At 36.8% G+C, this 72,089-nt stretch overlaps 5 protein-coding genes and 1 long non-coding RNA gene across 8 annotated transcripts; 1 reads left to right on the top strand and 5 right to left on the bottom strand.

The window, feature by feature from the left end:
• Positions 1–7,801: 7,801 nt before the first annotated feature.
• Positions 7,802–10,968, bottom strand: LOC103448979 (uncharacterized). Its single transcript, XM_008388249.4, has 10 exons — positions 10,703–10,968; positions 10,202–10,366; positions 9,919–10,099; positions 9,715–9,771; positions 9,567–9,637; positions 9,217–9,295; positions 9,068–9,127; positions 8,836–8,936; positions 8,679–8,739; positions 7,802–8,384 (listed from the first exon to the last, which is right to left on the bottom strand). The coding sequence occupies exons 1-10, from the start codon at positions 10,834–10,836 to the stop codon at positions 7,995–7,997; spliced, it is 1,299 nt and encodes a 432-aa protein (XP_008386471.1). The 5' UTR covers positions 10,837–10,968; the 3' UTR covers positions 7,802–7,994.
• Positions 10,969–11,839: 871 nt separating this feature from the next.
• On the bottom strand, positions 11,840–15,240 carry LOC103448980 (F-box/kelch-repeat protein SKIP30). 3 transcript variants are annotated; one of them, XM_017335998.3, is made up of 4 exons: positions 14,901–15,170; positions 14,030–14,080; positions 13,523–13,748; positions 11,840–13,315 (listed from the first exon to the last, which is right to left on the bottom strand). In XM_017335998.3, the coding sequence occupies exon 4, from the start codon at positions 13,236–13,238 to the stop codon at positions 12,201–12,203; it is 1,038 nt and encodes a 345-aa protein (XP_017191487.1). In that variant the 5' UTR covers positions 13,239–13,315; positions 13,523–13,748; positions 14,030–14,080; positions 14,901–15,170; the 3' UTR covers positions 11,840–12,200. The 3 variants fall into 3 exon arrangements, with proteins under 3 accessions (XP_017191487.1, XP_008386473.1, XP_028945011.1); XM_008388251.4 differs by lacking the exon at positions 13,523–13,748 and having other exon boundaries at positions 14,901–15,240; XM_029089178.2 differs by lacking the exons at positions 13,523–13,748; positions 14,901–15,170 and adding an exon at positions 14,204–14,300.
• LOC103448981 (non-specific lipid transfer protein GPI-anchored 5-like) lies at positions 13,244–18,023 on the bottom strand. Its single transcript, XM_008388254.4, has 4 exons — positions 17,807–18,023; positions 17,410–17,516; positions 14,030–14,080; positions 13,244–13,315 (listed from the first exon to the last, which is right to left on the bottom strand). Exons 1-4 carry the CDS (start codon positions 18,021–18,023, stop codon positions 13,244–13,246), a joined length of 447 nt encoding a protein of 148 aa, XP_008386476.2.
• A 2,366-nt stretch (positions 18,024–20,389) lies between these two features.
• LOC114819680 (non-specific lipid transfer protein GPI-anchored 15-like) lies at positions 20,390–21,845 on the bottom strand. The gene is made up of 3 exons (XM_029089177.2): positions 21,430–21,845; positions 20,961–21,098; positions 20,390–20,827 (listed from the first exon to the last, which is right to left on the bottom strand). The coding sequence occupies exons 1-3, from the start codon at positions 21,743–21,745 to the stop codon at positions 20,697–20,699; spliced, it is 585 nt and encodes a 194-aa protein (XP_028945010.1). The 5' UTR covers positions 21,746–21,845; the 3' UTR covers positions 20,390–20,696.
• Positions 21,846–22,726: 881 nt separating this feature from the next.
• Positions 22,727–24,052, top strand: LOC103448983 (non-specific lipid transfer protein GPI-anchored 16-like). Its single transcript, XM_008388257.4, has 4 exons — positions 22,727–23,130; positions 23,232–23,258; positions 23,538–23,597; positions 23,706–24,052. Exons 1-4 carry the CDS (start codon positions 22,794–22,796, stop codon positions 23,918–23,920), a joined length of 639 nt encoding a protein of 212 aa, XP_008386479.1. The 5' UTR covers positions 22,727–22,793; the 3' UTR covers positions 23,921–24,052.
• A 12,301-nt stretch (positions 24,053–36,353) lies between these two features.
• LOC139189585 (uncharacterized) lies at positions 36,354–43,621 on the bottom strand. Its single transcript, XR_011573356.1, has 2 exons — positions 43,345–43,621; positions 36,354–37,206 (listed from the first exon to the last, which is right to left on the bottom strand). It is a non-coding gene; the product is annotated as an uncharacterized lncRNA (long non-coding RNA).
• Between the last annotated feature and the right edge of the window lie 28,468 nt (positions 43,622–72,089).

Here is a 72,089-nt window from a genome sequence, read left to right as displayed (position 1 = left end):
GTTTCTTTAGCATTTTTCTAGTTACTTTATTAAAATAAGGTTTTTTTTAGTCAAAATGATATCTGAAATTTACATAACTAATCACTTTGGTTGTTGAGATTTAAAATCAATAAATGTGGTCCTTGAGTTTGTCCACCATCAATCATTTTGGTTATTACTTGAAAAATTATGCTAAATAAGGACCAAATAATAAAAATACACTCAATTTAATAAACAATGAACCTACACAATTTGACAAAAATTTAAGGTAATTTCATCATTTCATTTTTATTTAATGAAGATTTTTTACGGAAAAACCAAAATGATTGATGGTAGACAAACCCAGAGATCACTTCTACTGATTTCAAATCTGAGAGATCAAAGTGAAGAATTATATAAATCTCAAAAACAATTTTGGCTAAAAAGCCTTAAAAGATCTGTAGTTAGTAGGGCGGTGTCAATCATAAGCGAGGGTTGCCAACCTTGACTTGTGAAAAGTTATTGACTGAATTACTATCGAGTAGCTGGGTAAGACAGAATCGCAACTAAACACACTTTTCTACTCCAACCATCAATTATGGTTGTCTTTTACTTTCCTTTTTAATTCGCCCAAGTTCACCCACTTCACTCAAATCTTTCTGTTTAACTCTTTTCTTGATCTCTTAAGCTGACCTGAATTGTCTACCCTCCTCCATTTCATCTCCTTCTATTTATGTGGTTATGGTTAAGCCACGTCAACATTTTATATTGATTTTTTATAGAAATAATAAGACCAAAAGCAATGGGAATATAAAATGTTGACGTAGCTTAACCGTGACCACAAAATAAGAAGGATGAGAAGCGTATGAGATCGAGAGGACAGACAATCTAGGTTCCTCTCAAGCAACACTCGCTAGGACTTACCTACCAATAATGTAACTTAGACAAGAACCACCAAGCCTTTATACTTCGCCCAATCAAAGGAAAAAAAAAAGGTCCGAACCCGCCACCGACAATTAGTAGGTTTTCGTGGCAAGACGTACATGTCGTATGATAAAATATCTTGCACGACTCAGCTCCTTGATTAACCTAGATTTGGTTAAAATTTGGGAGAGTACCAACATTTCATGAAGCAAAAGTTAAAACACTTTCGGCATAAGTTGTTTTAAACATTCGATGAAACGAACGTTACCACATTGCTACATTATTTGTGTAGCACACGTTTGCTAAATGCGTTCCCATTGCAAAAACGAGGCTCTTGTTTTATGCAAACAATAACTCATAACCCCTCATCTGGCATGTGGTGATTAGAAATACTAATCCATTCTTTAGCGGATTTCGACTTTTGAGTTTAGTCTAAAATGCTTAGTTTTACCTCACAGATGCAAAATCCAGTACTACTTAAATGTAATCAGTTGTATGCTTTCTTTGATAAGGATAGTGATATTCACATGCTCATTTTTACTTCTGACATACCATGTGGCCTAAGCTTTTGTCTTCGCAACATTAAAGGTCAGTAAATAATTAACATGGTACATCTATCCCACATGACTAGCTAGGCTTTAGATGAAAGTTTTGGAACGTTCTTGACTTTGTTTTTACTACATTTCACACTCTATTTCTTAATACAATATTTTAAAAAATAAAAGTCAAAAGGGTACATTTTATAATCAAAATACAGAGAGAAATGATGGATGAAGAAGCTTAAATGAAGAATTATGAGGGAACTATAGAAGAATCATATAAGGAAGAAAACACAATGAAAATTAAAATCAAAATCAAAATTTTAAATAAAATTTTATTTTCATTGATTCATCTTTGTTTCTTTCTGTTTCTCCTATTTAGCTTCTTCACCTATCCCTTTTTGTTCTATGTACTTTTCTCAAATCTTGAACAAAAAAAATAAAAAAATAAAAAATACAAATCCAAAGTTTAAAACTGAATAGTTATGACTGGCCATAAATTAATTAGCCTCATTTAGTTCACCCACTTTTTCTTTGACGTGGGAGATAAAGGAACAACGTTGTTATTCTCAGAAAGAGATTTCGGCTAAGTGACATAATATAGCAACTATAATGATCAAGTATTGTAATTACTGCTCGTCATTTATAAGAACTCTTATTTACAATTGAAAATAAACACAACTAAATGATAATACTAATTAGACGAAGGTTTAGATTGCGGAAAACTAATTTTTTATTAATACTTAAATTACCTATTAACAAAACCTTCTTTAAAAGAGATGAACAGATTAAATCAACCCTATCAACAAAACTAAAGAAAAATAATCAAAATAAAAGTTATAGGCAATATCGTAAATAAACACAAAATAATTTTACTTTTTTTTTCAAAGCTCACAACTAGGTAAACATATCATTTCTCTCAAATAAACTAAACTTTTTTGTAATGAAATAATTATTTAGAAACAGTCACTAAATATATAAGGGAAATTTTATTTGAACTCATCTAACCTCTTTCTACACCCAACTTACTATCTTCATCCATATTGTTTTTTTATTAAAGAATTAATATCTCTTTAAACCCAAATTTATTACCTAAACTATCCTCTCAAACCCAATTCAAAATGTAAAATTATCTTTACACCCATTCCCTTTATAATTGCATATGTCGTATAAGACTAGCATTTCCATGGTTGCTTTTTTTCTTTCTGCTACCACAACCCATCCATGGACTTGGGATCCAAGAGATCATTCCATAGACTTGAATTTTCCAAGAGAATGTTAAGCAAGCTCCAGTTCAGTCATTTTTAAATCGAGCATTTTCATGTACTTTTTTAAAAAAACTTTGAAGTGACATAGGGTTGAGTGTTTTGCTGCTATGTTAATAAACAAATAAACAAATTGGAGCTATTTCAAATAAAAAATGTGCAAGACATGTCACCCGCTAGTTCATGGTTAAGGTTGAGCAATCTTTATTTGCACCAAGAATCAAGTTTGATGTATTTGTAGTACTAATAAAAAATCCTTGCATTGGCGTTTTGGGGCGCATACAGACGACAGAGAAATATAAATACAATATAATATAAAAAGTATGAAATTTAATCCAAAGAAGAAGCAAATAAACAAAATATCCATAAATCGAGTCATACCTTAGTTGGAGGATTAAAAACTTCAAAATCACCATCCATCAATAGAAAAACTTGTTTTTCTCTATCAGAGCTATTAGGGTTTTTGTCGGAATGAACACAGGATAAACAAAGGGTGATGCTAGGGTTTAATTATAGTACGTGGATCTACTGATAAATTTGATTTTTATTATTAATTTCATTTTGTACAATAAGATAAAACAGACAATTAACATTTAAAATTTAAATTAGATGTAAAAAGTGATTAGATGAGTTTAAATATAATTTCTCATATATAACCAATATTTTCAACGACGACAAATCGTTTGAAGGTTGTTATCAACAATGTAATGAAATAGCCATATGGTCAAAATCTTTAATTATAATTCACATATCGTACAGTCTTGCATAATATCTGCACAGCCAATCACTTCTAAGAGAAAACAATCTGTCAATTTGAAAGGCGGGGGCGGGGGGTGGAGGTTTGGGTTTGGCCCAATTATGTGAGTAGGCCCTGTGGGGTTTGCTTGTTTGTTAACCCTCGAATAAGTGAATAGTGGGGCCCAACAAAATAAAATACGGACGTGGCTATAGTGAGTGGGTGGGGCCCACTGAGAGTAACGGGCAGCGATAAGTTTTTGGATTCTTTCTTCCACTGTTGCACGTCCCACCAGTGACGACGTACAACCGCTCCCAACTCCTTTGCCGTTGGCTACGTAAACGTTAAACCTGTGTGGGCCTTCGACTGAAGATAAGATGTGGGGTCCTGCTTTCTTTTTTTTTCTTTTTTTTTTAATTTCAACATTTCTCGGTGTAAGAATGGATCCGGCTTCTCTGCCCTTCCAGTTTCCATACACTCCAATTCCTTCTATTTTGTGCGATCACGATTAAGTCACGTCAATATTTTATATTAATTTTTTTATAGACATAATAAGACAAAAAATAATAGTGATATAAAATGTTGACGTGGCTTAACCGTGACCACAAAAATAAGAGGGGATGAGAGTGTATGGGAACTGAGGCAGAGAAGCCAGGTTCGTGTAAGAATAACTATGTCATACTACAGGTCAATCATAATTACGTATCGATTTCATAATTTTTAATAGTAGTTAAATTTAAAATTTACTGCTTACAAGGTGAAAAATGATTGTGCTATGTACTTGCTCTCCAACTAACAGTCTCACCAATCTTCAGCTTGCCGTTATCCTCATCGGCGATGGAGAGGTGGACTTCTTGGAAGTTATCATATCATCGCATGAAAGTCGCCGGAGGCGAGCATCTCATCACATATTTGCATCTCTACTGCTGTCATCCTCATCAGTGGTAGAAATGCAATGGGCAAACTTGTTGGATGTGATCATATCGTCGCAAAATATTATGTAAGAATATCGCTAGACCGTACTATTGCATTGCTACCACCATCATCTTTATTAGTGGTAGAAATACAGCGAGCAAACTCGTCGGTTGTGATCACATTGTCGTAGAAGATTACCTAAGAATATTACTAGACCGTAGATTTATCTTTCACTACACAAAAAAACAAATCAATCTCAGGTAAATCGTGGGCCCCACTATGGAGCCGGGTCTAACATTAAGGCCTAAGTTTTGGGTTTTCAGTCAAAAAGTGGGCTCCACAGCGATGAAATATCCAAGAGAGAAATGGGAAACAAAATCATTATGATTTGTATGAGTGGATTTTAATATTTTGCTTTGCTTAACAGCTTACGTCTTTTCCGAGTTGACACAACAAATAAGAAAGCAAAGAAAATGCTCTTTATGCCCAACAAAGTTACCCTATCTTAGTATTTACTACATCACATCTTTATCCTCGAGGTAATATTTAGTAACGGGTATTAACTTGGTCACCCTGTTGCCTATTGATTGCATAGCTTTTGAATAAAATGCAAACGAGAGAATCTACTGCACAATTGAAACTATTTACCCTTTTTGTATGTAGTACTCATCGTATGAGTCGGTTGACAAATCGTGACGTAAACTTAGCATCAAAGTAGATCTTATCGTGTAACACATTTCTTACTACAATTCTAAAGCATATGTCATCTTTACGAAACATAAGGTTGATAATGCTTTGGTCTCACATCGAATCAATAGTTAGGAATGGGCACTCTTTAGTCTACGATTACTTGAAACACGAAAGGTTTTTTCAGTGACATTAACCATATATACTTATAAACAATGATTGATTCAGGATTTGAATCTTGGAGTGTCCTAATGTTAAATATAAGTTTTTAGATAGAAATAGAACCCGAAGCGCACAATTTTTTTTTTCCAGTTTATTAACAGAGGCATTTTGATGAACAGTTGGTGGGCTCATTGTTGTCAATCAAATCATGTGTGCACATATGTCAACTGATATCGACATATGCCAAAACAGTTTAATGAATAATATAGAGAGAACTTGTTGAGCACTTGATAAACACAGAAAAGACCCGTACCAAACATCCGCCCTTGACTATAAATCTTGCTCTTCACTTATAGTGATCATTTCAAACACGATCCTACTTGATGAGAGATGTTGACGTAGATTTTTCCCATAGCATAACTCCCATCGTTCAATGATATGGAAGGGGTAGGTGGCAATACGTAAATGTAGCACACACGAGGCATCGTCCAAAATGTAGTGATGGATAACAAACCGATTGAGATATCTTGATCGATGGGGGTAAAACTTGAGAGAGGAAATGATCCCACGATTGCAATCAAACAAGTTTTGAGTCACTTTCACCATTGCCAAGCACCACTAACATGTCTTCAAACAAGATGACGTTGTCAGTCAATTATTTTTTTGGGCAACCCTCAATTCTAGAGAGAGCAAGAAAGAAAGATAAATGCAATACATAATTGATCTATTGACTTTGCTCAATTCCTCAAGGCAATGATTTTCTTTTCATGCATAAGATAGGATTGTACTGCTGGCACAAAGCAAAAATTATATTATATTTTACATGCTCATTCGATTAAGAATTTGAGAGATTTTAATGAATTTATAAATTCATGGATCTTTAAGGAGTTTAATTGATCTGTAGCGATTCTATGTAAAATTTTGATTCAATTCCCTCGAAATCTCATGGAGAGATGTGAGATTTGTGAATGCTTAATTTACACGACGAAATCTCTCAAATTCCCTTAAATTCCTCAACTTTTTCAAATTCTCTAAAATCAAATTATAATTGAATACACTTAAACTTCTTTAAAATCTTAATTGAATACACCCAAATTTCTAAGGATTTTAATAAACTATCTTACAATCCTGATTGAATACATATTGAATTTCAGAGAATCTTTAAAATCATAATTGAATACTCCTAAATCCATTAAAAGAATTAAAATCCCTCAAAATCTCAATTGAATACACCTCTTTAGCTAATTTATGGAGTTTCAGATTTCGTATATTGCATCTTTGCATTTCTAAAATTATTTCAATTTATGCCTTTTATAATTTGATTGTATAATCATATGTGAGATTGTTAATGTGACATATGTACGACCCGTTTATGTAAATTATTTTAATTTATGAATTGTTACGTCATCAGTTTATCGATGACCAGACAATCAAACAATTAAATGACATAAAGTGAGTGATTTTAAAATCTAATGATGCAGTGCTAGAAAATTAAAACCTCGATAAACTTAAAAGGAGGACAATATAGTTATGCAAAAAGAAAAAAAAAATTTGTTGGATTAAGTAGATAATTAATTTACCAAGACATGATTATGTGATCCCTTCTGGTGTCTTCCATTTGTTTTTAGGTGATGATTTGTCATTACCATGTGGAAGGTGAGAAATGAAAGAGGGCAATGAAGTGCAAAAATGGGGTCCAAATTTTGTCTTTTAATGACGTTATGCATTAGGATAATCAATCACCTTTGATTAATTAAGATAATCAACTTTCTGCGTAAGGATATGCTTGTGGGGTTTATTAAGATGATAATTACAAAATGTTCATAACACCTGGTGGATTTGTCTTATGTATTGTGATTGTGAAGACCTAATTAGTTGTCGAAATGCACAACCACTTAACTAAACCGTCTTAGGATAAGAGAGTCTTTCCTAATCCTAAGAGATAATCACTAACCTAATTGCTAGTCATGAAAAGAAACTTGCATGTCACACACGAAATAGAGACATATATAAGGGTGATGACACCACTTCGTAACAGGAAAGTTAATTTCATCTGCATCGTAATCACCTTCAAAATAAATTTTTATTTTTTATTTTTTTATTTTAGAGAATCAGCTTGTGCCTTCGCAAAGCTAGTCCACCTTTCCAGAAGCGGATAAGGCTCACAGAGGCAATTCAACTTCCTCCTGATCACCATCATGTGATTCACCAGCACCATAAATCTAATACAAGAGATGTCTTGTGGAATACGGACCTGAAGGGGACACCCCGTAGTGGTCACACATGAAGATAATAATTCGTTCATTTCCTGAAGTGGGTCCATATTCTGGATGTTGCAGGTAGTAGGCCATACCACCAAGGATCTACCATGCTGCAGACAAAATTTAAGGCATCGGAATTGTTCAAGAAAACTTCGGTTGGGGTCCCCGATCACATCATATGCGAGTTTACTTTCACAAAACCATGAGCCCCGTGTTCGGTTTCTACGATCCACAGTGGTTTCAGATGGTGCGAGTGAAGCCTACCGAAAAATCTCTCCAAAACTCGACCAAGCAACAATTATTGAAGGTTAAAACTTGAAAGCAATCACTTGAATACAAACCTGCTCAAAATACTTGTCTGCTCAAGTTGATCGCAACTTGCAAAGGCACAGATTTTCTAATATCTCAAAACAATACAATCATTTTCTTACAAAGATACGGAAAAACAATCACTAGGGTTACACAAGCTAAGAGTAATACAAGTAGTTCACAATAGGGCTTCTCAAAACCGGTTTCCGGAGGAGCTTTTGACGTTTTAGGAATCCCATCACTGCTTGAGTTTCTTATCGTTTCTGGTTCTCTTTCTAAACTCTCGTTTCTCCGTTGAGTACTGCTTTTTTATTAACAAATTGCTCATGGATGTTTTCAAAGCCTCAGCAGCTGTCAAGAAAAAGTTTTCGTCAAAGGACACTCTTCCCTGCAACTTCTCGAGCAATTTCTCACCTCCGGGGATCTCATTGTCTTTCAAAACAATTGATCCGTGCTCAACTGAATCAGGAGTGCTTTCCTTAAAGCCAGAGATAACCTTGACACGGGCCACACAAGGGTATTGAGAATCATGCAAGTTAGAGGCACCGGTTACCATCCACAATAATCCTGACGATGAGCTAGTTCCCAAACTTGTCGGAATAAAGGCATCCCCCTCGATAGAAACCACCTGTTCGAATCACACCAAATACAAATGTCTACTTTATGTGCATGTCTTGGTATAGATCTTCAGCAATTTAGCTCCGAGGAGCTATATTTCATGCTAATTTAATTAGGTAGTTAACACTTAGGATAAAGGGGTTAACAGGAAGGACAAATGATCAAAATCAATGGTAATGTCAGGCAAGATGAAAAGAAATTTTGTGAATGAATTCAACTTCAGCTGCTTGATAACAGGTCAAAGTGTAGTTTTATACGGATGCATTCTTACAGTTCAAATTACTTGACTAATCGAGGTCCTTACCTTGGCCACATGGAGTGTTTGCGCAGAAGGATCACAGCTCAACAATATTATTCCTTGCAAACTACAATGGAATACCAAATGAGGATAAAGACAATGAAATAAACAGACAACCGCACAACGAAAAAATAGACACAAAATCCAACAGATAGGAACTTGCCTTTGAACAGCCACTGCAACAAGGGTGCTATCTGGGATGGTGCACAAATCGGTAACGGCCCCATAGCACTCTTCTATTCCCTTGGATTCTAAAAGTCCTGCCTTCAGAATGAAATCAAGTAAAAAGCATGCCAACAGAAAATTACAAGACTATCATACTGCTAGTAAGTATCAGCTAGAGAAATAGGAAAATTTTAGAACAAAGAGGAGGAAACTTAGAACTATTGAAGTACCTTTTCCCTAATATCACAAGTGTTTAGGAGAGATCCCGAAGAAATATCCCATAGACGAACCTGAAAACTCAACGTGGATCAATTACTCTACCGTACACAAGATGCATGCAGAAGAAATTCAAAGACCAAGTGTTACTATGATTACTTACCGTCGAATCACCACTTCCAGAGACAAGAAACCCCTGGAGGCATTCCTGAGTGCAAACAAAGGCAAGGCATGAAACAAACCTGCCAATAGATGCAAAAAAGTGAAGATAAGTGAAAGTTTAGTTGCAAGAAGATTTCCTAAACATGTTTTATGTCGAATTGCTAAACTTAATAAGAAACACCAAGGCCTGTCTATTTAATTTTGAGTTCACTGCATGTTTTGTGCATATCGAGTTGAAGTTTAAAGGAAATCCCTGACTAAGAACATAGCAAGTACAATTGTTTGCATAAAGCTTGTTCATTATCGATATAGTTTGTCTGCTGTCTTATAACAGAATAAATAGCCACCCACTCTGTATGACCAAGGGAGAAACTTTGTATCTCGTGAGCTCCATCTAAAGGCTTATTGGGAAACACTGTAACCTGCCATAAGAAAAATCATGTAAACTATATGCAAATGTAGCTATCAGATTACTGAAAGGGTTGTAATGCTGGATTACTCGAATTTTGAAATCCCGGTCAGCACTAACAAAAAACCGTCCATCTGGTGAAAATTCCTGCCAAAATTACAATGTTAATTACTACTCATCTCATGAATATCTGGTGGTCATAGAAACAATGTCCACCTACAATATAAGAAGAACCATTAGTATTTACGTGAGAGTAAGAAACAAATAAATCCTGAGCAGCAGAAAATAAATCACCAGGCTTGTTATGATGCTACAATAGTGAGAAAGCAGTGGTGCTGCCTTCATATTAACGGAAGCTTGATTTCCATCAGACACATCCACATCCACAACCCAAACAACCCCAAACTTGTCAGCAAAACAAACATAGGAACCGTCACTGCTTATGGCAACTGCACTCACTCTTTTCTCCGAGCACCTATAAAAAGATAAGCGGAAATAATATCGTATGATTTCGATGATATGATCCTCAAAACGACTCATAAGGGTACAAATGTCATGGGAGTTTCAAACAACTTACACAGTGGTAATGCAGCGCCAAGATTCAGTCGACCATATCTTGACGGTTTTATCATCACCAGCCGACACAAATAGCTTCCCGTCTGCTCCGTAGCGAATGGCTCTTATCGAATCCTTATGAAGAGAACTACCAGAATCATCTACCAAAGAAACCGCACAACCCCCACTGTCAAACAAACATCAGATTAAGCAGTTATTTTGCTAAAATTGATTAATTTCCTCATAAAATCACATAAAAACAGCTAATTAAGTATTAAATTACAACAAGAAACTGAATTTACAACTTCCAATTTTCCTGACAAATTACTCAAATCCAAAGATAGCATAAAGTTCAAAACTTGACCAAAACTGACACTCTGTTCTACATGTACAATTCAAAATACAAAGGGACCGACGCCGTTTCAATCTTCAGGGACTCACAGTTGAATCGTATTGCATTTCAATGGGGCCAATTTTTAGAATCCAAAGGAACAATGCACAGAGACAAAGGGAAATAACTTACAGGAGGTCGAAGACACGGAGGTCCGACCCGACTGCTACTGCGACGGAGCTATGGGTGGGGTGGACGGCAATTAAGGCTGGGGCCACCTCAGAATCCTTGTTGGTCTCACCGTTTTCCATCGGAGTGTCCTCCATTGTTGCTCAGAGACGGCTCTGGTTGGCGCTCGTCCTCTTCAGGGTTTTGAGTTTCGACACCAAAATTGGGGTTTATCTTTTGGGTTCGTAGAAAGCCTATCTAATTGTATTTGGGCCCAATGGCCCATTAAAATAACGGGTTTGAAGTAGTGATTGAAACTACGTTAAAAGTGTTTTCTAATAACCAAAAGTATTTCGGATAAGCGGTTGCAATTAGATTATTTCTGAGAGGTTAAAAGTGTTTTCTAATAACCAAAAATATTTCCGATAAGCGGTTTTAGAGAAGCAAATGAAGTTTTGATTAATTATATTCACATTTTTAATAATAAAAGCAACAAAAGAAACACTTTAGTAGAACAATTGCTCTAGTGTGGAAGAAATTTTCAGTATGACGGAAACACGGTCCTTGATACACCAAGTATTAAATACTGGTTGGGAACTTATTTTTTCAAGTTTTCAACCAATTATATTATTACACTAAATGTACCGAGCCGCGTTCCCAACGCACTAAAAAAATCTCTCTTTGACACAAAGCGAGGCCAATGTGGAGTCAGACAAGACCATAATTACAGTCCCCTTCGTGCTAATGTAAGAGTTGGTCTACTATTGAAGCGGTTAAGGTGTCTCTACCCCTATTTTTCTCGTTTTTGTAGTACAACTTAATGTCCTCGGTTCACCAATGCTTGGTGGTTCAAGTGGTAATGAGCTTGTTTCCCTTAAGCAAGGTCTTGAGTTCAAGCCTTGTGAATGGAGAAGCCAACAATGGGAGAGCTTGCCCTCCGAATGGGGTCTGACCCAGCTCAAGGGATCAGTACTTGCCTACGTGCGGGAAACTCCCTAGATTCATCCAAAAACGTCCTTGGTTTGATTGGCATCACGTTGGATCAGCGTATCATAATTATATAATCAAACAAACTAGGAAAATGGATTGATATGATTTTTTTATATATATAGATCACATTCTATAAATGACTTGTTGAACAACACAGGTTGCCCCATCAAATAAACATGAATGAAAGAAATTTATATAAGAAGCAGAGAGAGACATACAAGAAGATTATGAAGGAAGAAGAAAACAAGTGCTTGGTCCATGAGATCGTTCGTTCATATAATTCTTGTACCACTGAACTGTCGCCTCTTCCACCGGCGCTTCGGCCTAACTTCGGATATAAGAGTTCCGAGGGGAGCACAAGCCGATGATCGTATTGTGACACAAGGCCGACCGACGATAACAAAAAGGCAGCTGGCATAAGGCCAATTCCTTCTAGCAGGAACGAAACAACAAAAAGGCAGCTGGCATAACGCCAATTCCTTCTAGCAGGAACGAAAACACAACAACAAATGGCGACCAGAACAAATGAGACCTAAATTCTCAACTGTGCACAACCATAAACGCTTCCTTTGCACCGTGTCATTGGAGCAGCCTGGCGCCGAGTTGGTCTTTCATCTCCGATCGTGAGAACATCAACGTCTGATATTTGCTTGATTTCCGAGGTCCCATGTTCAGAGAGAATCACCCCACCAATCACATAAATTTCATCTCCTAGTCCAGCCATTGCAAACCCAACTCTGCCACTGAACTCAGAAGCCGAAACCAATACCTTTGATGATTCTCTGTCTTGTCTGGAGATTACTCCATGGCTCATCACATAGAGTGCATCCTTAATGACTGTCATTGGACCCTGTTGCCAACCATAATCCTCTACCGTCCATTGACGCCCAACATTGTCGAAGACTTGCACCGTTGATAAACCCCTGTGTAAGACATACATCTTTTCTCCAATCACTATCCCCGAGCATACTGAATTATGAGATAAATGCAGATCAGGAATTGGAGCCCACACATCTTTGTTAGGGTCATACATTTCTGCTAGAGAGATTGATTTCCGGCAGCTGGTTAAACCCCCTGCAACAACAATCTTTCCACCTAAAACACAGCATGCAAACATTGCACGAGGAACAAGCATAGATGCACGTGGAGTCCATTGCCTGGTTACAGGATCGTATGACCAAACCTCACTGGTTGAAAAGGTACCATGGTCACCAGTCTGTGGGTCAACAGCATCACTGCCACCACCAAGAACAAACAGTTTTCCAGCAGTAAAGACAGTGCCGAAGTTGGAAAGGTTTTTTATTTTAGAGGGGAGAACAGGAAGTGTAATCCAAAGGTCTCGACGAGGGTCATATAGTTGCCATAGATTATCTGGTTCATTAGCAGACACGCATAATAGATCCTCACATGAGCCAACTTCCTGTCGAACTCTAAAAAGTTCAGCGCTATGAATGGCAGCTTGCCAGGAACGAGAAACAAGCTCCAACTTGGGGTGGAGATAGAAGGGAACCCATGCAAGGCACCTAAGGGCAACAGCGTCAGGGAGACCTTCTATCAGTTGTTCAGACATAATAATCACAGTTCATCTGTTTCAGTTGATCCTTCACTGCTGACTGTTGCCACTCTAGGGCAGCACCGCAAAACAACCTGAAACATCAAAATATGAGGTTATGCCGAGAAGAGAATATCGATTTCGAATTTTCAAAATCAAAGTTTCAATGACAGTGTATTAAGATCAAAGAAGGTGCACAATAAAGGTCACTGTATTTTCTATCAAACTTCATAAGTAATCCGCAAATAAATGCCACAAATTGCAACAAAAACTTCTAACAAAACCTCAACATGAGAAATCACCTTGTCAATTGTGTTGCAAATTTCAAGGCCCTTATGTGCATGTACTGCTACGAAAGATAATCACAGTGTAACATAATCTCAAAAAGTGAAATGGGTCTGATTCTCAATCACCAACGTTATCATCGAGCCCCAAAATAAAAGAAAAAAAAATGTCCTCATTTACTAAAAGCATCTATCATCCTCATGATACTGCTAAAACATCCTAAAGGACCTTTACATTTGTATCCTGCAGTGCATAAATGACAGCATGAAGACCATAAAACGTTTGTTAAGTTTCAAAATGTCGAAACATAATGTACTTCATTCAAACGCACGCTATCATGTAACTTAAATGTTGTAGATATGGAAAAACAAAATAATATGAGGTAAAACAAATTCTGCACAAATCATGATAAGAAAACGAATGCCAACATCAGAAATCTCAGCCACTGAGATTTGTTACCGTGCTGATATTGTGATATAGCAAAAAATAGCTGCATGAGAGTATGACTGCTCTCTGTTACTTACCAGTTTTAGTGCGACGTAAGCAAAACAATTCTCTTCTCTATGCAGAAATTCCTACAAAAACAAAATGAAAGTTAAGAAATTTGAACTTTGAGATATAATAGCTTGTATAAACGATGTTCAAAACAAGAAATCTAACAAGTAATAAAAGATATCTCACAGTACGAGACTACTCACATTCTAACACATCAGAAAACTCATAGCTTTCAATTAAACTAGTTGTCGGTCCGAAAATTCTCGAGCATTCAAGCATACACCACTGTCAGCTAATGCATAACTATTTGGATTAGGGTGGATTCACACACTAAACGAAAATGCATCGGTGCAAAACCCGTTAACCTTGTAAGAGACCTTTGTTATCAATTCCAAATGAGAAACTAAAATGCTCAAACAAGAAATGAGGCAATAGGTAATTAAAAATTTCCAACAGACCACACCATTTAAAGCATGATCCGGGCCTCATGCAACAAAATTGGTATGAACTCACATGCATTACTACCTATGCAACAAAAGCATGAAACTTTTGTTTCAACTTTGAACCCAAAAAACAGAACCAATCAAATTCGTTCACCAATTGATGCACAAAGCACACAACTTTGAAACTCAATCCGTACTATTACACCAAAATTCTTGACCTTTAACACGAAACCCACCTCCAATTCCACATAACAAAAACTGGGCAAACAATGATTTCAACTCCAACTAAAAATCTATCACAATTCACCAAAAATTATGGTAAAAATTTCAAATTACAACTGAAACAACTCTAATCACATATCAAAATTTGTTTTTCCTTGCCCATAAGAGAGAGGCAGAAAGAGAGGGAGAGGGAGAGAGAGAGAGAGAGAGAGAGAGAGAGAGAGAGTGGATGTACCTGTACACGGGGACCGGGTGAAGAACACAAAGATTTGTGCTTTTGCTGCTCAAACTTCTAGAGGGGGAGAGAGAGAGAGAGAGAGAGAGGGTAGCGTTTGGTTTTCTAGGCTGAGAGGAGGACTTTTAAGAGCTCAAGGAAAACGCCGCGTTACAAAATCCAATGTTATTTGTGCGTGCTGTTTGCTTGTAAGGTAACGCGAGATAATTCGATCGTTACAGCGACGGATTGGAAAATTGGGGAACTTCTTGGGATTATCCTCTTTCACTTAACCCTAAGAACTGAATAAAATAAACATTTGTGGATATTCTTAAATTCCTAGTTGGTTCCTCTTTGCTTCCCCCATTTCCTTCGCGCTTTGCCATGGCATTTTTGTTATTTTTGGTTCGTCTTAGGTTGAAACGTGCATGGCACACTCTTGCGAAATCTCACCGAAATGAGAAAAATTTAGGTAATGACATAAAACTACGTTATTCGGGCCAAGTTTTGTCAAAAAGTATGAGGCTTCTTGTATTTTTGTTTTCCTCAAATTTTATGTCGGTCCAATCGACTTGATGATGATCTCACTAAATTTGAGAATTGCTTCAGTAAAGTAATCTTATTGATCGTTTTCTATATCTAAAAAAAAGGCTAATATGTATGTACAAATAAGAGTAATAGGGTCAAACATATCACTTTAAAGTTAAGTATCATTTAAAAAAAGAAGACTAATATGCACAAATAAATCGGTCATAGATTTAACGTAGCCATAAAATTCAAAAACACTAATCGGGCAATAAATCGTATATAAATTACAATTTGGTTTTTTTTTTATCATTCTTATATTTTTATATCGAAGAATTCGTGTTACATTGTAGTTATATTTTTAATAAACAAAAAATGACATATCTTAATGAATCATATTTTTAGTTGGCATGTCCATTGTTTTAAATTGAGATTTAGCATCTTTTTCTGTCCTTTCCAAAATATTTCCGAATTTTATGTGATCTTTTGTGGAGGCATATTCCATACATTCTGCAGAATGAGTAATTTGTAGGACTTTTCTTCCAATATATTAATTAGAAAAAATGGTACCTATAGCAATATACCTTGCCGTGTGGAAGGTTAGATGCATTGATGTTTTGACTCCAGAATAGAGCCTTCCTTCCTTGGCATAGGGGGCACGGTGGCGGTATGTGTGCTGCGTGTAAATGAAGCAATTTGACAGACCTACAAAAGTGCTTTTACGAAAAGTTCTTTTATACAAGAACATTTTTATATTTTAATTTTGGATTAATTTACTTAAGGAACACGGTTTGGTCAAAGCTCATGATTTTGTTGTTGATATGGTTGTTCTTTCAGCTTCATCGTATATAATTATATATGTTCATATTGTTGAAATCGAGATTTGACTTCATTTGGAGGCTTCTTCGGAGTACCACCGTTTTAGTGGTGACAAGTTAATTAATCTGTTTTGTTGTTTTGGTACAAGCAATGATTCCTGTACTTGGTTTGTATCGTCCATGGAAAAGTAGCAAACTCAGTGGCTGTTTTATTTCAATTCAATAAGGAGATAATATGTGAGTGAAGTACCAACTCATGTAAGGATTTATAAGAGGTTAGTTATTTTTTATTTTGTCAAATGGTTTTATGGTAAAATTTCAACTTTCTTTATGGTAGCAAGTTTGCCACATGTGAAGCTCAAAGGCTACACGTGCTTTACGTCACCTGTTTATGTTGTCCACGTGTTAGGCTTGAAAATTCGTCACACGTGAGGTTGATATGTGAAAATGTGAGGACAAAGTCCCACATTGATGAGGGACCAAACCATGCAAGGGCTTACAATTAAGGGGTCTCACATCGGTGAGAGATCAAACCATGCATGGTTCACATGTGACGAATTTTCAAACTTAACATGTAGACAACACAAATGGAATAACGTGGAGCACGTGTGACTATTAGGCTTCACATATGGGGCAACCTCTTCTGATACCACCAAGAGATGGAGGTTACACCATAAACCAATTGGCAATATAAAAAGTAGCACAACCTTTTATAAGTTTTTGCATGATAGAATCTCAATTTTCTTCAAGATAATCAATCATCTCGGACGAGAAGCAATAAATTATATAACCGCAATTTTTTTTTATGTTTTTTGACAGAAACGGTAGTAGAACTTCATTCAAAAACCAAAATGATCCGATTACAAAACAGGCCATCAAGCCAAACGGCGAAGCCCAAGTCAATTACCAACCGGAATAGCTTAAGACAAAAGAGAGAGACATAAGGCAATACACAACCAGAAATCACGTTACCATACTTATTACTAATATGAAGATAGCCAATCCCATCCTTAACTCTCGAGAAATATATAATAATGTCTCGTAACCCTACAGGAACACCAAAAGCTTACAATTTGCAAAAATTGGAACAGCAATATGGCACCCTATAGTTCAAGGAGTAATCTAGCTAGATACATCCATGGCATAAGAGCTTAGAAATTGGCTGTGGATGTTGAGGCATATGATACAACGAAGAGCAAGAAGAACAGCAGAGAAAATGCCAACTTGTTAGAATTTGCATCTGAAGACCCCACGTCAGTTGATGGCGAAGGAGAAGCTGCTGGAGCGGAAGACCCTGCAAAATCATGATTAAAAGTCAACCAATAAAGTTTCCTAAACCCTAGACAAGCACGAAGATTTATCATCTTGCACTCCTGTGTTATAGAAACATAAACCAGAATAATAATGTTATTTAGATGCATGAAAGTGAAAACACTGCTGACACATTTTTTAATACAACCATATGAGGAGTGTGGCCGGTTTTGTGTGTCTAAATTGAAGTACTCAAAAGAAAAATGACATTCAAAGGAGTACAAAATGATCTTCTTTTTTTTTCTGACGACAATAACACTTCATTCTATATACCGTTGCAGCGGCTAACCGGCGGAGTTTGGACATTGCAGGCAGAGGGGAGAGCCAAGGCCTGAGTCTGATTGATAGTCACACCAAGTGAAGAAGCACCTCCATTGAGGACCTCACAGAGGCACTGTGGCTGAGAGCTGACTACATTGGCAAACTGTGAGCAGCATGAGGAAGATGGGGATGATGAGTTTCCTGTTACATAATCAAGGCATGGGGACATGCTAATTATCACTTTGGTGCAACTTGAAGATTGAGCAACAACTCTGCCTCCTTCCCACAAAGCCATAAAAAAGACCAAAGTTAGCACCATTAATTCATTAATCCTCCTCCTAAATGCCATTTGCAAGTGAAATTAAGTAAATATTTCTGTGAAATTTGAGAAAATAAAGAGGGGTTTCGATGATGAGTTTATCTGGGTTTAGTGTAAGAAGGGGGGCTTGGGATTTGTATGTATAAAGGGGGAGATTGTGAAGGAAAGAGAGGCAGCTGGGTTTTCTTTGGCCACCAACTTTCCTACTTTGTAACACGTTTTATTATTAGTTAACCTAAAAATTTAGAAGGGATTATTTATAACTCCGTTCTATAGTAGTATTATTTTACTCTGTAAGTGAGAAGTTTTATATTTAACTATTGCAAATGATGAACTCGTTATCAATTTATTGACTAGCATATTGTGTGACTTAACCTCTATAGCCCTCAATAAATGTAAATATCAACTTCATTCGTGTATATATATCATCGTTTAAATCAAATAAAAAAAATATAAGATTGGGACTATGATAATTTAATTAATAGAGTTACCTAGTTCTATGTTTCTTTTCTCCAGTTTGATTTAGCTTTTATAATATTTTAAAGCATGTCTAATTATTTTATCAGCCAATAGAGGATCTTGGAGATCCGTGAATTGTGTCCGTTCATCGTACATCGTGCGGTTAGTTTTTGTCAAATACTGTTTATGTTTATTTTTAAATAAAAATATTTAAAATAAATTTTAACCGTACGATATACGATGAATGGATACGATTTACAGATCACCGAGATCCTCACAAAGAGGATCCAGCAAGAATCGGGACTCTTTTATCACATCATTCGTGTACGTTGCTTAGCTTTTCTTTTTCTTTGACTATATGTATGTATGTGGGGGTGAGGAAGATGGGACACCGGTCCTTTACACACATTTTGTAAGGTTTGTTTTGTAATGTGGTTAAACGAACTGAACCGTTTATATTTTAATTCATCTTTCATAGATAATCATTGTAAAAAAAAAAAATATTAAACAAATCTAAAATCATTAAGCCATTCATGTTTAGTGAAAAAAAATAGACTAGTACGATTTTACACAAAAACAATAAATTTAGTCCAACGGATATATGACTTCGGATTTGGGTGATTTTGGTAGAGGTTATATTTGAGAGAATACCTAATAAATAGACGATTAGATCGTTGAAATACATTACGTAGTGAGTCTCATAAAAACGTGTATAAAAAATGTCTTTGGATAACCCACGTGTATGATGCTTAATGCTACCGTCCAGTGAAGGCAGGCCAACCTCCCTGATTAAGTTTGGTGTGCTGTGGGATTATGTGGCCTCCTAAAGCTCAAAGTCGACGACGGCAAGAAGAATAAGAAAAGGAAGAGGGGGGGGGGGGGGGTTTGTGGCGAAAAACTACTTCTCATGGGATATTCGAAAGTGTTGAAAACTCACATATAAACCCGCACATCGTTGTCTGACGAAATGAGAGGAGGCAAAAAAAGCCAATGGATTTCATTTTCCATGAAAGCAAAGAACCTGTGCAGATGCTAACTGGACCATGGGAATAGAATCTTATATACTCTTTTTTTTGAGTGAATTATATACTCTTTGATCAAGAAAACATAAGACTTTGTTGAATCCGCACATAAATAGTTATCTTCTAGAACATCATATCATTTTAAATGGCCCAAATGGGTGACCAAAATCAAAGCTTTGGTCCCTAAAGAGGGTTGGGATTTATTGCGTAGAGAATCGAAGTTCAACAAATGAAAAATTGAGTAGCGTTAAATCAACTAGTTATCTAACATTATTAGTGATCCAATACTTCATGTGTGGTTACACTTTTTTATTTCGTATTTTCATTTTTCATCTTTTTACTACAAAAAGGTATTCTAAATTATTCTGGTCTATGTAGAACGTAATTTTGTAGCCTTTATTTGCAATCTTAAAATAAAAAATTCATTATCAAATGTTAAAAGTACAAACAAATGATGTAAAGAGAAACACACAGTACAAGTACGAATAGGCATCTCCTTCTCTAAGATTCAAGAGAGAAAAATTAAAATGCTCGTCTCTAAGAAGAGCACTGATCATATGAAATCAAGGTTCTAAAAGACGCTAGGCGCTAGTTGGGCGGTGAGTTGGGGCCTAACGCCTAGGCGGCTAGACGGATTTAAGTAAATCTATTATATTTCGTGTAAATAAGTGTCTGTTTATACTTAATATATATATATATATATATATATATATATATATAATTTTCTTATAAACTACAAAATAGAATATCATATATATTAGGAAGTATTGGAACATAATGAAAACATGGGGAACATGCATATAATGTGTATTCATTTAAGTATTCAACAAGTCTCTTACAATTTATTGAAAAAAATAAGATGCAAAATGAAAGTTATCTATTTTTTGTCTAAGTGAGTTGCAACCTAGGCGGTCTAGGCGGGCGCCTCAGCAGGTCTAGGCCCCTTCTATAATTTTCAAACGCCTAGGCATTAATTGGGGCGGTGGCCAACCGCCTAGCGCTTAGGTGGGAATTTTTAGAACAGTGAATGAAATGAAAAGAAAATGTAGTGAAACATTGGAGAACTAGATCACATGCTCCAAACCTCTACAGAGAAGAAGACTCAGAATTTGGCGAGCGAAGAAGCACATGACATAACAAAAACGAGAAAGAGCACAAAATGAAGAGGTGCTCTGCTGGTGCTTCCGTCGGATGTGTTACCGTTTGTGGATGGGACTGTTTTCGAACCTCCTCCTGCATTAATACATGTCATGTTAGTATTTCGGATCTAAGTTGACAATGTGACAATATAATATGTTAGACTATTTGAGAAGACAACATTTCACGATGCATGTCACTGTAGTTGATATGGAATAATATCTTATACCTGAAGATGAAGGAATGTCCGAGGCCAATGGCGAAATGGACGCTTCAGGAGTAGAAGCTTCTGAAGGTGTTTCATTGGAGGAAGCTGCTGGGGAACTTGCTGGAGGAGTTGATGATGAAGTTGAAGGTCCATTGGCACCTGCTTTAATCAAATCAGTTCCAGCTTATTAGTATAAAATACCTTATTGTTGGGTCAATTGTTGAGAATGAGCACACACTGATAGGAGGAGAGACATTGCATGTGCTTATAAGTAATTGATCGTACTCTCCAATTACCAATTGATTTATGATAGAACCTCAACTTTCTTCATCAATACCTGAATAATATAAGCTATTTTGGCATTCATAGTTTAACTTCTAACACTTCAATTTAAATATTTTATATTTATTTATTATCTAGATACATTGTCGAGTGCAATGAGATAAACTGAAACTGCGAAAATCACTACTCTAAAATAATTTCAACTTACCTTTACATTGGCTAGGGGGAGGAGTTTGCACTTTGCAAGCCCTGGGCAATGACAAAGCAAGTGTTTGGTTTATGGTGATGCCCAATGAGCTGGCACCGTTGACCAAAGAGCAAAGGCACTGAGGTGATGACTGGACAACATTAGAGAGCTGTGAGCAGCAAGAAGATGAAGGGTTTGATGTGTTTCCAGTAACGAAGTTGAGGCATGGAACCAGGCTTGTGATTGTGCTGGTGCAGCTTAACTGAGCCATGACTCCACCCAATAGCATGGACCCAAGGACCAGGGCTAGAACCATCTCAATTCCTTTGAATGCCATGGTCAAGTGGACTTGTTTGAAAATAACGAGGAGATGGACTTGGTGATTAAACTTTCAAAAGATATGTGTAATTTGCATATTTGTGATTTGGGGTTTGAGTGAGGACAGAAAAGGGATGATATGGGATTTATATAGGGAACTTTCTTTTTGTAGAGACAATAAGATTGGTGTATTTGGGTGGCCAAACCTCAACTGAATTGATGTTGTTGGCAACTAAAAAGAGCTTTTCAATAAATTAAGATAAGAAACTGTCATTATTTGAACCAATTATATGCTCTAAAATCAGATTACCTACTTTAGATTTTGGACCCGCCCAGTAACTTGTGTGTCACCCTATATAATTGGGGTAATGATATTCACACACCCTTTTATTACTTTCCACACACTCTTGTTAATTTTTTTCTAATGATCTTCAATTCATTTGATTTGACGTTTGAAAATTGAGAGGTGTGTATGAGAAGTAAAAATAAGTATGTAAATAAGATTATCCTACATATAAGTGAATCAAATTTATGTAAGCAAAGCATCAAACATTTGACAAATGGCTTGTAACTCGAGTTGTTAAAAGTACTAATTCCTACACTAAAAGCAGCTCAAGTTGTTAAATTAGTGTACCATTGCACCCAAGGTTCTCCATCCTCACTGTGTTAAAGGATTTACATTAAGTAACCAAGTCAAAAGTTTACTATAAAAACTCCAATAAGAGTTTTCGACCATGTCATTTACTATACGTTTTTCACAATGCTGTAAAATCTATTTATATTTTGGTCTCACCTGACCTTATACCTAGTCACACACACTATTGAACATCCTTCTCACTATGTAGAACTATGCTATAATTAAGGGATTCGTCCCAAGTATATGAAAAGATTAGTTGAAGTTGTTGAACTCCAAAACCCACTTCAAAACGACTCCTTTTTATTTTTTCATTCAAAACCTCTCCATTTCATCAGCTATATATAAACTACCTCCTCAACTTGAGCCAAACCCAACTAAGTTCTAAATCCCAGTATTTCAATTCCCAGAGCCTTCCATTGAAGACAAACTCATGGACTCATTCAAGGACTTTCGATTGAGTCTAATCCCAATTACCCTCCTTATCATTTCACTAAGATGGGTTAATGGGCAGATTAGTACACCATGCACAACCTCAATGATAAGCAGCATCACTCCATGCGTAAATTTCATCACCGGGAGTACAAGCAGCGGCGCACCACCGACAGCCGGATGTTGCAATTCGTTAAAGTCAATAATGGGCACGGGCACGGACTGCGCTTGTCTTCTTATAACCGGCGGTGTCCCTTTCCAACTGCCCATTAACCAAACCCTTGCGCTTTCTCTTCCTCAAGTTTGTGGGATGGGAGCCGTCCCACTGCAATGCAAAGGTACGTACTCACATAATTTTAAGATTTTTCTAAGAATGTGTTATATAAGTGACGACTTGTATAAGAAATCTAATTTTGCGATATTTCTTCTTAATTTGCAGCCTCTGGTAGTCCTTTAGCTGCTCCAGGTATGTTAGAATTCATGTTAATCTAAGAATGTAAAAATTTAGGCCTTGTTAGGTGGCTGAGACAATACACGACTAATCAATTAAAATGGCCTATTTGTCGTGTCCTTTGTTCGGTTAACTTGTACATGTTAAGACTGGACTTATTAAATTGGGCAACAGTCCGACATTTGTGACTTACACATCCCGTCTGGATTGGGTGAGACTCTATAGTCCAATCCCGGCCACCAAACGGGTCATTTCGCGATGTGCCAATGTGTTAACTAGTACTTGAACTGGCAGGTTCTGGGTTACTAGGGCCAACACCCCCACCAACAGCTTCTTCACCTCTAAGTCCAGGAGGTAATAATTATTGATTACTAGCTAATTTTTCCTTCAAATTGCAAAGAAAGTTTTAAGTCTCTTTCTGAAGGCTAATACTAACGTTAATCTATTGGAATTGATGGGCAGATTCTATGGCGGTTGCAGCAGGTCCTGCACCAGAATCTGGAACATCTGATGATCTGCAGCCAGCATCTCCATCAGATGAACCAGAAGCTCCAACACAAAGTACCAAAGGAGTCGGAAGACCACAGCTGACCCCATCAGCATCTAGTTTAACCTATGTTCCCCCACCATCTTTCATACTGATAATTTTGGGAATTATGGTTTTCAAGTCCTACTAATACCTCTCTAGCACATGCTTTTTGTATGGTTTATCACATCCACAACTAGTAAGAGGATTGTTATAAGATCGTTAATTTATACCGTCTTCATTGGAATGGTATAAGCTTAATAAACATTGTTAGCTTGGCTCATATTATGTTTAACTATTTGGGGCGAGCGATTGTCTACGTGTGGTAGCTAGTCAAACAATACGTACAATGGCGAATCCAGTATATTTTCCTCTTGGGATTAAGACGAAGTTCGCATGACATATGAGGCATTTTTTCAATCACCTTGCCGTTCCATGCTTAAAGGAGAATATAAAAGGAAAATTAGACAATTTCATGTTCAACAGTGGTGAGGTGGACAGCTGCATAAACTCGCCCAACCAAGTATCAAGCCCTCGTGTATAATCAATTGTCTTAAATATTCCATACAATACCACGTATGTTGCAGTCCTATTAGATTATGAATGTAATTGTGTAAATCCTAGTATATCTTGAAATATCTTTTATATTCATATTAGGAATTGATTACGAGTTGTAATCCTAAAGGGGTAAGGAATTAACCCTCCCTACTACTATAAATAAAGGCACAATGGGGTGGAATAAAACACACCCACAATTACACATCTCTCTCTTCTCTCTACTATTGCCGTACCTTTCTTTCTCTCTCTATGGCCTCCATAACTGTTCAACAAATTATACCTACAACATGTTATCAGCACGCTCTTGACGCTGCGCTAACAAGAGAATTTATTCTTCAATCAAGGGAGTATTACGTTTTAATCATTATTTTAATGATTAATTTACTATTTTATTGAATTGATCTACAAGCTATTGATTCAATTTAATTTTTCTGTGTTGAACGTGATACAACGCATTGGAGATACAATTCTGGCTTTTCGAGAAGGATTTTCTACAAATTCAAAGGCTTTTGTTGTTTTCTGCCAATAAGGTACGCTTAAAATAAAGGAAGATATTTGAAACGACCTTGAAGCATGAAAACACTCCCTATGATGCATGAACCCCTCTTGTTTATATTTTCCTTACGATATATATATATATATATATATATATATATTGTATATGTTTATATATTTTGTCAATATATATATATTTTGTCAATATATATATATTTGTTTCATGCATTACGCAATTAAATTGCTATGTGGAACGACATTGTTTGACGTCTTGGACCCTTTGCCAAAGCCCTTGGGCTTCGCTGCATCTGTGGATAACTAGGCCATGTGCCTGGTCCAGTTTTTTACCACGGGCCTGCAGCCCCGAGCTACATTAGTGCCTGCTAGGCTTAGCCTTGACACGGCCCGCGTTTCCATAAGCTAGCCCATGGGGCTGGGCTTAGTTTATGTGCCTAAAATCGAAACCCAGTTACGGCTGGGGTTTCACTCGCAACCCGCAAGCCTTTGGGCTTGTTCCTGCACCTTTCCTTGGCCTAAAATCACGCCAGCCTCTTGGTTGGGCTCTTTGGGCCAAAACCAGCAACTTAGGCTGCCCTTTTTTGTTCACACCCAGGCCTGTGGCCTGTAGCCCACTCCCGAGGCCTTTATGGCCTTTGCCTACTTATGGCACCCAACCCAAAATTTTTGGGCTATGGTTTTTGACCCAATGCTTTATTTAGCATTCTTTTTTGACCCAATGCTTTTTTTTTTGGCATTTTAAATAATTTTAACCCGAATGTTATAATTATTTTTGCTTTTACAATCGACCCCGAATGGTCCCGATTTATTGAATTAATTAAAAGTGACCTTTAGTCCATTAATCTGATAATGAATCCAAAATTATTGACATGAAGATCACTATTGGACATTAACGATTCAATAATTTATTTTTATACTTTGAACCGTTGACATACTTTTGTAGTAACGAAGGTCTCACACTTAAGTTCCCGAAGAAACTCAAATCCACTACACTTAATTATATATTGCATTCTGTGTTCTTGCAGGAACCTCTATTTCATGAACTAAACATTCATAAACTAAAATTGAACCTGTAGTTTCAAATTTAGTGCCTTTGAACCTGAAGTTTTCATAAAACAATACACACATGAAAACCTGACATTTTTCATGAAAACCATGTCTTAGAACTTGAATGTTCTAACTTTGATGCTTATGGTCATTCCCATAACACTAATCACAATCTTGTTCCCTCCAATTTAGTGGATTGTCGAACCATTACAAATTCGATTTTCCTGATTTGGATGTTTCTAAGAGAAACCACTTTATGTGGGGTACAAGACGTGAATATCCACTTGACTATCAAGAAGCTGAGAAACCATTGTAGCCGACAATGGCATGGAAGAGCTGAATAAGCCTCCGTTATGATCTTCATTTGATGACTTATGCCCGAAGCATTACCAATGGAAGTACCCCTTGAACGAGGATTCTATGGCTCTGTGGCTCATACCATGAACCGTCTAATCATGAAAGATATTGCTCGATGCACACCATGATTACGTCCATGAATGAGTACAATTTTGAAGTTTATAAATCCGATCGAATTTCGACTGGAGAATACTTTTTCTTGTCCTTCCTTATTTTTAGCTCGCTCATGAAGCAACAAGTGTAGAAAGCGGAAGTTCACCAAATTCTCGAATCTAATTACTACCACAAACATATGGTAGAATCAGGGCCTGCCAAGGTGTGGCATCATGCCTAAAGCGTGATCCTCGACACCTAAGACCTAAAACTTCAAGAATAAGGGATAATATTCATGAACCTTAACCTTGCAGACTATACTTCCGTCTTGATGGAATAGATCATTGGTTATGCACATGTTCATGCCCCTACCAATGTTGTTGAGGAGTACCATTCTAGTAGTCATTATGTGAGACTAATTTTGCTCCACCAAACACCGTTGGAAGAGCATAATTTTGACATGGATGGCCTTGTTGGCCGAATCCCCTTAGTAAACCATTTACTTTGTGAACATTTTTCCTTGTTCTTGGATTCAAGTTTGGTGTATGTTTTACTTATGAATAATCTTAATGATATTATCATCCAATACGAGTTAATTGAATTATGTTTCTTGTATACGTGACCAATTTAATTAAACACGTGATTAAGTATGAATGTGGGAAAGTTAGCTGTCTGGATGAATGCGTACTACGCACACTAACTTTACACCTAAATCACATCTCTAACAACGACTTCAGGTCTATCCAACTTGATTAAGAGCATTGGCATGCTCCTCGTTGTATGAATGGTACTGCATCACCATTTAAGAGACCTTAAATTTTCCCTGTCGTTGAGTTTTAAAGGATATTCGAGAGAACAATGATCATAAATGAAACCACTGAAGAAAATAGAGTGAATATCTTTGTAGCACCTCAAAAAATGAGCCTGAAGCTTTGCTTTGGGGCCAATGGGCTGTCTCCCAACTAGGAATACACCACATATGGCCGGCCTGAAGCCTGGTGATTGAGCAGTTTACTTGATTTAGCACGACCATTTAGGATACTTAGGTCAAACAATGATGCTACAATGCATCTCCTTACCCGAAGTAAGGATCTTGTGCCTACAAGCACACTTTGCCAAACCTGTTCATTAGGGAAATTGATTTTCTATATCATTCCTCGCAAAGATACGAAACCACCTTTTTTTTTTTTTTTTTTTTTTTCACAGTGGATTCAAGGGAATATATGTGGACTAATCTAACCAAAATGCAGACCATATAAATACTTATGGTTTTGGTTAATGAATCGACAAACTAGTCACATGTTTGTCCACACACATTGCTGCTAAACCCCCTAGTCGATTAAGGGTTCACCACCTTACATATCCTATAAGGTCTGGGAGACTGGATAATGCCGGAGAGTTTATATCGACGATTTTTGATAAAGTATTGCATGTATTTTGGGTTTATAATTGAATATCGAATTCCCATGTTCACCCCAAATAGCCTCGCCTAGCGATCATAAAGCGCAATTTAAATGATCGCTTGGATTTTGGTAAACATACCAAGTTTTCGGTTTCTACCTAGGGCTATGCAATCTTGTATATAGTTATGTTGGTCTGCCTTGAGGCCCATTGCCATCCAATCTATATGATGTTATAGTTGGTTATTGGGTACGAACCTGACAATTTTCGTATTTACGCATTTGGGTGTGCATTTCATGTGCCAAGTTGCGCTGCCGCAACGTACCAATATGGGTCCTAAAAGAAGGATGTGAATATTTGTTGATTATGATTCTCCTTCGCACTAGCTCTTTTCGAGCCTTTGCACGCAATCTCTTTACCGCTCATTTGTGGGTTGTCACTTTAATAAGATAGTCTTCCCACCATTAGGGGGAGATACGAATGTCAATGTTCCTAGAGAATGGCGTGAATTTGTGTGGACGTTGCTCACTACGTCTCATCTCGATCCCAATACCGCACATGTATGATAAATAAGTGCGATGAATTCTAGATTTCAGAATGTTGCTCCAGACGCATTCCTCTGATCTAGCTAAAGTGACGAGATCATATACCAGCTGCAAACATGCCTGCAAGGATAGACGTACTTAATGGAAGTCGAGTCAACATCCTTGGAGGGTGTGCCGCCCCTACTGGACAGTTCGATACATCGGCGGATAACCAATCAATCTGTCTTGGCCTAGAGCATGACAGATCACTTGGTTCGTATGATCACTTCCCTAGAAGAGGAAGGCACATCATAAAATGAATCTAAACTCGATCGCTGTCTCAAATCATTTCCATCTCATGAGATTAATTCGGATTACTCCTGAGACATGAAGTTCTTGGTCCAGTATACTAGTTTGGATGAGCTAAATGGAATTGTAATAAAATTACCATCGATGATGTTTTCACTTATATGGTAGCTACCGACATAAATGAAAAGCGACGATATCGAACCGTGTTTCGTTGATTAAATGACAACGTAGAACTGATTGGAAAACTAAAGTTACAATCCAAGTCAAATTTTTTACCAAAGTATGTATTGGACCTGTCGTTCCTACATTGCCCAAGGTAATCACGTTATGTTACAAGTGGGAAAAGAAGTGTTATGAGATGAATGAAATAGTGCAATATGATGCATGTCGACGCAAGGTTTCTCTCAAACGTCTTGTGATTGATAGCAACATTATGAAATGTGGTTAGTGTTTTCTCCATGGGGATATAGATATAGAGATTTACATGTAAGTTCTCGAAGAATTATATGGACTGATTCAAATAGTTCTATACCACGGAACACCTTCTTAACTTGTTTGAGGCGTTCACTTACAATTTGACGGATGTGGTATACCCGTCTAAGTGATTATTTGATCAGTCATGGATGAATTATGCCCTTGCATGTTAAACTATGAAGTCTTATTCTGAATTGCTAGAGTTACAATTTATGTCGTTGACATGAATCTCACTAAGACTAAAGAAGAGCTTGAGAAAACTACCTTGCACCTGAAAATGGAGTTTAAGATGAAGGATCTTGCGAAAACTCATTTATGCCTTGACTTGAAGTTGAAGCATTGTTTTGACGGTATTTTGGTCTACCAGTAGAACTACACCTTGAATGTGTTACCTTTGAGTATATCTATGATCGTCTATATGTTATATGCAAATGAGACCCTTAAAAAGGTTATGGAATCCGAAATATATCTAAGTTCAACTTTACGCTTTGTTGTACTTAGCTCATTGTATTAAGACAGGACATCTCTTTCACTTTTGATCTTGGTAAAGATGCAGCACCACGTCTACACGCATCCACTGAATTGGTATTAAAGACGTACCCTGAAGGTACTACGAGGGTAAATCCCAAGGCATCTCGAGCAGATCCAACCCCTCTGATCTTCGGAATGATGCTTCCCTTGTTGTTATGCTGACGCCAGTTACTTATTAAACCCGTACAAGGAAAAATCCCCAAATGGTTATGTCTTTATAGTTAGGGATATCGCAATCTTAGAGGTCCACGATATGACCTTAGTTGCGAAATCTTCGAATCGTTCCAAGACTCACCTCACTTCACTACACTACAAGTGAGACATGGTTAGGAGTTCTTGTTGAGCATATTCGAAGTACTTACTGTGTTTTCATCCATCGTTGAGCCTCGATAACTATCTATGATGACTATGCCGCATTTATCCACCCGACCAATACATGATACATTAACGAAGTCAACGCCAAGACATATTGTGTCTACATTTACATCAACAAAGCATAAGGGGATTGAAGTCATGCAAACCGATCCCAGACAACCTTGCCAACCTTTACACAACGTTCTTGCCGAAGTCAACCTTCCAGAAGCTTGTCTGAGGAATTGGTTTGCCTATCTAATCATATGCAATGCTTGTAGTTCTCATTTGTAAGTTATGTCAAACTCAGGAGGAGTATCCAGAAGTATACTCACTTGATCTTATTGTACTCTTTTTCCCTACGATTAGGAGCATTTTCCCACTAGGTTTTTGCTACCTAACTAGGTTTTAACAAGGCACCCATCATGGGCTGATCATACCCTTGTGAGTTATTCTACTTGAGTTCAAAAGATGTAAAGTTTTGACTTAATGCAACTTCTCATTTTTCTCCTTAGACTATGGGGTTTTCTCCCATCTTGGGTTTTACCATAGCGAGGTTTTGTGAGTTTTACTTTTTATGCATTCTTCCGTTGATTTGAGACTCGTATTCGCTCATTGTGTCGACGACTTCATCAACTATACTTGTTTCATCATTGAAGAACTGATGCGCCATTTACTTGAGTATTTACACACTCAAGGGGAAGTGTTGCAGTCCTATTAGATTAGCAATATGATTGTGTAAATCCTAGTATATCTTGGAATATCTCTTATATTAATATTAGGAGTTGATTACCTATTAAGAGTTGTAATCCTAAAAGGGTAAGGAATTAACATTCCTTACTACTATAAATAAAGGCATAATGAAGTGGAATATAACACACCCACACTTACACATCTTTCTCTTCTCTTTAGTATTGCTACACCTTTCTCTCTTTCTCTCTATGGCTTCTATAACCGTTTAGTAAATTATGCCTACAACAACGTATTCTTTTATATTAATTTTCTTGAAAAGTTGATGTCAATCCGCATTAAAAAATGGAGGAGAGAAAACTTGGGTGCAAAGAAGTAGGAGTTTTCTTGGTGAATTTTGTATAAGGAATTCGGACACCACTCCTAATCCCATAAAGATATGAGACAAACTGTCCTCACATCGTCAACTCTCAACATGTCCTTGCACGTATGGTCAATTTTTAAGCCGACACATGAACAACAAATTGGGTGATGTGTGAGCACGTGTGGCCCTTAGACTTTCACACAAGGGATAAGTGTGAGCATGCACCTGTAGCCCTTGGGCTTTCAAACAAAGGACAACCTGACTTTGATACCATGAAGAAAGTTGAGGTTTCACCACAAAACCAATTGGCAATGTGTGGAGTAGCCTAACTCCTTATAAGCCATTACATAGTTTGGTCCCTCACCGATGTGGAACTTTGTCCTCACAGCAAGAACAATATCAATCACTTGTATGTTACTGTCTAAAATAAGCTTTCAAATTGATTATTAATTTATTCTCTAGTCCATCTCCTCCTCCATCTACCCAACCAAGTCGCGAAGAAACTTGTAAACATCGAGGAAATTAAAACAGAAAGCATCATAACAACGAATTAAAGATGATGACTAAGAAGCTTGTTGAGGTGTTTCTCATGTTTGTGGTTGTGTTAGAACCCTACTCTACGTCTTCACATATTGCACGGAGAATATTCAAATAAAACTCATATCATTCATAAATTGTCTTTCTTCTTGTACAAGCTACTATATGTAACAAACTTCCAATCCTAACTACCTTGACCGACTACTAATTGCTTATATCTACGATACATTTATCAATCATAGATGATGCCATCTGGCATCCTAAAAATACCCCTCTCAAAACACAGGTTCATCAAAACAAAACATTAATAACGATTACAAGGAAAGTAATACACATAAGTAAAATTTGAATTCAAACCAACAACTAATGCCACCACTTCAAAAATTCACACTTCTGGAAATTTGTGTTTGGGATCTTGAAAAGCTTCCCAAGTTGCATCATCTGTAGAATGATTCTGCCATTGCACCAACACTTCAATGATTACTGAATTATTCATTTTGACCATTATGCGATCCAAAATGGCAACTGGTACATCTGGGAGGATACCGGCATCTGTAATTACAGGCAATGGTACTGTACTTTGAATTGTTACACCTAATTGCTTCTTTAAACAAGATACATGGAAGACAAGATGCAACTTTGAGTGATCATGTAGCTTCAATTTATAAGCTACATGCCCCACTTTAGCTAGCACAAGAAATTGACCATTAAATCGAGGTTTTAGCTTATGGAAAGGGTAGTAGCTAATGAAATGTGTTGATATGGAACCAATATGAGATAAAACATATCACCAACTTCAAAAACTCTTTCAGACCTCTTTTTATTTGCTTGAACCTTCATTCTACATTGTGCAACATGACTAAAAATTCATAAGAAAACCAAATGGCATAAGGCATTGAAAGGTGGCAGGGGCATTTGTCAATCCAAATGGCATCACTAAAAATTCATAATGTCCACCATGAGTACAAAATGCAATCTTTTCAACATCATTTGGATGGATACGTATTTGATGGTACCATACCCTCAAATCTAACTTGGAGAAAAATTGAGCACCAAATAATTCATCTATCAAAGGGATAGGAAACTTATCTTTGATAGTAATCTGATTGAGGCATCTGTAATCCATACACATGGGCCAAGTACCTTCCTTTTTTCTCACCAATATCACTGGAGAAGAGCATGAACTATTGCTCACCCTTATAAACCCAGCTTGTAACAATTCTGCAACACATATCTCAATCTCAGTCTTTTGAATATAACCATATCTATAAGGTCTACTGTTTGGAGGTTTACTACCATGAATGAGTGGAATTCTATGGTCATGACTTCTATGAGGAGACAATGATTGTGGGATAAGAAACACCATTTCATAATTATGCAGCAAGGTATGTAATCGTTGTTGTTGCAACTCAGTGATATTCTGAACATCCTTACTACTATTCACCATTCCCAAATGATAGGAACTGACATCATCAGGTTCAAAGTGATAAAGAACTACACCAATTGTTATATCTTGTGAAAATAATTTATGCATTTGTAAAGCAGAAATGTCTTGCAATTGTTCTTTAGGCACCCTTGGGCTAGTAATGCAATAAGTTTGAGAGTTGCTTGTGAACTGCATGTATAATTTGTCAAAATCCCACAGTATATAACCCAAAGTTCTCAACCATTGTACTTGAAGTTTGATGAGAGCCTAATATAGATCTGAAACACACCTTCCCAAAGCTATAACATATAAATCTAAAACACACTTGAAATCTTGAAGTTTGATGAGAGCCTGATATAGAGTGCCTTAAGCAACAACTTTTCCTATATCTGCTATCTTTACATTAAACACATGATTAGTATCTAATGACCCTTTCAATCTTTTCACCAGCCCCATATCTATGACATTATGGGAGCTTCCAGAATCAATCAAAATGGTAATAAGACAATTCCTGACATAGCCTGTAACCTTCATTGTTTGAATTGATGGAGGTGAAAGTGTACCAAATAATGCACAAGTTATGATTTCAGGTTCTTCAATCTTTTCTTCCTCAGTGATACACAATTCAGTTTCTTGGACATCGATTAATAGCAGCTGTTTCCTCTCACAAGTATGACCCTTAACAATTTTTTATTTTTTTTACAATGAAAGCATAGCCTATTTTTTCTACAATAATCCATTGCTTTAGGTGTTAACCTCCTAATATTGTTTGGTCTAGGCTTGTTTTCTAACCCAAAATTGGAATTAACATTCTGTAAAGGAAATCACACATTGGATTGAACATAGGGAGGTTTAGTGTTCGATTTCACCTTAAGATCAACAATTTTGACATCCAACTGATGAGCAAATGCAGAAGTTTCCATGACATCTTTTGGCTTTAACAACTTCACATCATGTTGCAATTCAGGGTGTAACCCTCCCACAAAGCATGATTTTAGCAATGCAGAACTGATGTCTCTTGTACGATTCGCCAATCTTTTGAATTCAATCACAGTCTTTGAGGGTACCTACTTGGCTCAATTTCACCTAGTTTTTTGCAGAATTTTCCAACTCCAAAGGACCAAATTCTTGACATAATATTGTAGTGAAATCATCCTAATTGGGGTATTTTGTCAAACACCTGGCCCATTGAAACCACTGCAAAGCTTAACCTTCTATGTGAAAGGAAGCTAATTTCACCTTCTTGGAGTCTTTAATGTTAAAGAACTTGAAATAGTGCTTTGCATTATATATCTAACCTAATGGATCATCTCCTTCATTGAATCTCGAAAATTCTAACTTCAAGAATGGAGATCGTGATTACTGATTGAAATTGGGAATCATGGTGATTGTAGGTATTGTTCATGCAATCTGGGCAAGAATTGTCACCTAGCGTTGCTTCTGATGATTTGCCCAAAGAACCCCCATTTCCTTGCGCCAAAAGGTTCTACAACTGCACCAAGATAAGCTCCTAAGTCACTTTCACCTCATCTTGCGAAATCTTGAACTCCTCGATCTTAGTTTCCAAGCTCGAAACCCTGGACTCCATATTTTTTCGCGAAGCTTGTCGCGTCATACAATAATGAAGGATTGAGAGGAACGAACTGGCGGATACCAATGTTAGAACTTTACTTTACGTCTTCACAGATTGCACAGAGAATACTCATATAAAACTCATATCATTTATAAACTATCTTTCTTCTTGTACAAGCTACTATATGTAACAAACTCCCAATCCTAACTATCTTGACCAACTACTAATTGCTTATATCTGCCATACATTTGTCAATCACAGATGATGCCATCTGGCATCCTAACATGTTGTTCTTGTAGCACTCCACCTTTCCAAGATTGAGGCTTACGACGATGAATTCAAGAAATACAAGGAGTGGTTCGGCAACTGTTTGAAGGATTGTGAGACGAACAGTGCCAGTGGTCACACACTCTGTGAGATTAGGTGTGACACCTAGGTTGTGTTTACATAACCGGAATGGAATTCGAAGAAACAGATTTGCACTTTTTTTTTAGGCATTCAACAGTTTACCAAACATTTTAGTAATCGGAAACAAGGTGGGGCTCACACAAAATCAGGAATTGAACTACTGAATCTCCCTGAATTGGATCCCCTCCATAGAGGTGGTATTTGGATTCCGGGGAGAAGCCTCCATCAGGAATCTGACTTTTCTACCCAAACTACCCTTGTCATTATGCCTTTCAGCAGAGTGCCTACTCCAGCTCAATCCCGTCCACCGGCGATAACGGGGCTTAAGTTGATTGGTTCGGGATGATTTTGTCAGGATGGGTTTCAAAGATGTAGTTGGTGAAGAATAGGTTGTCATTGGCGACAACTGGGTTTGTAACTTGTTCGGTGCGCATCTGGGATTGAATTGATAGGGAAGGAGATGGAGAAAAGAAAAGAAAAAAGATGAGCAAGCTAAAAGAATTGGAGGATGGTAAGAAGAGTATCAGGGAGCAAGGATGACAGGGAAGAAGATGGAGAAAGGAAAAGAAAAAAAAAAATTGGGGATGAGATAAAAGAGATTCACGGAGGAAGGAGGTTTTGGAAGAAGATGGAGAGAAAATAAATGAAAAAAGAATTTGGAATGATAAAGAAAGAGTATTTTATTTATGTAAGGGCAATATAGTAATCAATCTAGTTTTCATTCCGATTGAAGTGAATTAGTAAGCAACTTATATGGACTCAACATCATTCCTACTCCGATTCTAGACAGTTTTAGTAAACAACTTCAACATGAATCTGATTCTGATTCCACCTCATTTTAATTCCTTCTCAATCTAATTCCTCCTCAATTCAATTCATTTCAACGGATTAGTAAACGCGCCCCTAATGTGGAAACAAAGAGACTGTTGGTAAGTTTAAAAGTTATAGGAACATATTATCATATGGGGTAGCGTGTTAGGTTGTCATGTTGTCAGATTATGTTTATATCGTCAAAGCATGAATTCAGATTACACGTTCAAGTGAGGAACAATTTGACTAATTGTCTAGACTCAGTCTTATGACAACATAAGTATCGTATCTTGGTGACAACCAAGACTCAAGTGTATTGGGGGATGATTTAGGACGAACGGCAGATCTCTCTCTTTGTCGGGTGTAAAAGGGAAAGCAGAATTCTTGGTCATCCACGCAAGTTGTGCATAAGACCTTCTCCTAAATGAAGATGAACAAAGCCGAAATATAGTATTCAGTGACATTTTCCTCTTAAAGTTCAGCTTTTGAAATTAGCTTAGATCAAATTTGCAATGTCCCTATTCAATGGTCATGTATGCTAATATAAGATTCGCTAGACACATCCGAGCTCCCAAAAAAAGGCATGAAATTTGCTACAAACTCGTAACGACATGCATGTCCTTTCATCTTATGACTTCAAAATTACTACTTGACCTCAAGAATTAGTTCCTCAAACAAGTGTTTCCAAATAACCAGGTCTCACAACCACATGGAGTTAAAAATGTGTAATCTTCTCCAAATTAAATATACAAAAACAAAAAGGAAGGGCTGTCAAAGTATTGACACTACACCCCTCAACCACTGGCCTTGATGAGGCACGTCCGGTGCCATAGACAAAAAACTCTGCCTTGCATTTGCGCTTCACATGTTTTATTACTACACATTTGCCAACCGAATACATCTTCTCTTTGCCAACAGCTTTAAAAACCAATCGCCGCATTCTGACTTGATATATCCCGCGCATACTTCATCCCAGTGCCCTTGCTTCCAACACCGGTAGCATTCTTTTGTAACAACGCGAGCTTTATATTCCTTTCCGTACTCACCCCCATGGTAACCAGCAAGATGACCACAGAACTTACAACCTATATCATATTTGATGGGCACAGTAACGCCTGCTGGAATAAAATCCCAGTACAGACAATTACCAGTGCCGTGGTTACCTTCTGTACAACAAATTTCACAGCCAACATCAAATCCTTTTCCAGTTGAGTCAGTCGAGTCATTGAGTCTCCAACACCCTTCTGTAAATCTTCCTCCTCTTCGTTTATTTCTCTTTGGATATATTCCTCTTTGTCTGTTAATTTGTTTAAAGTTCAATAGTCGGAATAATTGCAAACCATGAGGTTAATGATAAGAGATTCTTTGTCGTCGAGTTCCAGTTGAGTCAGTCGAGTCATTGAGTCTCCAACACCCTTTTGTAAATGTTCCTCCTCTTTCTTTGTTTCTCTTTGGATATATTCCTCTTTGTCTGTTAATTTGTTTAAAGTTCAATAGTCAGAATACTCGCAAACCATGAGGTTAATGATAAGAGAGCATCGATGTGCCATAAACTAGCATAATGATGGTATGTCTTCTATATGTCTAATTTCTAGTTGCTGTTAGACGGTCTCTGATCACAATCAAACTGCATCTGACAGTGATGTATACATGCTTGAATATTAATTGGGCCATAGAACCGCTGTAAAATTTGAATGTTTTTATGGGCCATAGAAGCGCTGTAAGGCACTTACACCTCAGACGACAAATTCCTAATAGAATGTGTAAGCAAGCAAACATAAAACTAAAGGCCCCTTTACTTTTCGTTCTCTAGTTCAAAGCATTGCAACAGAAAAAGCACTACTTCAAGTTCAAGATTAATCTGTCATATAGGATGTTTATATTTCTGTCATTATTCCTTGTCTATTTTCGATCTTATTTCTCCTTCGATTCGATTTAATTAAATTCGATTCGATTCCATTCGATTCGATTATAACTTGTTATTTGCCAGGATAGCAAATATCCAGTCCAGGGAAAAAAGTAAAAATTATCTAGAAGCAATTGAATAGAATTTCAAGGCTGAATTAGCCAATTGCAAATTCCAGATCACCTTCTCCATCACAGATAAACCCTAAGACACAACAACAACAACAACAACAACAAAGCCTTTTCCCACTAAGTGGGGTCGGCTATATGAATCCTAGAACGCCATTGCGCTCGGTTTTGTGTCATGTCCTCCGTTAGATCCAAGTACTGTAAGTCTTTTCTTAGAGTCTTTTCCAAAGTTTTCCTAGGTCTTCCTCTACCCCTTCGGCCCTGAACCTCTGTCCCGTAGTCACATCTTCGAACCGGAGCGTCAGTCGGCCTTCTTTGCACATGTCCAAATCACCGGAGCCGATTTTCTCTCATCTTTCCTACAATTTCGGCTACTCCTACTTTACCTCGGATATCCTCATTCCCAATCTTATCCTTTCTCGTGTGCCCACACATCCCACGAAGCATCCTCATCTCCGCTACACCCATTTTGTGTACGTGTTGATGCTTCACCACCCAACATTCTGTGCCATACAACATCACTGGCCTTATTGCCGTCCTATAAAATTTTCCCTTGAGCTTCAGTGGCCTACGACGGTCACACAACACGCCGGATGCACTCTTTCCATCCAGCTCGTATTCTATGGTTGAGATCTCCATCTAATTCTCCGTTCTCTTGCAAGATAGATCCTAGGTAGCGAAAACGGTCGCTTTTTGTGATCTTCGCTAGATTGCTCCGGTCATTAGTGTGGATAAGTATATAAATGGATAGAGATAGGAAAGCAAACACAAGATGTACGTGGTTCACCCAGATTGGCTACGTCCACGGAATAGAAGAGTTCTCATTAATTGTGAAGGGTTTACACAAGTACATAGGTTCAAGCTCTCCTTTAGTGAGTACAAGTGAATGATTTAGTACAAATGACATTAGGAAATATTGTGGGAGAATGATCTCGTAATCACGAAACTTCTAAGTATCGGAGTGTGGTGTCGTCTTGACTTGCCTTATCTGTCTCATAGGTAGATGTGGCATCTTCTCTGGAAGTACTCTTCCTCCATCCAGGGGTGGTATCTTTAACTGGTGGAGATGCACAAGGTAATGTATCAATTTCACTTGAAGCTTACTTGTAGTTTCAGGCTTGGTCAAGCGCGATACAAACCATGTAGTAGGAGTCCCCCAAGTCGCCGAGCTAGGAGGTCTGCTGAAAGAGGTGACAGACAAGGTAAGCAATCAGAGCTCCGACTGATTGTTCACCTTCTCCCCATCTTGCAGCAGTATGAAGGATAAAGAGAAGAAAAATGAGAAGAGATGATATGAGATACTTTTGCTTTTGAAGAAGTAACTTTCCACAGGCTTATTCTTGAACTGAGCTGGAGGGTTTTCTGATTTCCTCCAGAGTATAAGGCCGACTGAAGAATTTGAGGGTCAAAACAAGTCCATCAAATCTAGAGTACGTTCCACCCTGCTGATATGGGATACTTTTGCTTTTGACAGAGTAATGGATGTATCGGCACGTGTGCTGTTACGCTTGTCTCCACATGCTTCCTTGTATCCTTCGCACTTGCCCTATCTGTTCCTCAAGCAGATGCGGAATCTTCCCTGGAAACATAAGATGTTGAAGATGAGTACTCGAGAGCAATGTCAGGTAAGTAATCAGGTAAGGGGTTCCAGGCAGTCAGTTCCTGGCTAGAAGCTTGATTCCAAGTGCTGACTGATTGCTCTCTTTCTCCTTGTCTTGCAGGTAAAAACAAGGCCAAAAGAAAAGACAGGGAAAAAGCATGATATGGGATACTCTTGCTTTTAACCCTGATGATATGAGATATTCTTGCTCTAGTATAGCTTGTTTGCAGAGGTATTATCGGGGGGAAAGAAAGCTGAATATTTCGAAAGGCTTCGTTCGGAGTGCCCTCTCAGATATGATGAAGGGTTGAGCATTTTTGCAGGTCTGCCTGTCCGTTGGGGATTGAGGTCGACATATATAGGAGTCTCCCTAACAACAAGTAGTAATGCTATTCCTTTACCCTGCTTGGTCATAGCACGGTAGTGGGAGCTGCCAGTTTCACATGTTTTAACTCTGTCAGAGCACTTTGAAAAAGTGGTCTGTGGTATCTGGCTCTCGAGATTCGGAGAACGATGCCTCTTCGATTTTTGAGAAAGCAATCATGCTGGGGGTCTGACTCTCGAGATTCGGAGAGCAGTGTCTCTTCGATTTTTGAGGAAGTAATCATGTTGGGAGTCTGGCTCTCGAGATTCGAAGGGCGGTGCCTCTTCGATTTTGGAGCAAGCAATCTTGTTGGGAGGGTTGTCTCGAATGTGAGTAAAGGTTGGGCATGTTTGCTAGTCTACCTTGCCACGAAGCACAAAGGTTGACACACAGGGACTTTCCAATTATCCAGCAATGGTACTGTTCCTTTACCCTCTCTTCGATTTTGAGAAAGTAGTCATGTTGGGAGTCTGGCTCTCGAGATTCGGAGGACGGTGCCTCTTCGATTTTGGAGCAAGCAATCTTGTTGGGAGTGTTTTCTCGAATGTGAGTAAAGGTTGGGCATGTTTGCTAGTCTACCTTGCCACGAAGCACAGAGGTTGACACACAGGGACTTTCTAATTATCCAGCAGTGGTACTGTTCTTTTACCCTTGTGGGTAATAATATGGTAGTTAGACCTTCAAAATTTATGTGTCTAAACTTTGTTAGTGCTGTTTCTTTGCTATTCTTTTACCCTTCTTGGTCAGAGCGATGTAGTGGGAGCTGCAAGCTTCACGTGCTCAACTTTGGCAGAGAACTTTGGCAAAGTTATCTGTGGTACCCATGAGCTATTGTGGCGTGTGGGAAGTGGGTGATTGAACAGTAAGATTCATGTGCTTTCTACTTCACCAGAAGTCTTCGACAGAATGCCCATAATTTCTGCAAAGCTGAGTGTGCGTGTGACAGGTGCTGACAAGGCTAGAAAAGTAGGTGCCTCTTCGAATTCTGAGATCGGCCCTCGTGGTCTCTGAGCAGCCCAGCTTTTGAGAAAGCGAGCGCCTATTCGATTGATTCGGAGAACGATGCCTCATCGATTTTTGAGAAAGCAATCATGCTGGGGGTCTGGCTCTCGAGATTCGGGGAGCAGTGTCTCTTCGATTTTTGAGAAAGTAATCATGTTGGGAGTCTGGCTCTCGAGATTCGGAAGGCGGTGCCTCTTCGATTTTGGAGCAAGCAATCTTGTTGGGAGTGTTTTCTCGAATGTGAGTAAAGGTTGGGCATGTTTGCTAGTCTACCTTGCCACGAATCACAGAGGTTGACACACAGAGACTTTCCAATTATCCAGCAATGGTACTGTTCCTTTACCCTCTCTTCGATTTTTAAGAAAGTAGTCATGTTGGGAGTCTGGCTCTTGAGATTCGGAGGACGGTGCCTCTTCGATTTTGGAGCAAGCAATCTTATTGGGAGTGTTTTCTCGAATGTGAGTAAAGGTTGGGCATGTTTGCTAGTCTACCTTGCCACGAAGCACAGAGGTTGACACACATGGACTTTCCAATTATCCAGCAGTGGTACTGTTCCTTTACCCTTGTGGGTAATAATATGGTAGCTAGACCTTCAAAATTTATGGGTCTAAACTTTGTTAGTGCTGTTTCTTTGCTATTCTTTTACCCTTCTTGGTCAGAGCGATGTAGTGGGAGCTGCAAGCTTCACGTGCTCAACTTTGGCAGAGAACTTTGGCAAAGTTATCTGTGGTACCCATGAGCTATTGTTGCGTGTGGGAAGTGGGTGATTGAACAGTAAGATTCATGTGTTTTCTACTTCCCCAGAAGTCTTTGACAGAATGCCCATAATTTCCGCAAAGCTGAGTGTGCGTGTGACAGGTGCTGACAAGGCTGGAAAAGTAGGTGCCTCTTCGATTTCTGAGATCGGCCCTCGTGGTCTCTGGGGAGCCCAGCTTTTGAGAAAGCGAGTGCCTCTTCGATTTCTGAGATCGGCCTTCGTGGTCTTTGAGCAGCCCAACTTTTGAGAAAGCAAACGCCTCTTCGATTTCTGAGATCAACCCTCGTGATCTCTAAGCAGCCCAGCTTTTGAGAAAGCAAACGCCTCTTCGATTTCTGAAGCTCCGTCGAGTGCAGATTTTTATAGGGGCTGGCATTAAGTTCCAAAGCACACTTGAATCTCCACCAGTAGAAGCTTCATTCTTGCACTTCTAAGATCTTGATTTGTCCGACCTCTTCTCTATTCAACACCTTTGAAAATGTCTGGCCCCTCCGACCGTCGTTTTGACTTGAACCTTGTTGAAGAGGCAGCCCCGCCTTCTCCAGACAACATATGGCGCCCATCCTTCGTCTCCTCTACTGGTCCTCTTACCGTTGGGGATTCCGTGATGAAGAATGATATGACCACTGCGGTGGTGGCCAGGAACCTTCTCACTCCCAAAGATAACAGATTACTTTCCAAACGGTCTGATGAGTTAGCTGTTAAGGATTCGCTGGCTCTCAGTGTTCAGTGTGCAGGTTCTGTGTCTAATATGGCCCAACGCCTATTTGCTCGAACCCGCCAAGTTGAATCATTGGCGGCTGAAGTGATGACTCTCAAACAGGAGATTAGGGGGCTCAAGCATGAGAATAAACAGTTGCACCGGCTCGCACATGACTATGCTACAAACATGAAGAGGAAGCTTGACCAGATGAAGGAAACTGATGGTCAGGTTTTACTTGATCATCAGAGATTTGTGGGTTTGTTCCAAAGGCATTTATTGCCTTCGTCTTCTGGGGCTGTACCGCGTAATGAAGCTCCAAATGATCAACCTCTGATGCCTCCTCCTTCTAGGGTTCTGTCCAGTACTAAGGCTCCAAATGATCCCCCTCCGGTGCCTTCTCTTTCTGGGGCTCTACCGACTGCTGAGACTTCTCCTAAGCAACCTTTGTGAAGGCTCCCTCTTGTGTGTTTATTTGACTCATGTATATGTACATATTTGTAGCTTATCGGGGATATCAATAAATAAGCTTTCCTTCATTTCAACGTATTGTGTTAAATACACCAAAGCCTTCTTCGCTAAGTTCTTTGAATTTTCTTTTGTTGAAGCTTGTATGTTGAAGCTTTTTGAGTGGAGCATGTAGGTTGGGGTAGTGTTCCCTTAATTTCCCGAGTGAGGAAAACTTCTCGGTTGGAGACTTGGAAAATCCAAGTCACTGAGTGGGATCGGCTATATGAATCTTAGAACGCCATTGTGCTCGATCCTGTGTCATGTCCTTCGTTAGATCCAAGTACTCTAAGTCTTTTCTTAGAGTCTCTTCCAAAGTTTTCTTAGGTCTTCCTCTACCCCTTCGGCCCTGAACCTCTGTCCCATAGTCGCATCTTCTAATCGGAGCGTCAATAGGCATTCTTTGCACATATCCAAACCACCGTAACCGATTTTCTCTCATCTTTCCTTCAATTTCGGCTACTCCTACTTTACCCCGGATATCCTCATTCCTAATCTTATCCTTTCTCGTGTGCCCACACATCCAACGAAGCATCCTCATCTCCGCTACACCCATTTTGTGTACGTGTTGATGTTTCACCGCCCAACATTCTGTGCCATACAGCATCGCCGGCCTTATTGTCGTCCTATAAAAAAAAAGCATACCTTTAGTATTCTGGATATAGTGGTCGTTGTCCTCACGGTCGTCGAACGCTTTGAACTTTGCCAGTTCCGCCGCATGCCACACCTTGACGGATCCGGATCCTGATCCGATAGGATATCGGGATTCCAACATGGCTTTGTTTGAGAAAGAGGATACAGGAGAATGATAGGGAGAGCGAGACAAAGAGAATTCAGGAGTTAGGGTTAGGCGTTTCTCTCTCTGTTATCCTCCTTCCTCCACACGTGTAAGTAGAGATTTAAGTCCTAAGATGAGCATGAGTTTTGTGAGAGGAGAGGCCACTATATATACATATACAGTCTTTACCAAATCAGATAGGATTCCATTAAGATCCATATAGGAAACTAAATCTTGCTTCCTTGTTCCATAAGATACTGATCTCAATGCTGTGCAAAAACCTTTCCTTAACAAGGACTAGCATTCCTCTTATTAATAAGATTTTACTATCAAATTCAACACCTATAGCCGGTCCCTAAAACTTCTCAATCTCATACTTATATTCCAAAATAAGATCTCTTCTTTGAGTAGAAATGGCACGAAACTAACGTGGCCGTCAATTACCTTATCTTCAAACTTTGCAAGATACTAACGCGATCATAATGAATATATGATGAAATGATTTTTGAAAAACAATCAATCAAGAAAACCACAAGGCACAGTTTCATAATTGATTTCTAGTTAAAGCACAATGAAAAATCATTGATGAAAATAAAATCGGACTTTTGAAACCACATGAATAACAAACCCATTTTTTCTGAAATGAAAATTTAAAGTACGGTTCAGAAATTTCACGCAAGGCCCCAAGAGGATTGAAGGCCCCAACATTCTATAGTCATGCAATTTCATGCTAATTCTATTTATATTATAAGTTTTAATTAATTATCATACCATGCCAAGCAAAGAAATATATTACGACACATCAAGAGGTAATAATTATTGATTACTACCTAATTTTTCTTTTAAATTTCAACAAAAGTTTTAAGTCTTTTTTCTGAAGGCTAATACTAACGTTAATATATTGGAATTGATGGGTAGCTTAAAAGGGGGTCGCACCGGGTCCTGCACCAGAATCTGAAACATCTGATGATCTGCATCCAGCATCTCGGTCAGATGAATCAGAAGCTCCAACACAAAGTACCCAAAGAACGGGAAGACCACAGCTGACCCCATTAGCATCTTGTTTATCTTATGTTTCCCCACCATCTTTCCTACCGATAGTTTTGGGAATTATGGTTTTCAATTTCTACTAATACCCCTCTAGCATATGCTTTTTGTTGCGAGTTATATATTAGTTAGAGTGTAAATAGTAGTTTATTGTCCCACATTGGTAAAGTACATTTGTAATACCAATTGTAACTCCTATATATACTCCACTTTGGAGATTAATGAAAATATAAGAAATTCCCAAATATTGTCATATATATTTTTGATATTTACCATGTTTAGTTTAATATTGGTATTTACCATGTTTAGTTCAATATGGCATCAGAGCAATTCGCTCTTGGTGACCTGTGTGCTTTAATTTTGTGTCCACATTTTTTGTGATTTCCTTCGTAAAAAAAAAAAGAAAAAAAAAGTGAATAGTGGCGCGTTACAGTACAGTGCGTGAACAGTAGTCCTCTCCAGTGCCGTAAACAGTGATTGCTACAGTGCCGTGAACAGTGCTCTGCTACAGTATCTGGTAAATTGTTTTTATTCCGCTGCGTATCTTTTGTGCCTTTATTGTTCTTGATTTTTGTTCAATGGCTCAATATAATCATAGTGTTGTTATGCATCTTGGTGGAACAAATAAATGGATAATAGATATTGGGGCCACTGATCATGTGACTAGTGACCCTAGAGTGTTTGATGAATTATGTGACTATGTTCGTGATCCGTATGTTACTAGTGCAAATGGAGCACATTCCCCTGTGAAGGGTGAAGGAACTATCTTTCTGACTCCAACCTTATCATTGGTCCGTGCTTTTTCCTGATCTTAAGTGCAATCTTTTGTCGGTAGGAAAACTTCTTGATACCTTATATTGTTCTGCTCACTTCTACCCTACGTATTGTTATTTTCAAGATATTCAAACTCAGAAGATAATTGGTCATGGTAAAAGAATAGGGGGTTTGTACATCTTAACTATGGAGGATACTGTTGTTTCTGGTTCAAATAATCATCAAGTTTTAAGTGCTAACGTGGATGACAGACATCAAATTTGGTTGTGGCATCGACGATTGGGACATCCATCATTCAGTTATATGAAACATCTATTTCCTTCTTTGTTTCGCACTTGTAGTGATTCAGAGTTCAAGTGTAAAACATGTGTCATGGCTAAGAGTCATCGTGCTTCATTTCTTGTAAGTGATTCTAAAGCTACTTTGCTATTTGATTTGATACATTCTGATGTGTGGGGTCTAGCGAAAGTTACTTCTAATGGATTCCGTTGTTTTGTTACTTTTATTGATGATTGTACTCGGTTAACTTGGGTGTTCTTGATGAAGAATAAGAGTGATGTTCCGTTACTTCTTCAAGAATTTTGTACAATGGTGTCTACTCAGTTTCAGACCAAAGTTAAGGTCTTCAGGTCTGATAACGGGGGAGAATATGTGAATCACAATTTGACATGTTTTTTTTCGTGATCATGGTATTATTCACCAGACGACTACTCCGTTTACACCCTAACAAAATGGTGTGTCCGAACGGAAGAATCGTCAAATAATGGAAGTTGCTCGCTCCTTGATGTTGGATAAATGTGTTCCTAATCATTTGTGGGGTCATGCTGTTTTGGCTGCTGTGTATTTGATCAATCGTGTTCCAAGTAGGGTTCTTGATTTTCAGACACCGTTCGATGTGCTACAATAACATGTTTCTCTTGTTTCTGTATCAAAGCTTCCTCCGAAAGTGTTTGGGTGTATTGCGTATGTGCATGTCTACTCTCATCAGCGGAGTAAACTTGATGCATGTGCTCTCCGGTGTGTCTTTATTGGGTATGCTAACAATCAGAAAGGCTAGAAGTGTTATCATCTTCCGACTTACCATGGATGTCACCTTCCATGAGGAAGTTTCGTATTTTGTGAAGTCCTCTTCCGACTCTCCACTTCAAGGGGAGAGGGGGAGTGAAGTGCAGATTCGAATAGATGATATGGATGATGTGTTACAGGCAGAGTTGGGAACAGAACCTATTAAGTTGCGTGATACTGATCAGTTGACTACAGATAGTGATCGGTCACCTGTTATTCTTGGAACTATTTCTACTGACGATAGATCAGATGTGCCCAGCGAGTTGCCTATTAGTATGTCTGAAGAATTGCCTTCTAATGATCGGTTGCCTGCTGCTGATATGTCTAACGAGTTGCCTGATGATGGTTCGTCCAGTGATGATTCTTCTAACAGTTTCGTACAAGATGGTGGCATACATGAGGTAAATTTTGACGATTCTTCTACTTATCAGTTGCCTCCACGAGCTAATTGTGGAAAACCTAAAGTACAATATGAGCCTGATATGCATGCCAAAGCCAAATATCCTATCAACAATTATGTGTCTACTCATCATTTATCCAAACCATATGCATCTTACATATGTCAGCTATCTAGTGTATCAATTCCAACACAATTGCAAGATGCCTTGTCTGACCCTAAGTGGGTTAATGCCATGCAAGTTGAGATGGAAGCTTTGGAAAAGAATTCTACCTGGGATTTGGTTCCTTTACCAAACGGAAAAAAAATCGTTGGATGTAGATGAATGTTTACTATAAAGCACAAAGCAGATGGTTCTATTGACCGGTATAAAGCTAGATTAGTTGCTAAGGGTTATACTCAAACCTATGAGGTGGACTATTAGGATACATTTGCTCCTGTTACAAACTTAATACTGTGCGTGTTCTTCTGTCCTTAGCAGCAAACCAGGATTGGCCTCTGTTGCAGTTTGATGTTAAGAATGCTTTCCTTCATGGTGATCTTAAAGAGGAAGTGTATATGGATCTCCCTCCTGGTATTGGAACATCTCTTGGAAAATGTGTTGTATGCAGGTTACGAAAGGCTTTGTATGGTTTGAAACAATCTCCTAGAGCGTGGTTTGAGAGGTTTACAAGTTCAATGAAGAAGTTTGGGTATATCCAGAGTCATTCAGATCATACTTTGTTTCTAAAGCGACAAAATGGTAAGCTAACTGCATTGATTATTTATGTTGATGACATGATAGTAACTGGTGATGATCAGAAGAAGATACAATGTCTTCAAAAGTACCTAGCTACTGAGTTTGAGATGAAAGAATTGGGTGAATTGAAATATTTTCTTGGAATCGAGGTTGCACGATCCAAGCATGGTATTTTTTTGTCTCAACGGAAATATGTTCTTGATTTGTTAGCTGAAACAGGTATGTTAGATTGCAAACCTGTTGATACTCCGATTGAGCAGAATCATCGTCTGGGCTTATTTCCAGATCAGGTTCCTACTTATAAGGAACGGTATCAGAGGCTTGTGGAGAGATTAATTTATTTGTCTCACACTTGCCCTGACATTGCTTATGCAGTTAGTGTGGTAAGTCAGTTTATGCACTCACCTAGTGAATCTCATATGGATGCAGTAACCCGTATTTTGAGGTACTTGAAGATGGCTCCTGGCAGAAGCCTGTTTTTCTCCAAGAATGGTCATTTGAATGTCAAAGGGTATACAGATGCAGATTGGGCAGGTTCTATCACTGATCGGCGATCTACATCTGGATACTTTACGTTTTTGGGTGGTAATTTAGTTACTTGGAGAAGCAAGAAACAAAAAGTGGTGGCTAGGTCCATTGCAGAAACTGAGTTTCGTGGTATGTCGCATGATGTATGTGAGTTGTTGTGGTTGAAAAAATTATTGAGAGGTCTTGGGTTTAACCCCAAAGGTGCTATGAAACTTCATTGTGATAACAAGGCGGCTATTGAGATTGCTCATAATCCAGTGCAACATGATCGAACAAAACATGTGGAGATTGATCGATATTTCATTAAGGAAAAATTGGATGTTGAAATTATTATGTTTCCGTTTGTGAGATCTGAAGATCAACTTGCTGATGCTCTTACTAAGGCTGTGTATAATAGTGTGTTTTCCAACTCGCTTGACAAGTTGGGCATGCGTGACATCTTTGCACCAACTTGAGGGGAAGTGTTGCGAGTTTTTTGCATGGTTTATCACGTGCACATCTAGTAAGAAGACTGTTATAAGATCATTAAATTATAACGTCTTTATTGGGATGATATAAGCTTGATAAACATTATTAACTTCGTTCATTTTATGTTTAACTATTTGTGACTAGTGATTGTTTATGTGATAGCTAATCAAATACTACGTACAATGGCAAATCCATTATATTGTGTGAAGTAATTGGGGGAATTTTTTTCCTTCTATTAATGATTTTTTTTACTTTAAATTAATGTCTGGCCGTTAAATGTAGGGGTAAAAATGTAATCCAAGTATAATTATTAATGATTATTTTCTTCATTCATACATGCTTATTTGTAATGGAACCCTCGTATAATTATTTTCTCCATTAATCAAATTTCTTCATGAATAAATCAAGGAGATATGCAGAAAGTGGATTGTATCTTGGTTAATAATTTTTTTTTCAGCCACTTAGTACTATAGTGTAGTGGTATTATTCTTCACTTGTAAATGAGAGGTTTTAGATTCAATTCTAGCCAAAGGCGAATTTGAATCATATTATTACTAGCCCATTTGTAAGGCTTAGCCTATATTCTCTCCTCTAGTGCAGATAATATCGTTTGTATAAAAAAAAAACACAAAGTCTTTTCTTCAACTTATTGCATTCGGATTCATCCTCATCCTTCTCCTCTTAATATAATTCAAAATAGTTTTATTGCTTGTAATAACAAATTCAAAAAGATAATCTAAACGTTCGAAGAATAAAACCAGAAACAGCTAAAGGAGAGATGAAAGATGGATATTATTTCTCATATTATCCAAAGCATCTCCTATTTATTATTTTATTTCTCCTCATTGATATTCCATGAAGGAACGTTCACAATACAGAATAAAAGAAAAACCCTGCTCATCAGCAATTAATCATGCATGTGCAAAATATTTCACCAGACACGCCGGGGGTTTTTTCGCATTTCGACGTGCTTCTCGGGTCTTGCAACCAACATTTCTCTTCACATTTCTCGTCATACCCTGTATTATTGCAGCGATAATCCCCGATCACCACTCTGCATTTCTTGGCATCAGTAGTAGCTGCACATGTGACAAGTTAAGAGTTTAATAAAATCAAATAAAAAAAATTAGGCATGCATGGATATTTGCAATAGGACGACGTGGGGGGATTATTAAGGGTACAAATGTAATACAATACAATTAGTAATATAGTTAGAAGATTGTTAGTATTTGGTTAAAGTAGTTAAGATTTCTTTTATAAAAACTGTGTATATAATCTTCATTTAGTTAGTTAATCCAAATCCTATTTCTCTCTCTAAACTCTCTCTCTCTCTCTCTCTCTCTCTCTCTCTCTCTCTCTCTCTCTCTCTCTCTCTCTCTCTCTCTAAGATCTCTGTGTTCATTCTTCTTTATCTTCCTTCTTAATTTTCCTTTCAATTCTCAAACATTGCAATGTAGTTAACATGGTATCAGAGCCACCAGGCTCACGCCATGGATTCTGGTGGTTCCGTTTTTCATTAGATTTCATCGTTTTTCTAGTTTTATTTTCTCTTCAGATTTTCTTCAAAAATTTCCATTACTTTTTCGGTGCTTCCGTGATTGTTCTTGGGTTGATTTTTTGGCGATTGTTGGGTTAATTTTCCTTTGCCAACTACATTCTACAATATCGAATTTAGGGTTCTGTTTGGTGTTTGTGAAAATGCCTAAATGAAACTAAATGCCGCGAGGAGATCAGAGATTTGGAGATTTGGTTCTTTGTTCTTGGTGGTCTGCTCAAATCGTTGTCTGAATTCTTTGGTGGGAAGCCATGGTTGCTGCTGTAGATTGATTGGTTTGCTTCCTCAGCGTTATTTGGGTCAAGATTGAAGTTCTTATTAGGTTCTTGATTTATGGTTTTCACAGTGCACATAATTTGTTTGATTAAATGTTTCAACAAGGAAATGTTCACTATTTTGTTCATCTTTTCTGGGATATTAGTGTGATATTTGAGATATTTGGACTCAAGATTGGTCATTACTTCAAGATCAATGTTTGTGATATTTGGGATTCTTGGATTCAAGAATATTGATCATTGCTAGATTGTGCAATTTGTATGGTGGTGTCCAGTTCTTTCTTTGCTTCACTGATAGTCTGCAAGTTTATTGGGTTTGATCTTCTGCAACTCGTACTCTCCTTTATCACAATGTCTAGAGTATAGTCATCTAAACCTCGACAGGCAGAAGGAAGAGAAGTCATCCATGCATCTTGTTGCAGCTCGTCACCAGCTTTACCAGGCTTTGGAACTAGTGACAAGTCATTTAGCACATTTGACATTGACGCTAATATTGATGCCCCATCAACACCTTGCCTCCATATGCATGCCATTAACTGGAGCATTCTAGGTTTCTATAATGCAAATTGAAGGAATGGTGCAGTACTTTCTTTATTACAGCTTATAATGTCGAGTCTCTTCAACTCAATTGTTAGCATGAATCTACAGTAAGTCCAGTTATACGATGAAGTTTGAAGAAGTTGTAAACGGTAAATCCCACGAAGGGTAATTCCGCAATGTAAATAGGAAAATCCCACGAAGGGTAGAAGAAGTTGCTAACGGTAAATCCCACGAAGGGTAATTCTGTGATGTGAGTAAGTAAATCCCACGAAGGGTAATCCTACATTGATGTTGATTTTCTGTTGTTGAAATTGTGAAGGCCGATGTCACTGTTAAGAGTAGTTGTGTTTTGGTAAAATCCACAAAGGGCGATCCCATGGTGCTATAGTTAAGGCCGATGCCACACTATAGTTTGTTATTTTTTCTGTTTTAAAGGCCGATGCTAATGTTAAATGAAGTTGATGACGGTAAATCCCACGAAGGGTAATCCCGCAATAAATTGTTATTACCGGCCTGAGGGTGTGTTACAATTTTATAAGAGGTTGTTCTTCGATTGAAGCTCCTGCGAGAGGCAGATGAATATTGAATTTTTGGATGGAAAGATTGTATCTGCAAAAGGTGAAAACTTCTATTTGGTTTGCAGTAGCTACAGAGGTGTAGACATCAGTTTGTGGGGCTGAACTTCTTTGGAAAAAAACAATATGAAATTGCGCAGTTTAGTGATTCCAATCAATGCTGGAGAAGTTGGAGTTAACAGCAAAGAGATGCCAAACAATGGTGGACATGTTGGAGGCAAAAGCAATGTGATGTCAAAAGCTTCTCATGCAATTGCTATGCCATGGGCCATGGCACATGTGTTTGCAGCTGATTGTTAATATTGCCTAAGGACATTGAGTCACATGTTTGGAAGTGACTGTGGCTAGCAGGACCAAGGTTTTTGATAAAGAATTTGTTGTTTCAACAGAGTTGCACATAAGATTTTGTTGTGAGATTGCAAGATTGTAGATGGTTCAACATTGTGTTCAGTAATTGCAGAAATGTTTCTCCAATCTCAAACTGGGTTACCCCAGTTGAGATTGAGGGGGAGTATTAAGGGTACAAATGTAATACAATACAATTAGTAATATAGTTAGAAGGTTGTTAGTATTTGGTTAAAGTAGTTAGGATTTCTGTTATAAAAAATGTGTGTGTAATCTTCATTTAGTTAGTTAATCCAAATCCTATTTCTCTCTCTAAACTCTCTCTCTCTCTCTCTCTCTCTCTCTCTCTCTCTCTCTCTCTCTCTCTCTCTCTAAGATCTCTGTGTTCATTCTTCTTCATCTTTCTTCTTCATTTTCCTTTCAATTCTCAAACATTGCAATGTAGTTAACAGGGATTAGTAATTACCGGAGCCGAGAAGAACAAGAACGATTAGAAAGCTGAGGAGTGAAACTGATTTCCTAACCTTTCAAATGTCAGTATCTAGTGAGCTAAAGAAAACCTACAAATAGCTAAGCGAACTTGTCTTTGTAACTGCTGTGACATTGTATTTATAGGGTTGGAGGATGGGTGCGCGGCTTTTGACAGACAAGGATGATAATACAATTTTTCTAGACATAAATGGTAAATTATAATTATAATATGAACAAGTCCGCAAGCAATGTATTAATCGGAAATGTTGCATATGACATAAGGAAATATTGACATACATAGTAAATTAAAATAAACATTATTGGGCCTATTCTCCATAAGGATCCATTCCTATTTAGTTATGAATTACAAATTCTCACATACACATAAATAACTCATTAAAAGCACAAAGGGGAAAAAATTTATATACATGTCAAACTGTGATGTATCTGTAAAATGAATGTATCCTTACATGTCGCCATGCAATGTATTAATGATTAATGTTGCACAGATTGTAAGGAAATGTTAAACAAATGCATATTAAGCGAGACCTAATTCCGTCTTATATGCATTTTTTCATTACAAATAAACGCTACTTGGCTCCTTCTATGTAAGGAGTCACTAATTTTGTCTTTTTTTTTTTTTTAAACCAATGATATTATTTACACTAAGGGGTAGAGAGAGTGGGCTAAGCCTCACAATAGGCTTGCAATAACATGAAGATGAATACCACTAGGCCATAGTACTAAGTGGTGTCTTATATGCATATTAAGTATACCAAAATAACTCAATAAGCACAAAAAGAAAAAGTCTATATGTATACTTGTCTAATTGTGATTTATTTGAAAGGAGAAATTACCCTTGCAGGAAATTGGCTAATTATTTTCCATTAAATGGTACATAAACAAGTCCTAAAGCAATGTATTAGTTATCAGAGTTGCATAGGCTATAAGGAAATGTCTAGCAAGCACAACCCGATTACTTCACTGATGTTGCATATATAGACGGCTTTCTTTCTATTTTCGTTAATGAATTGAGTAATTCTACACTTATCATATTTTTTATATCATATTTGTATTACCTCTTTAATAGAGGTAGGCCCACCAATACATGCAGATATCGTCTCTATTAGAAAGGTGATACAAATGCGATATGAAAAATATGGTAAGAGTAGTATTTTTGTACTGAAAATCACTTGGGCAGCTTGTCGTTGTAATAGTAGCACGGTCAAACACCGTTTTTACAAGGGCGAAGCTATAGGCTGTAATAGAGGGGTGAGCTAACAGGAAGAAAATGAATGTCTACAACCCCCAACTATGTCTTGAAAATGGGAGGTTCTAAGAGAAAAATGTGATAATAATCTGTTTAAAGGGTTATATTGGGTTTACGAATCTAACAAAATCTAGGCTAAATCTATGTAAGTCTGCTTCAGAAAGCTGATTGGGGAAGAAGCTGCCTTGGGGCCATAGACCATTGGAAGAACAGCTCCACCCTTGATTGTTTACTTTTTAATAGTGTCGAAGGTATATGGATTAGTTGTGACTTGCTTGCTTGATTCCTATCACTACCCCTTGCCAGTGACGAAGCCAGGAATTGATGGGGGGAGGGGCGAAGTTAAAAGATTGTAAGGTTCAAAAGAATTGCTTCACGATACTTAGGTGGATAATCAAGTATTTAACGTCTATGTTCAGGGTTTGCAGGAAGATTATATATTTCATCCAATTCAGTGACCTCACTTTCTTGTGAACTACTTGGAATATTTGAATGATGACTTCTTGGAATATTTGAAGGAGGAGGAGGTTTACTTGCAATATTTGAAGGAGAAGGACTACCCGAAATGTTTGAAAAAGGATTTAAGCATGGTTTCTTATAGTATCGTTCCATTACGTAATTATAAAATGGAATGAAAAAAAAAAAATTCTTAGACTCTTAATCCTAGAGTAGACTATACTAATATGCATAACAATTCAATTAATCTGTATCAATAAGGATACAAATTATTCAATAAATAAATATTCAATTCAACTAAACATATGAATAATTGAATACATTATGTAATAATTCAATTAATTAATCAATTATCAAGAATTCAAATTTTAATTTTCACCCTAAAAATTAATTTCATATCAATAATCATAGAATCATATCAATAATCAATCACCAATAACCATATTAGTGCATTACCATATGATTCTATATTAATTAAACAAAATTTGTATTAAATAATTAATTATGGTTAGGGATTATAAATTAGGAAAACTATTGAAAAATGCTTGAAAACTTTGAATTTTAACTATAAGGACAAAATAAAGGATAAAACGAATAGTACATGTTTGATTTTTTAGTATAAAAATATATTTTTTTGTTAAAATAAATAATACTGCGAGTTTTTCGTTAAAACTCTCTTATAAATTTAGGAATTAAAAAATTTACCTTTGAAGGCTGAAAGCCAACGGCTCTGCGGCTGGAGAGTGGCTGGTGGAGACCGCAAAAAGCCAACGGAAACAGGAATTAAAAAAATTTCCGTCTGGGATTTTGTTTTTGGGGGGGGGGGGGGGTGCAAAGCAGCTTTGCTCTCTGTCTTTGATTGGATGGGATGGGGAAGGTTGAAAAAGAAAAGGGCGACTGACACACGGGACTGAAAAAGAAAAGTGAGAGGGAATGGAGGACACGCGGTCCCCTTAGTTATATATATATATAGTTTTCCAAACATACGAAACGCCCTGTTTGCTTTAGTTTATTTATTTATTTTTTTTACCAGGACCAAAACGACGTCGGTTTGGTCTGGATGTTTTTTTCCGACGAGGGAAGGGGCTGAACTAGAGCTTCAGTTGTGTTTTATGACGAGGAGAGTGGCGGCCGCCACTCTTCGCCCTCATGTGGCTTCGCCACTGCCCCTTGTGCGACAAAACACTTATCGTGTACAAAGTATTTACAAGAATAAATAAAATAAAAAATTATTTTTTAAAACCTTTGCGCAACAAAATCCAAATATTTCGTCGCCTACAATTATTTTCATAGTTTTTATTATGTTTTATGTTCTAAAAACTTTGCGCGACGAATATTAATATTTCGTCGCCTAAATCCTATTTATTTTTTTTCTTTTATAGTGCTAAATTAAATTATTTTCTTTGCGCAATGAATCAACATTTTGTTGCTTAAACCCTATTTATTTTAATTTATTTATATTTAAAATTGTAAAATAATTTTTTTTTAAAAACTTTGCTCGACGAATATTAATATTTCGTCGCATAAACCTGTTTATTTTATTTTTATTTAATTCTATATTTTAAATTGTATAACAATTTTTTTTTAAATTTTGCGCGCACCAAAAATAGGACGTGAGAATTAAAATTTTCTTTTAAGACTTTGTACGATCAACCCTTCATCGCACAAAACTTTATGCGACCAAAACTGAAAACCCTAAAAATATGGGCAGTTGCCAAAAAATGGGATGCGGAAATTTTTTTTTAAGACTTTGCGTGACTAATAGTTCATCGTGCAATGTGATACAGTTTTTAAAACAAAAATAACTCCTCCACAATTTTCTCAATGTCTCTCTAGACCTATTCTCTTACCTTTCTTTTCTCCTTTTCTCTCCCCAAATCCGACCCTCTCTCTCTCACTCACTCGTTTCACTCAATCTCTCCTCTATCTCTCACTCTCACTCACTCTCTCATCTCTCTCTCACTATCTCCTTTAATTCTCTCATACTCACTCCTCTCTCCTCTCTCCCTTTCTCACTCACTCTCCATCTTGCCAAAATTATTTTCTCCCCAAATTTAATTTTTTTTCTTCATTAATATGTGTCTTGGAGTTAATTTTGGGTTTGGGGTCGAGTATAGGGTGAGGGGTGGAGTTTGGGGTTGGATTAGGGGTATGCCAATTTTAGGGGAGTTTATGCCAATTTTTTGGTATTATTTTATGTTGTTTTTTGGTTAGTTGACCATGTTTGGTTTTTCATAGGAAATCGTCGTGAGGGGTGGAGTTTGATATTATTTCATGTTTGTTTTTTTTGGTTATTTGACGACGAAAGTTGAGGATTATGACGCTATTGGACTGCATCCCCCGCCACTACCACCACAATAGACTTGTATTAGGATTTTATTACTATACTTTGTTAATTTATGTGTACATTTTAAATATATTACATATATTGGATAATTTGATCACTATTTTTCATATGTAATTTTATTTTGAATATGTCAATTTGAATTAAAAAATAAAGTCATACAATTAAATTAAATTAAAAAAGTAAAAATTCGGAAAATCTTTCTACCAAATATTTCGTCGCACAAACAATTAAAGCCTTTCACGACAAAATGTTTCATTGCACAAACAATTAATTTTGTCGCGCAAAATATTAAATTACTTTAATTAAATTAAAAAAATTAAAAACCAAAAAAACTTTGCACGACGAAGATTAATTTTCTCACGCAAAACCTATCTTCAAGAGCTTTGCGCGACGAACTATGCGCGACAAAAATTTCATCGCACAAGATATTGAGCGATGAAATTATACTTTGCGTAACAAACTTATTTCATCGCGCAAAGTGTTTTTTGTAGTAGTTATGTTGTGATATTTGTATTAAGTTTTTATGCTAAATTTCTATCGGATCAAGCTTTGAAATAATGTGCTATGACTTTTCATAACACCGAAAGGTGAAATATAGAGTTTCTATATCATTGTGATACTACATTGCGTTATAAATTTAATTAGTTAAACTGCAATTATATGTATATATATATATATATAATGTGCTATGACTTTTCATAACACCGAAAGGTGAAATATAGAGTTTCTATATCATTGTGATACTACATTGCGTTATAAATTTAATTAGTTAAACTGCAATTATATGTATATATATATATATATATATATATATATATATATATATATATATAATGTGCTATGACTTTTCATAACACCGAAAGGTGAAATATAGAGTTTCTATATCATTGTGATACTACATTGCGTTATAAATTTAATTAGTTAAACTGCAATTATATGTGTATATATATATATATGAAAGATGGATTTTTTCTTTATGTGAAACTTGAATTAGAACATTAGAGAGATCAACGATGGATATTGTGAAAAGCAATTCAATTTATTTTGTTTTATTCGTTGTGGTTCATATTTGATATTCCATTTCCATGACCGTCTAGCATGGATATGTGCATAAGCAAAAAAACTTCTGGGGGCCGGGGGCACTTTCGCAACTTCCAATGCCTTGGGGATCTATGGCAAGACATTTATCCATGCACGGTTTGTCGTAGCCTGACTTATTGCACGGGGAATCTGATATCACCACTTTGCACATCACGTTTGGTTGCATAGCCACAATATTAATACCTACACAAATGAATTTAGAATATATTAAATTTTGCATAATAAATTTACAAATTAGGTAGAGATTCTTTAAAAAAAAAAAAAACATATGAGCTTTATACTTTATTATTATCACGTATTATCCTACCCCATACATCAATTTTCTTACAAATTACACATTGAAATTTTGCAACAAGACATTAGGAGATTACCTGATCCAAGAAGAACAAGAATGATCAGGAGATTGAGGAATGACGATACTTTAGCCATCTACTATGCTAAAGAAGTAGAAATCTTAGAGATAGCTTTAAATTGATTGACATTGTCGTTCCTATGACATTGTATTTATAGGCTTGAAACATGCAGGGGTGGGTATAACAGGTAAGTATGGTTTTCAGATACATGCATTACTTCTTATTGTTACATAACCAATAAGGAAATATCTAGCAAGCACAATACAACTAGTTTGTAGTCATACATGTTTGGCAAGCACAATACAACTATTTTCTATTTTGGTCATGAGGTTATCCACTATACAGCTTATATATGATACATATTCATATTAATTTATTGGGTTAATCTCTGTTTACTATCATAAAGTTTTGTGATTTTCAACATTTGGTACATGAAGTTTTTTTTTTTCATCTTAGAGTCATTCCTCAAGTCTTAATTTTGGAACAGTTTCATACATCCGTTAAGTTTTCCGTTAGAAATTATGTTAACTGATGACGTGGCGCCCATGTGGACAATAACTGAGTGCCATGTGTCAATATAGGCCCACTTCAATATTAAAAAAATATATATACAATCACACAAAAAAAAAACCCAACCTTCCCTCACCCCCCCCCCACACCCTCTCCCTCCCTTCTCTTTTCTGTAAATCCCACGTAAATCCCAGCACCTCTCGATTTTCCATCAATTTGACCCATTTGTGACTGGGAACCAAATTGGACTAGGAGTTGGAATTAGAGGTTTCAGGGGAAATGGAGAAGACCCAGATGGCAATCTGATTAACCATTGGAGATCAAACTGGATCTGGGTATTTGCACAATGTAGAGCTCAGATCTGTTCACAATCGAGCTATTATAGAAGGCTTGAGGTTTAGGCTTGCAGGCGGCAGCATTGGCCAACGTCCACACGTTCTGGCAGAGGTTGGTGACCTCGGCGAGGATCATGAGGGAGAGAATGGCGGCTGCGCTGTGCGAGGCGACGCATCGTCATGTGAGGAAGATGAAGAACGTGATGAGAACGACGACAGGGTTGCTGTGGGCGAGAATAAATGCGTGGAATTGGAGAAGAGAGAAGGGAGAAGGGAGGGAAGGGTGCGGGTTGCAGAAGAGAGAAGGGATTGAGAGGTTGCCTGGGGGGGTGAGGGACGGGTGGGATTTTTTTTGTATTTTTAATTTTTTTAATATTGAAGTGGGCCCATATTGACACGTGGCGCTTAGTTATTGTCCACGTGGATGCCACGTCATCAGTTAACTAAGTTTCTAACGGAAAACTTAATGTATGTATGAAACTGTCCCAAAATTAAGACTTGAGGTATGACTATGAGATGAAAAAAACTTCATATACCAAATGTTGAAAACCACGAAACTTCAGGGTAGTAAACTGAGATTAATCCTAATTTATTTAATAAAGTTCTTTCTTAATAAAAATAGAATACTTTGAACCACATTATTACTAGCCCATTATGAGGCTTAGCCCACTCCCCTAGCCCTTTAATATATCATTTATTAAAAAAAAAATCATAATATAATACTTTTTATTTGTTGTAGGCCTAATTTACTGAATCATATAGGACAGAGAGAGGGGTGCAACAACAGAAGAGAGAAAGAGAGAGATGTGTAATTTTGAGGTATGTATTATTCCACCCTATTGTGCCTTTATTTATAGTAGTAGGAAATGTAAATTCGTTACCCCAATAGGATTACAACTCTAATAGGATAATATCTAGTCTAAGAGATATGGTAGAACCCCAAAAGATATCTCATATATGATAGGATTTAAACAATCACATTCATAATTTAATAGGACTGCAGCACACTCCTTGAGTGACTAAATACTCAAACAAATTGCGCATTAGGTCTTCAGCGATGAAGTAAGTACAGTTGATGAAGTCGTCGGCACAATGAGCGAATGCGAGTCTCAAATAAATGGAAGAATACACAAAAGTGTAAAACTCACAAAATCTCGCTACGGTAAAACCCAAGGTGGGATAAAAACCCAGACTAAGGAGAAAAGTGAGAAGTTGCATTAAGTCAAAACTATACGTCCTATAGACGCAAGTAAAAGAGCTCATAAGGGTATGACCAATCCAGGATTAGGTAGCAAAACCCAGTGGGTAAAATGCTCCTAATCGTAGGAAAAAATAGTATATTAAGATCAAGTGAGTACACTTCTGGATACTCCCCCTGAGTTTGACAAAACTTCCAAAGGAGAACTGTCACGCCCCGCCCCGCCCCGAATAAATTCTTTAATTCGGGAAATAATGTTATTCTTTTTGATAGGCCCAACCTAAAATCATGTTTAGTTGATTACCATTAATTGTTTATTTTCTACTATATTCAATTCACTAATCCTTACATTAAATTCAAAACCGACAAAAAAAAAACATAAGGTAAAACTCAAATGATTTCTCGAGTTATTTAAGGCTGCATCTAACACTATTAGACTGCCTACGTACCCTGGAGTGGGATCAAGCATTTCATAGTTCAAATATTCCAAAATTAAACAAAATCTAAATATATTCCGTTAATCCAACATATACCAAAATCGTATTAATATTCAAACCATAGCAATTTGATCTCAAAAACATAATTAGGATAATGAAATTCGCATAAAGAACAATTTTCGGCTCCCTGGCCATGCGCCGTTGCACCCACTACCGTGGGTGGCGGTCGGCCGCCCCGACTCGCCAAAAAATTCAATTATTTCTAAAAATTCTCAAAAATTACAGAAATGAAGATCTCAATAAGTAGAGCAACTTTCATACCTGCGATCAAGGCCAATTTGGCTGGGAAACACCTCAAAATGGCCACGAACCATCGGAAACCCTTGTTTTTTGGTGTTCTTGATTCGTCTCCAAAACAACTCCGACGCCCCAACCAATGAATGAGATTTGTTCCAGACCTCAAGGGGAGTCTAATGGTGGTATTAATTTGTTGGAATCGTTTCAGAATTGGGGAAACAAAGGCACGGGTTCATCGCACCCACTGGTGCGGTTTTACCAAATTCAAGGCCAAATTATAGGGTTTATGGGGTGTAATAGGAAGAGGGAAGGTCATGGAGGGTTTTACAATAGTTGGGTTGGTGAATTTCGTCGGAAAAATGGTGAAATTTCGTCAGAAAACTGAGCAAAACCTGATCGGGTCGGGTCAGCCTTACATGGGTCACGGATCCTTCGCTCCCCCATTCTCTCCTTTCCTCTCCCAGTTCTCTCTCCCTATTGGTCACCTTCAGTCTCCCCCTTTCCTGATTGGCTCATCTCTCCCTCCTTTCTCTCCTTTATCTTCCATCTCCACCGCCTAACTTTTCTTACTTTTAATTTGGGCCACACATGTGGCCTTCCAGATTTGGCTCCAAAAATCTGGAGCATTCTAGAAATGATAAATTTACAATTTTACCCTCGACTTTAAGCGTTAATAACTTATTCGTTATAACTCCATTTCACGAACGGTTTGCGCCCACGCGTTCGTGAGATCGAGCTCTATTCAAAAATATAAATTTTGACCTCAAAAGGTTCTACGAATTTTAAATAGTTCATTTCCAAATTGTAAACCTCGTAACTAGTTTAATTTAAAACTAAACTTACACAAATTATTATAAATTCTTGAAAAATCATATAAAAGCTCAATAATACAAATACGTAGGTTATTATAATTTCCGGAAACAAAACTTTAAACGTTCTCGATTAAATTCTTCATAATCATAAATCGATTTATTTTCGATTTTCTCCACATATTCATATATTTAAATTTTTCATGGTATTACAAGAACTACAAGCATTGCATATGAATAGTTAAGCATATCAATTCCTCGGACAAGCTTCTAGAAAGTTGATTTCAGTAGTGACATCGTGTAGAGGTCGGCAAGGTTGTCTGGGATCAGCTTGCATGACTTCAATCTCCTAATACTTTATTGATGTGATGTATATGTCTTGACGTTGACTTCATTGATGTATCATGTCTTGGTCGAGTTGATACATGCAACATAGTCTTCATGGATCGTCGTTGAGACTTAACGATGGATGAAAATAGCAAGTACTTTGAATATGCTCAACAAGAGCTCTCAACCATGTCTCATGTGTGGCATAGTGAAGTAAGGTAGTCTTGGAATGATTTGGAACTTTCGCAACTAAGGTCATTTCGTGACCTCTAAGATATTGTGATATCCCTAATGGTAAAGACATAACCATTTAGGGATGTGCTTTGTGCTGATTCGATAAGTAACATGCGTCAGCATAACAAATAAGGCAAGCATCATTTCGAAGACCAAGAGAGGTCGAATCCACACGGGATGTGTTGAGATTAGCCCAAATCCGTAGTACCTTCAGGGTAATGGAAAAACGTCTTTAATACCAATTAAGTGGTTGCGTGTAGGTGTGGTACTGCATCTTTACCAATAGATCGACATCGAATGAGATGTCATTTCTAATACAAAGAGCTAAGTACAACAAAGCGCAAAGTTGAACTTAGATATGGAACATCGGATTCCATAACCTCTTCAAAGGTCTCATTTGCATATAACATATGGAAGATTATAGGTATACTCAAAGGTAACACTTTCAAGCTGTAGTTCGATTGGTAGACCAAAGTACTGTCAAAACAACGCTTGAACTTCAGGTCAAGGTATAAATGAGTTTTTCCAAGATCATTCATCTCAAATTCTGTCTTCAGGTGTGAGGCAATTTTCTCAAGCTCTTTTGGAGTCTTAGAAAGATTCATGTCATTGACATAAACTGTAACTCTAGCAATTTGGAATAAGACTTCATAGTTTAACACGCAAGAACATAATTTCATATCCCTAACTGACCAAATAATCACTTAGATGGGTATACCATATCCGCCAGATTGCTTCAATCTATAAGTGAATGCCTTAAACAAGTTGAGAGGGTGTTTCGTGGTTTGAAACTATTTGAACCAATCCATGTAATTCTTCGAGAAGTTACATGTAGATCTCTGTATCAATATCCCCATGGAGAAACGCTAACCACATTTCATAATGCTATAGTCAATCATAGGACGTTTGAGAGAAACCTTTGCCATAAGGCATGCATCATATCGCACTATTTCATTCATCTCATTACGCTTCCTTTCCCACTTGTAACACAATAGGGTTACCTTGGGGAGTAGGAACTATAGGTCCAAACATATTTTGGTAAGGAATTAAACTTGGATTGTGATTTCGGTTGTCCAATCAGTTCTACATTGTCACTAATTAACAGAACTCGGTTCAATATTGTCAATTTTCATTTATGTCGATAGCTACCATATAAGTGAAAATATCATTGATAAATCTCATTCCAATTCCATTATCTCATCCAAACTAGTATACTAGACCAAGAACTTCAAGTCTCGGGAGAAATCCGGATTAATCTCATGAGATAGAAATGATTGAGACATCGATTGAGTATGGATTCATTGTGTGACGTGTTTTTCCTCTTCTAGGGAAGTGAATCCTACGAACCAAGTGATATGTCATTCTTCAGGTCAAGATAGATTGATTGGCTATCCGTCGATGTACCAGATTGTCCAACAAGGACGACACACCCTTCAAGGATGTTGACTTGATGTTTATCTCTCTCAAGACCGCCAATGGATTTTCCTTTTATTTGGATCACTCCCTCACCAGAATAGTGCCATCAGTTGGTGTAATTCATCACAAAAAAATTTCGGACGCAAGAAACAATTCATGGTGTACGCTGGAAGCGCTTGTGCAACCACCTTAATAAGGAGCTCACGCCCCACCACACTCTAACATTTACCTTTCCAACCACATAGCCGCTGATACAACTTTTCCTTAATAAAAGCAAAGGTTTCTTGATCTACCCCACACATGTAGGAAGACCTCAGTTCGGTCATGCCTCTTCACCAATTGAACTCCCAAAAAAAAAAAAAAAATGCCAACATGCTTTGCTCCCTTTGGCCAACATTTATGCTAAACGCCACACTGCTATTTAAGAAGTTCACTACTTTCCCCGATGCTTGAGAATAAACATCCAAAATCTCTTGTATTGCTGTGTACTCATCAATGTTTGCTTTGCCAAAGAGGAAGTTGTCATCCGCAAACAGCAAATGGTGAATAGTTGGAGCACCCTCACATACACGAATGCCACTAAGAGCACCGCAAATCTCTTTTTGAGCAAATAAGGGCCAAGAGACCCTCCACACAAAGAAGAAACAAGTATGGTGAAATTGGGTCCCTTGCCGAAGCCCTCTAGTTGGATTTACATAGCCTTTAGGCGTACCATTAATGAGAAAAAAGTACGAAACCGAAGTGACACACATCATGATCACTTTGATCCAAACATCGGAAAATCCGAACTTCTTTATCATAACTTCCAGAAATTTCCACTCAACATGATCATAAGCTTTGCTAAGATCAAGCTTCAACGCAAGGAATCCCTCCCTCTCACTGCATTTGTTATGTAAGAAGTGCCCAATCTCAGTGGCCACAAGTGAATTGTCCGAAATCAAACGGCCTGGAATGAATGTACTGTGGTGTGGCGAGGTAAGGGAATCCAACATACCTTTTACCCAGTTAGCCATGACCTTTGCTCCAATCTTATATATCACATTACAAAGGCTGATCGAACGCAGTTGGGACATGTCATGCGGCTCTTTAACTTTGGGGATCAACACCACATGCGTAAAACAAGCTTCCCATAGTAACCGATTTGAACTTAGGAACAATCGAACAGCCTCCAGCACATCGAAACCCACTATATGCCAAAACTTTTGATAAAATAAGGGAGACATGCCATCCGAGCCCGAAGCCTTCGCCGGATGCATCTGAAATAACGCTTCCTTGATCTCCAATGCCATGTAAGGTCTCAAAAGGTTGTCGTTCATCTCCGGAGTCACTCTCAGAGTCACCGTGTCAGTTACCGCAGCCTGAGCATTAGGCAAAATGCCTTGTGAACGAAGGATATACATAAATGGTATATTAAAAATTATAATATGAACAAGTCCGCTAGCAATGTATTAATCGTAAATGTTGCATATGTCATAAGGAAATGTCACAATATTTCTTGACATACATGGTAAATTAAAATAAACATTAATGGGCTTATTCTCTATGAAGATTCATTCATATTTAGTTATGAATTACAAATTGCCACATACACATACATAACTCATTAAAAGTACAAAAGGAAAAAAATATGTATACATATCAAACTGTGATTTATCTGTAAAATGAATGTATTCTTACATGTCGTCATGCAATGTATTAATGATTAATGCTGAACAAAATGTAAGGAAATGTTAAACAAATGCATATTAAGTGATACCTACATAGTAAATTACAAATAAACACTACTGGGCTCCTTCTATGTAAGGAGTCATTAATTCCGTCTTATATGCATATTTATTTATTTATTAACAAACGATATTATTTACACTCAGGGGATGAGAGAGTGGGATATGCCTCACAATGGGTTAGCAATAACGTGAAGAAGAATATCACTAGGCCATGGTACTAAGTGAAGTCTTATATGCATATTAAGTATACCAAAATAACTCAATAAGCACACAAAGAAAAAGATATGTATGTATAATTGTCTAATCGTGATTTATTTGAAAGAAGAAATTACCCTTGCAGGAAATTGGCCAAGTATTTTCCATTAAATGGCGCATAAACAAGTCCTAAAGCAATGTAGTAGTTATCAGGGTTGCATAGGCTATAAAGAAATGTCTAGCAAGCACAGCCCGATTACTTCACTGATGTTGCATATATAGGCTTTCTTTCTATTTTCGTTAATGAAATGAGTAACGCTACACTTGTCATATTTGTACCACTTTTCTAATAGAGGTAGGACCCACCAACATATGCAAATCCCATATCTATTAGAGATATGGTACAAATGCGATATGAAAAATATGGTAAGAATAATATTTTTGTAATGAAAATCACTTGGGTAGCTTGTCGTTGTAGTAGTAGCACGATAAAAAATTGTTGTTTACGTGCTTGTTTGGATGTGATTTTAAAATGATTGAAAACGCTTTTAGTGAAAATGTTATTGGAACCAATCCTTAGTAAAAATGCAAGTAAATTCTAGAAAAGCACTTAAAGTGCTTGTTGGAAGAAGCACATAACTAGTACTTCTTGTAGAAAGCACTTTAAGTGATTTTGGAACCAAAAAATATTTTCTCTAAAAGCGTTTTTAGCCATTTTAAAAGCACATCCAAACGAGCTATACAAGGGCTAAGCTATAGGTTGTGATAGAGGGGTGGGCTAACAAAGAAAATGAAAGTCTGAAACCCCCAACTATGTCTTGAAAATGGGAGGTTCTACGAGAAAATGGGATTATAATCTGTTTAAAGGGTTATATTGGGTTTACGAATCTAACAAAATCTAGGCTAAATCTATGTAAGTCTGCTTCAGAAAGCTGATTGGGGAAGAAGCGGCCTTGGGGCCATAGTCCATTGGAAGAACAGCTCCACTCTTGGTTGTTTACATTTTAGGGATTTTTGAACATTAATCCTTGTAAAAGATTAAAATTTTTAAAAAAATCTGGTGCTATATTACATATTCAATTTAATCCCTTGAAGTGTACTTTTATCAAAATTTATATTCAATTTTTGTTATTTGATGTGTATTTTTATTTAATCTCTCCACATTAAATTTTAATTTTATTAATATGCACATATTTAGTTCTTTAATTATAAATGAGAAAATATTAAAAGAAATTTGTGATACAAAAATATATAAATACATAAGTGTACAGAAATGACTGTGCCGAAATATATAAAATTGACTTTTTTATACCGAAATATTTGTACCTACATGATTGTACCGAAATATATTATAATGAACCTAAATGTATGTACCGAAATGTATTATATTGGATTAACGTACCTAAATGTCAATACCAAAATGTATGTACCAAAATATACGTACCGAAATGTATGTACTGAAATATAGTATATTGAATTAATGTACCTAAAAGTCAATACTCAAATGTGTGTACCAAAATGCATTATATGAATTAATGTACCTATATGTTTGTATCGATAGATATACCGAATTATTCAAACGTATTAATGTACCTAAATGAAGAACATACAAAATTGTTATTGGAATATATATTATAAAAAAATTAGTTGTCTAAATGTAAACATTAAATAATATTATATATGATGAATGAAATGAAAATTAAATTTAAATGTAATTTATACATTAAAATAGGAATACAAAGATAAATAAAACATCAAAATATAACTAATAAATGAGATAATTAAATGTACTAGGGACTAAAATTGGATTTGAATATTACACAAGGTTATAATCTAAAACTCATATTTTTTTAAGGATTAAAATGAAGTTTTCTATACATTTTAATAGTTTCGAAGGTATGGATTAGTTGTAACTAATTAACTTGCGGGCTCGATTCTTATGTTGTGAGATTTGTATTAAGTTTTTATGCTAAATTTCTATCGGATCAACCTTTGAAATAATGTGCTATGATTTTCCATAACACTGAAAGATGAAATATAGTGTTTCTGTATTCTTGTGATACTACATTGTGTTAGAAATTTAAATTAGTTAAACTGCAATTAGAGAGACATATATACATATGAAAGATGGATCTTTTTCTTTATTTGAAACTTGAATTAGAACATTACAGAGATCAACGATGGACATTGTGAAAAGCAATTCAATTTATTTTGTTTTAAGCGTTGTGGTTCATATTTGATATTCCATTTCCATGAACGTCTAGCATGGATACGTGCATAAGCAAATAAACTTCTGGGGGCCGGGGGCACTTTCGCAACTTCAAATGCCTTGGGGATCTATGGCCGGACATTTATTCATGCACGCTTTGTCGTAGCCTGACTTATTGCACGGGGATCTGATATCACCACTTTGCAGATCCTGTTTGGTTGCATAGCCACAATATTCATACCTACACAAATGAATATAGAATATATTAACAAATTTTGCAATAAAAATTTACAAAATAGGTAGTGATTATTATTATTATTTATTTATTTTTGAAAAAACATATGACCTTTACACTTTATTATTATCACGTATTATCCTACCCCATTCATCTATTTTTTACAAATAACACATTGCAATTTTGTAGTAAAACATTAGGAGATTACCTAATCTAAGAAGAACAAGAATGAACAGAAGATTGAGGAATGACGATATACTTTGGCCATCTTAATTAACCTCAAACAATAAGTACGCTAGAGAAGTAGAAATCTTAGAGATAGGTTTAAATTGATTGACATTGTCGTTCCTATGACAATGTATTTATAGGCTTGAAACATGCATGGGTGGGTAGGTTTTTTAGCCAAAATGATCTCTGAGATTTGCATAACACATCACTTTGGTTCCTGAGATTGAAAATCAATAGAAATGGTCACTGAGATTGTCCACCATCCATTATTTTGGTCATTCCATAAAAAAACTCTATTAAGTGTCTCGAAGCGTTTGGCCGAAAGTTTGGGCAATTTTCAAAGTTTCGTAACTCAATCGTTTCTTATCCAAATTCGAATCATAATATATCAAAATGAAGATAGGAAAGTGTAGAACCTATTTTGAAGCCCAATGGTTGCAGAAGATGGCCGGACAATAGCCTGAAAGGTAACTGGTCCATGAGAAAACTGGAAAACTCGCCGGAAACTGGGTAAACTTTAAACGTTCATAACTTCTTCAATACTCAACGAAATCGAGTGATTCAAAAACAAAAATCATACTTCTCAACGAAAAAAAGAGAATTGTACCTTTCTTGATGGCTAAATCGCCGTGGTTTGTCCAGAAAATGGCTCGAAAGTGGCTGTTTTGGTATCAAGTTAGCCATTTTCAAGCCATTTTTTTTATCAAACCACAGCGAATTAGTCATTGAGAAAGGTACCATTCTCTTCATCACATTGAGAAGTATGATGTTCATTTTTGAATCACTCAATTTCGTTGAGTATTGAAGAAGTTATGAACGCTTAAAGTTTACCTAGTTTCCGGTGAGTTGTCCAGTTTTCCCACTAACCAGTCACCTTTCAGGCTATTTTCTGGCAATCTCCGGCAACCATTGAGCTTCCAAATAGGTATAATCTTATTCTACACTTTCCTATCTTCATTTTGATATATTATGGATCGAATTTGGTTAAGAAACGATTGAGTTATAAAGCTTTGAAAATTGCCCAAACTTCCGGCCAAGAGCTCCTGGACACTTAACGGAGTTTTTAACGAAATGACCAGAATAATGGATGGTGGACAATCTCAGGGACCATTTCTATTGATTTTCAATCTCAGGGACCAAAGTGATGTATTATGCAAATCTCAGGAACAATTTTGACTAAAAAGCCTGGGTGAGTATAAACAGATAAGTATGGTTTTCACATACATGCATTAGTTCTTATTGTTGCATAACCAATAAGGAAATATCTGGCAAGCACAATACAACTAGTTTGTAGTGATACATGTATCAGTAATTAGTGTTGCATAGACTATAAGGAAATGTTTAGCAAGCACAATACAACTATTTTCTATTCTGGTTATGAGGTTATCCACAATACAGCTTATATATGATACACACTGATATTAATTTATTTAATAAAATTCTTTCTTAATAAAAACAGAATACTTTAATATTAATTTATTTAATAAAGTTCTTTCTTAATATAAACAGAATACTTTGAGTCACATTATTGCTAGCCTATTGTGAGGGTTGACCCACTCCCTCACCCCTTTAATGTATTGTTTATTAAAAAAAAAAAAAAAAACAGAATAGTTTCTATTGCCATTAATGTTGCATGGACTTTGAAGAAATGCCAAGTAATAAAATACACGCAAAACCGTAGCTAATCAACCTCACTACAAGTCCTCAAGCAACCTCACTACAAGTCCTCAAGCAATGTATCGATATATCGATGTTGGATAGAATATAGGGAAATTGATAAAAATGACTCAATTTTTTAATCTAAGGATTAAAATAAGATTTTTTTTTTTGAATATGCACACAATATGCACATCGCATGCACAACAATATGGTTGAAATAAGATTTTTTTCTACCTCTTGAAATGATCTAAGTGCCCTCGTATGTAAATGGTTATTTCCTCCAAATTTTTTGATACTTAGTATACAAAACCGTGTTCTCAACACATTAAAAAATTTCTAATAAAACTATAGCTTCGTTATTTAAAGTATCTTGCTCACATGTGCACCAATATTTATCCAGAGGATGTAATAAAAAAATGAGACTTTGAATGCGGTCCTTAGCTATAAATATTCTTTGATTGAAATCTTATTGGTTTTTAATTTTTGATTGAGATCCCTGAAATTAATGTGATAATTTATTTCTATGTACGTTACTATATTTTTTAAATTAAAAATTAGAAATTTTAGTTGTTTATATAAATGAGATTTTAAATAAAAAACCATAATTTGTGGGATTAAAAATATTAAAATATAAATATACTATTGTGTGTGTGTGTGTGTGTGTATAAATATAGGTACATTCATCAAAATTAACCAACAAAATTATTGTATCAAAACATGGGTACATTCTTCAAAAAAAAAAAAAATACAAAAAGATATTAGGTTTAATAATATTAGTAAATTTTTTCGATTAAACTTGACATGGATACCTTTTAAAACCAAAGAACAAAGAATTAATGTACCCATATAAGTTTAAAAATGGATTAGAAAAAAATTGAATAGATTTTATATAAAAAAAAGGTACATTTTACATATAACAAATTGGTATATTTAAGAATGAGTACATCTTAAGATTTAAAAGTTTTACATGAATGGGTACATATAATTAGCATGGGTACATTTAGAAAATAAAAAGTACAAATAAAAAAAATATGGGTACAAATACAAATAAACTTTAAAAAATATGGGCACAAAAAGAATTAATATATGGGTACAAATTATAACTGAAAAGAAAATTAGTACAAATTAAAAATGGGTACAAACTAAAACTAAAAATATATGATAAAAAAATTTAGTCATAAATATAAATATACTAATTGTAACATTTTTAACATTAAATGAATATATTTAGAAATAAAAAAATATTTTATTATTAAAATAATTAATGATGTTATTAATACTCAAGGACCTTGATTAAAAATTGAAAATGAATATGATTTTAATTAATGAAATAGTTGTGAACCTAATTTCTTCAATAAAAAATGTGTGTCACAAGGAATAATATAGCTTAGTTAAATAATCATTATGATTGGATATGTGGCTGCCTAAGGTTGACTTAAAGGCCCCACTTTGATCATTATTGAATCATATTCGGAACTAGGATCCTCTCTGGATCAATTCCCTAAGGATCCTAGGAATCCCGCAATCTCGTTCGTTCATTTTATATCGTGCGGTCATTTTTTGTTAGGAACTATTCATATTTGAATTTTAAATTTTAAATTTTAAATGATTTCTGACCGCACGATATACGACGAACGAATAGGATTGCGGGATCACTAGGATCCTTAGGAAATGGATCCGGAGAGGATCCTGGTTCTCATATTCGTTCAGCCTATACAGAGGTACACATGATACACAATATGCATATGACACGTAAGGAAGAGTGATTAACGTCAATCAAATAAGTAAAAGAAGGCTAAATAGCCAGAATGGTCCCTGAGATTTGCATAACTCATCATTTTGGTCCCTAACATTTCAAATCGATAAAAGTGGTATCTGTGATTGTCCACCATCCATTATTTTAGTCATTCCGTTAAAAACTTCGTTAAGTGTCCCGGAGCTTTTGGCCGGAAGTTTGGACAATTTTCAAAGTTTCGTAAGTCAATCGTTTCTTAACCAAATTCGACCCATAATATATCAAAATGAAGATAGAAAAGTGTTGAATAAGATTATACCTATTTGGAAGCCCAATAGCTGCCGAAGATAGCCGGAAAATAGCCTCAAAGTTGACTGGTTTGAAGGAAAACTGGAAAACTCGCCGGAAACTGGGTAAACTTTAAACGTTCATAACTTCTTCAATACTCAACGAAATCAAGTGATTCAAAACAAAAATCATACTTCTCGATGAGACGAAGAAAATGGTACCTCTTTTGATGGCTAACTCGCCATGGTTTGGCTAGAAAACGGCTCGAAAGTGGTTGTCTTGGTCTCGAGTTAGCCACTTTCGAGCCGTTTTCTGGCCAAACCATGACGATTTAGCCACTAAAAAGGTACCATTCTCTTTATCTCGTTGAGAAGTATGATTTTCGTTTTTGAATCACTTGATTTCGTTGAGTATTGAAGAAGTTATGAACGTTTAAAGTTTACCCAGTTTCGGCGAGTTTTTCAGTT

Source organism: Malus domestica, chromosome 11 (assembly GCF_042453785.1).
Source record: "Malus domestica chromosome 11, GDT2T_hap1".
Taxonomy (NCBI): domain Eukaryota; kingdom Viridiplantae; phylum Streptophyta; class Magnoliopsida; order Rosales; family Rosaceae; genus Malus; species Malus domestica.
The sequence above is the reverse complement of the archived record's forward strand: the minus strand, read 5'-3'. Positions and strand labels throughout refer to the sequence as shown.

Excerpts from the sequence above, each read along its gene's own strand:
- LOC103448983 (XM_008388257.4), top strand. The coding sequence starts at position 22,794 with ATGGACTCATTCAAGGACTTTCGATTGAGTCTAATCCCAATTACCCTC. Across the intron at positions 23,131-23,231 it reads CGTCCCACTGCAATGCAAAG|CCTCTGGTAGTCCTTTAGCT; the intron begins GTACGTACTCAC and ends CTTAATTTGCAG. Across the intron at positions 23,598-23,705 it reads TTCACCTCTAAGTCCAGGAG|ATTCTATGGCGGTTGCAGCA; the intron begins GTAATAATTATT and ends ATTGATGGGCAG.
- LOC103448980 (XM_008388251.4), bottom strand. The coding sequence starts at position 13,238 with ATGTCTGAACAACTGATAGAAGGTCTCCCTGACGCTGTTGCCCTTAGG.
- LOC114819680 (XM_029089177.2), bottom strand. The coding sequence starts at position 21,745 with ATGGCATTCAAAGGAATTGAGATGGTTCTAGCCCTGGTCCTTGGGTCC. Across the intron at positions 21,099-21,429 it reads TCCCCCTAGCCAATGTAAAG|GTGCCAATGGACCTTCAACT; the intron begins GTAAGTTGAAAT and ends TGATTAAAGCAG. Across the intron at positions 20,828-20,960 it reads GGACATTCCTTCATCTTCAG|GAGGAGGTTCGAAAACAGTC; the intron begins GTATAAGATATT and ends GTATTAATGCAG.
- LOC103448981 (XM_008388254.4), bottom strand. The coding sequence starts at position 18,023 with ATGTCCCCATGCCTTGATTATGTAACAGGAAACTCATCATCCCCATCT. Across the intron at positions 17,517-17,806 it reads GCCGGTTAGCCGCTGCAACG|GGTCTTCCGCTCCAGCAGCT; the intron begins GTATATAGAATG and ends ATGATTTTGCAG. Across the intron at positions 13,316-14,029 it reads CTTACGTCGCACTAAAACTG|GTTGTTTTGCGGTGCTGCCC; the intron begins GTAAGTAACAGA and ends TTGATGTTTCAG.
- LOC103448979 (XM_008388249.4), bottom strand. The coding sequence starts at position 10,836 with ATGGAGGACACTCCGATGGAAAACGGTGAGACCAACAAGGATTCTGAG. Across the intron at positions 9,772-9,918 it reads GTAGCATCATAACAAGCCTG|GAATTTTCACCAGATGGACG; the intron begins GTGATTTATTTT and ends TAATTTTGGCAG. Across the intron at positions 8,937-9,067 it reads CTTGTGATATTAGGGAAAAG|GCAGGACTTTTAGAATCCAA; the intron begins GTACTTCAATAG and ends TTCATTCTGAAG.